A 71,470-nucleotide genomic window follows, 5' to 3' on the forward strand; every position below is an offset into this window, starting at 1 on the left:
ATAAGTTTATCACAACAATTAGGCTTATTAGGCTCAAACGCGAATGGCAATTTCGCTCTGGTTTTTCCTCAGCGTCGTTCCCGCAATTCTAACTTAAGTTTCGTGTTCTTCTTTAGTTCATTTTTTCAGTTGTTGCGTGAATCTTGAGCATAATAGCCTCAATTCGAAATTTTGAAAATTTACTTTTGTCCCCAAAATCATGGTTAAACTTCTAAATCAAGGCCAAACTTCCAAATATGTCCGACTGGATTACTACTTACATTCTGTTCTTTGTTAAATAATGTCATGTTTTTTTGTTACAATTTATGACGTTACAGGTGCGTTTCTATCGTCTTAGTGAAGCTATCCAGATGTATTGTTTCGCAATTTTTTTTTTGATGAACTTAAGCTAAAAGCGTAAAGGTTAGCTTAAAAGGACAAAAGGGGAAGAATGCGAAGCTTGTTTGAATTGGTACCACTTAGGGTGTGGTATGGTAACATATTGGAATCCGAATCCGCAGACATTGCTGAAACAGTATGGTATTGCATGAATTGCAATAAAAAACAACAGGAAGCAGATCGGACTGTGAGTGGTGTTAAAAATTTTCTAAGATATATGGACGACATAGTTAGAACGGTAAATGGCGATCTTGGGTTAGTTATCGAGGCTGCCAATAACTTGCATCCGAACTTGCAGTTCACCATAGAAGAACTCGATAGTAACGGCAATTTGGCCTTTTTGGACTTAAATGTCAATGTGGATTCACATGTGGTTGGTACCCAAAACCCACTGATACCGGCACCGTTCTAAAACCATTCTTTTTTGACGAGGCATTGGAAAAAAATTGGAAGCAATGAATTGAAAATCAATATCCAAAATTTTGGTCTGACAGGGTAGTGTTTGAAACTCTTAAGAAGATCATTGAGGGAAAGAAAAATTTAGAGGTGATGGCATCAGAACCAAGAAATGATAAATGGTTGAAAGACTCAACAACCTTTCTTACAATGCAATATCGAGGCAATCCATCTCAACTGTTAGCTGCAAAGTTTTGGCTAATATCCGGGGCACAAATAACTTTTGCAACAAGAAAATTGAAAACATGCTTGCCATCCCTCAAAACTTCCTTTGCTCGTGAACTGAGATCGAAAGTGTTGTACAAGCTTACATATAGTGGATGTAACTCCACCTATGTCGGCCAGACAGTCCGACATTTAGCCACGAGGGTTGATGAACACCGCAAAAGGGAATCCCCAGTAGGACAACACTTGTTAGAATTTAATAAGGAGGTAGGTGGTACTGCTGCGCAGAAGTCAGAGATTATAGACCAAACAGCCAACACTCATAAGCTACTGACACTAGAGGCTTTGCATATTTGGAGGGAGAGGCCGAAGATCAACACACGCGATGAATTCAGGAGCCGGGAATTAACACTAAAATTTAAGTCTAAGTATAACATGGCTAAAAGTTAAAAAACTGACATGCCAGAATCAAAAATATTCCCAAATCGAAATATTATAACCATGAAAGAACAAAAAGCTAAAAAATCTCAGAAATTTACTGGAAAATGTTATTCATGATAAAGGAATTAAATTATGTTATTACAGTTATTCAAATTTGATTGGTTAGAAAATTTTAGAGCCTTTTTAGACATGCTTCTCATTTTTCAGATCTTTGATCGTTTTGTAAATATTGTTAAAAATTTTAATTCTGATGATGCACAAAATGTGAGAAAACGTTTGAATTAACATTTTAAATTTCATATGAAAGCGTAAAGACGATAAAGCTTACCGGCTTATTAGTCGTTGTTTTTAAGTGTAAATGAACGATGGGGCTTTTCTATAATATGTTAGTTTGATTATATATTTTTTACTTTCAGAATATATATTTTATAAAATATAAGAAATTTAAAATGTTAATTCAAATGGTTTCGCAAATTCTGTGCATCATCAGGATTAAAATTTTTTTACAATATTTACAAAACGATCAATCATCTGAAAAATGAGAAACGTGTCTAAAAAGGCTCTAAAACGTTTTAACCACTTTTCTAAAACTTGTAAACTTTTTTAATTAAAATCTCATATTTCTGTTTGAGTTTTCGTGGCTTAAGTTTGACATGTTTAATGTTCAGTTCACCTTCATTTGCTAAAAGAGTGCAAATTTCGCTTTTTAGTTTTGCTTCGTTCTGATTGATAGCTTGCAATATTTTTATTTTTTATTTGTGGTTGATGTTTTGTTATTTCGTATTAGATTCGGCTAGTCTTTCTCTAGATTCTGATATTTTGCTGCATCCTTCGGCTGAAGCCACAGATTTACAGCGGAAATTAGGGAATGTTTTATGGGACAGTCGAAAAGGTGGCAAAAAGTTTGGAGTGCTATTGAGCAGGTTGGACAAACGGGAATAGCATGTTGGTAGTTTCTTTGTGTAAAATCACAAGTAGTGAGATTCCACCTCTCTCCTGTAGAATACGGCCCGTACTAATTAAGCTCGATTGTCAAAAGAAGTTTTTTTTTCGGTTTTCGAAAAATGGTTTTTTGGTTTTTTCATCCTGACGAATTTCTTTCTCTAACACAGTTGTTTTTATCCAAGTTTGAGTGCAATCTGGAAAATGTTCATGCAAGCTCAAGATACATTCGCCCGGAAGATACATATCGACGGATAACAAAACTAAGTCTTAAGACGACTGGCTAGCGTCTAAACAGAGCTTTGCATGTTTTTCACCGTCTCTACCAAGCCAGTACTTTTCGGTGGTCTTTCTTACATCGGGTCGACAAAAACGTTACTGCTCTCCAGCTTCGACCAGAACGCTCAAATTAACTGAATTACATGCAAAAATAGTGAGCTCATGGCTGGGTCTCAGTATCCCCAGACCACGAGGTCACTCCTAAAAACAGGGCTACTACTTATTATATTACTATTGTTTTTGTTCAGTAGATAAAAATCATCATCTCCATCGAAGATGGATCAACCCTTTCCCCCAACTCCTAGCACCTCATCCTTGTCAAAACTAATCAAAATATCAGTTAAATTCAAGTCAGGACATGACCGGATGCTAAAAGTTTATATGAGTTAATAAAAGTTTCCGTCCCGAGACCCTTCCGGATTCTTGAATCCGCTGAATCAAGCTCCTTACTCTTGATTTCTCGCTAATCCGGAAGGCTGGTTCTCACCCTTCACCGTTGTTGGCAACGGCCTTGCAACTATTGTAGCAGCACAATAGTTGCAACTCGGAACGTTCTCTGCTATTCTGTAGTTTGTTGTCGTTCTCCAATCTCGATTTTCGTACTGTTCGCAATCGCAGATAAAAGTTGTTCTGTTTTTTACTCGCTTTTTTGTTAAAATGGCCGTTTCAGCATTTCTCAGAAATGTGACGTCATCATTCGAATTTTTGAAAATTTAAAATACTAGAATATTCTAGCCCTCACCGTTTGGCGAAACGTTCCAATAACGTCGCTAATCCTTCGAAATCATCAACTCGGAAGGCTTCCTGCTCAAAATTCGAATCCTGCATAAATTGCATTTTGGCCATTCTGGTCGAATGTTACATACTCCCCGGACAGTCCGGTCAATGTCCTCATTGAATCGCGCAATGTTCTAAATGGTTACAGTGTCATCGAACAGAATTTACAAAATGCACGAAATTACTTTTATCTACGTCACATCGACTCACCGCAGAATATAAATGGCATCATACTACATCACTATAGCCTTCAAATTCTTTCATTAATCTGCACATTGAGGATATGACTTAAGATAAAACATATTTTCTGACTTCCAGTGTCAATGTCCCGATTGAAACTTTTTCTCCTAGATTTAAAAGGTGTTGGCTTGCAGGACAGTCCTGCCAACCAACAAGCTAAAATTATCCTACTATGCTCCTTCCCTTCGGAAATCTTGCTTGTCTATTGTCCTGAGTATTAAAACTAAGAAACTTTGTGGTTAGAAAGAACAATGCAACAACCTCCCTCCTCAAGAAGTTACTCAAGTTTTTCATGTCACCACAAAGTTATCAGTCTTCCTAAGTGATTAAAAACAATCATGCAGGCTGGAATATTTAAATATACTCTTCCCTCAAGCCTTTCTAAATAAATAATAAGTGAGTGTCTCTAAAGCCACTTCAACTAAAACCAAAATGCAAATTTATAAATGCAACAATTTCAAAACTCAACTAAATGTTTCAGTTTTCAATTACAACTTGGTTGCTTGGTTTCTCACTTGAGTTTTTCACACACATAAAACAATTCTGAGTTTTAACTTTTCCTCATCATCCCTTTGTTCTCTTCTTTTTTCGTCGTTTAGAAGTTCTAAAACTTCTAAATTCTTCTAATTTTCTTTCTTGCTGCCTCTTGTTTTCTCGACCATTCGTCAATGCTCCATTTCCTCCTCCTGTGACACTGACTCCGCACTCTCGGTTTCCGTGTCTTGTAGCACGTCATTGACTATCCTGACGCTGTTGGAAGCCGTCCTCCAACACTTCTGCTCTTCCACCCTCTGTTTACAGCAAGGTAGGGGATCCACGTTTGATTCTCTGTTTCTACAGAAGCTGTTGTGGAGACACAACGTCACGTTTCTCTCCAAATCTTCTTTCAGCATCTCTGCCTTCTCATTTCTACTACGCTCGCTCGTCCTGGAAATTCTTTTCACAGCGGTGGTCACTGCATTCCGATGGGTCACGAAAGCTCGCTTGAAAGCTCCTGCCCCAATGTCCAGCTGATATTCACTGTACACTCTGCCATGTTTCGACATATGCTTTTTCGCATACTCGTACAACCATGCAGTCATGTTAGCTCTGAACCATGGCATCAATCGTTTTCTTGCCCATATCTTCTTCACTTCCATCGGAATGTTTAGAACTTTGCACATTGTCTCAAAAAGATCTAAATCTTTTAGACAATCTAATTTCCGCAATTGTTCTCTCGTTGGTGCCTCCTTCCTGATGCTGTCAGGCTTCTTGCGTTCATTGGCACCGTGCAAACGGTCAGTACCGCGCAACTGAACTTCTGCCAGAGAGTAGTGAACAAACACACCATCATTGATTCCCACAGTGCTTCCTGCTCATCTGATCCTCTGGAGGTGTCATTCGTCCCAACTAAGATCATCACATTGGGTATCTTCCCTGGATTCATCAGCTCCACCATGCGATATAATTGGGCAATCGTCGCGCCTCCAAAGGCCATCACCGTGGTGACCCATGAGGTCCTCAAATTCGACAGCACTCTGACTAAGCTGTCTCCCAATATCAGGTGAGATGTCCCGAGTGGTGGTTGCTGCAGGTTCACAGCCGGGCTCCAGGTAGCTCGATTGAAGCAGGCTCTCGGATCTGTCTCCGGAACTCCCGTGAAATTATACTTCAATTGATTATTCTTCTGCACGTCTATTACACGAGACACTTTCTTCGCTGGCATCTTCCTTACTTTCCTCTCTGGGATTCTCGAGTTCCCCATGAGTGGTGTCACGTTACTCATCCCTTGTCTGATTACTGTCTGGGAGAGTTGTACTCTGCCCGTATCGTCAATCGTTCCATAGGGTGCAGTCACCCCGGAACCTGGTGCATTCTTGTTAGCGACCAATCGTCCAGCTGTCTCTATCAGTTTTCTCACTGTCTGTTCTACGACGGGATCACCCAAGGTGTCACTAGGATCCGGGATTGTTACTCGGTTCGTCTCTGCTGGAAGCCGTGTCTCCGTTGTTTGACTCATTTCTCGAGGTGTCAAGAGCTCCATCGGGGACTGCCCACGAGCAATATCCCTTGCAGGTATCACTTTCTCAATGGACGTCGTCAACGCCACCTGCTCCGATCGCTCTTTGTATTCCTGCCTTAAGCGTTCGATCTCTTGACCCTGCTTTTTGTTGCAGTCTTCAAACAACTTTCTCCACATGTCCCGGTCTTCCTCCACCGCCAGCATGGTCTTCGTCATATCGTCTAACTCCTTCTTCGTACTTCTCAACTGATCGTTCACCTCGTCCAGATCTTGTATGGTTTGGTTCGTCTGAACCTTCTGTGTTACTTTCGCCCCTTTTGGTGGCACAGCTGCTCTCAGTGGTGAACCAGACGAGGTCGCCTCGCTGTTCATCTCCCGATGCATTCTCGTCAGCCCAGGTTTGGGCTTGGAGGGCATTGGCATCTCACCTGGTTGGTATGTCCTAGAACTTCCCAATCCAGGCTCATTCGCCAAGTCACTCCCTGAGAGAGCCCCGTTTCTCCACCTCATCATTCTCATGTTCGGGCGGTCTAGTACTCCTCTTTCTCCATATGCTGCCATCAACAGGACTTCCGTGGGGCGGTCCCCACGGTTGTCGTGCCCCAAGATGTTAATCAGGGCGGTCAGCAACATGACCACCTCTGGGTCCTCCAGAGCGAAGTCTCGTTCGATCAGCCGACGATAGATCGCATCTACCATCGGTCCTACATATGCCTCTGCCAGGTCCATCAATTCATCCAGGTTGAAATTGTCCATACTGTTCTTTCCAAGTTTGATTTGATTTCGATTTCAAGTTTTGACTCAAGTGAGCAATTAAATGATCAATCAGGATCTAGAAAAGAAATCACGAATGTCACACTTGTCAATTTCACCTTAACATACATCGTTAAAATTTGCTTAAAGACAGTTCAGATAAAAAGATATTTATCCTAAAATTTATTAAAATCAATTTGTTTCTAAAATTTTGGAATTCGACCTAAGATTGGACAGTCCAAACTTTGGATCTATTCCCAAGATCGTCTTTTAGTTGTTCATGGTCACTAACCCCTACTTACCCATGATCTTAATAACCTAACACATAACATAACATAACGTAACATAACACACATATCACACATTACATGCAGCTTGGTCTTTGGCCTAACACCCTCTCGCTCATCACTCAGCCTATACTTAAGTAATATTTCTTATGTAGATACACTTGTATGTTCGTATCAGAGAATATCACGTGTACAAGCGCGTACAATTCCCGAGGATGCAGTCTTCCTCTATTTGGATCGTACACTGGAAGCGAAAGCTCCTTCACGTCCATTTCCACAAGGAAGTCCCTCAGCCTCGTCAAAGACAAGACTAGATTTTCTGGGTCCACGTGTTGCTTCTCTGTCGCCCTCGTTACCAGGAAGCATAAGTACTTTCCCGGTATTTGCGACACCGCCGGGGGTAAGGCTGCTACGCCCCCTATCCCTGGTCTTTGCTTCCAAAGGAATTCAACGTTTTTATATTCCCTCTTAAAATCTGCCGCTAGCGACGTCCTAAAACTCATGTCTGCGGTGATTGCTATCGCACATGTTCTGTTTGTGAGTATGAAATCACTATCTGTTAGTACTATGTTACTTGAATATTCATTTGGTAAGTTAAAATATGACTCAACTACCCTGCCTATGTCAGGTTTCTTAGGTTCTTCGCCTGTTTCTGCTTCTAAGTTTCCTGTTTCTCTTGCTATTCTCAATTTTTTTATTATCAAGTTTTCAGTGTGGGTAAGTCCTACCCCCACTCCCCGGACAAAAATATCCATCGGCGTCCCCGTCGATCGCATACCGGGTATTAAGTCAAGATTAGAAGCTGGAATGAGAAGTTGTCCTTCCTGGGCAGCCCAGGAAGGATCATCTCGTTCGGTCTTAATGTATTTCGCGCTTTCGCGATCTACGTCTTGAATCGTAACGCTGGTCTTTTCAGGGTCTGATGTCATTTCGTTCAGCCACTCTAAGACACGCAGGTTCGTCAGGTCTTGTTCATTTGACTGCTGTTGCTCATCGTCGAACTCCACCTCGGGTTTCGACCAGTCGTCAACCCACTCATCGTTGTGATCATCCACTATGTCAATGTCCTGTGACACGGTTATTTCCTCTAAACCCACTACTTCCTCCACTATTTTCTTTAGATCTATCCTATCCACTACAAAGTCGTCACCGTAAGGATTGTATTTCTTTCTTAGTCTCGTCCCGTCTTTCTGACGAGTCTGCATCGTGAACGGAAGATCTGGTTCCATGTTCTTGGGAATCTCTGTCTGTTCGGAATCCTGCCAATCTTCCTCTGCGTATGGCAAGGTTTCATCGTCTGCTTCGATCTGTTCGTTGGGATCCAGGTCCAATGGTGTATCCGTACCTTCCTCTACGACTTCGTTTCCATCGTTCTTCTCCCTGGTGCCTTTTTCATTGACCTCACAAGCAGGATCCATCATTAGATAATCCCCTTCTTCCATGTCTGCAGGTATACACCAGTCTTCTGTCGATGGATTGTGTGGCTTGATGTTCTCGTAGTGGGCGGCTCGGCCTGTACTCAGTCTGTAAAAGCGTCCCTCCTGGTGCACCTCTGTAATCATGAAGGGTCCCCTCCATTTCTTTAGGAGCTTCTTCGTCCCTTTCGTTGGTATAACGTTTTGAAATACCCATACGTAGTCTCCCACCGAATAAGCTTTTGCACCTGCTGCTTTCTTATCGAATCTTTTCCTTTGCCTTGCCTGTGCTTGCTGAGTATTTCGTCTACACAAATCGTTCAACTCCTGTTGACGTCTGATCACATCCCTTACGTAAACCTGCGGAGACGTTTTCTTTCCCTCATACTCTGGGTAGAAGAATGTCAAGGGTAAAGACTTCTCGTGTCCCGTCAGCATCATTTGTGGACTGACTCCAGTGGTGGAGTGTTGCGTGCTATTATAAGCTCCCATCACCTGTGGAAGGTATCTGTCCCAATCGGTCATGTACCTGGAACAATATACCCTCAGCATCGACACTAACGTCCTATTCTGTCTTTCCACTAAGCCATTCTCTGAGGGTGGTATGTCGTGGAGTGAGCCTGAGCGACCTGTGACCGTCTCATAAGCTCTTTCGTAAGCTCGCCTACGAAAGCTGTTCCGTTGTCCGATTGAAACGTCATTGGACAGCCATGTCTTGCTATCCACGTATTGATCAGGTGGTCGCATGTCTCTTCCGCCGAGGCAGTTATGCAGGGCACGGCCTCTGCATACTTCGTGAAGTGATCAATCAAGACCAAGACTTGGTTATAACCGCTGTCTGTCATGCATATCTTCTGGTGATCTATCTGCACCACCTCGTTGAATTCAGACGACTCAATCGATTGTAAAGGAAATCGCAATTTCCTTGGATCCTTGACCTGTTGGCATGACAGGCACGCTGTTACCCATTTCTCACATGCCTTTTTCATTCCAGGCCACTCAAAGCGCTGCAGGATCCTCTGAAACACTTTGTCGATCCCTTGATGGCCCATCTGATCATGCGACCTGAATAATAGTTCTGTCTGATAGAGTTACGGCAACACTATCGCGTTATACTTGTATAAGACCTTGTCTTCTTCTCTTCTCTTGCAAGCCACGATCCCGTCCTTGTTCAGATATAATCTCCCCTCCTTCTGCATGAAGTATTGTCTCAGGATCCTATAACTATCTTCTTCTAGGTCACCTTTGTCTGGTGCACCATTTTCCATCCACCTTTTTAGGTTACTTGTCATGCGATCATTTCTTTGCGCCCTTAGAAGGTCCGAGAGTCTGTATCTCGCCTTCAAGTACGTCTTCATGACTCTCATCTGACTGTTCAGCTCGTTGGGCTGATGTGTGTCTTCTTCCATCTTAACGCACCAAATCTTCGCCAACGGTTGTGTTTCTTGTTGAAACGGCTGAAGATCAGTCCTGACTACCTCTTTCTGCGGCAACAGGCTTATCGAACGTTTCGATACCGCTATCGTTTCTAAGTCATCCGCTGCGTTGTCAAAGACTCTTTCGCTTGGTATTAGGTAGCGATCACTGTCAGGATCCTGGTACACCTCTCTGTCCAGGTTTCTCGCCCGAGTTTCCACTAGTAGCGTGTGTATCGCCAGTTCTGACAGTTCTGATCCCGAGGTCGAATCCCTGTCTGAATAGGTGTTCATTCTTGAGCTTTCTGAATTATCATCCGACGAAGGTGTTGTGCTGGAGACTGCACGCTCCTCCAGGTCATGTCTGTACTTTCTTCGCATCCATCTGAACTCCCCGGACAAAACCTTGTTCTCTAGGTCCTGTTTCTCATCAGGAATTTTCTCGTCTATATCGGACTCCCCGGACAAATTTCCTTGTCCCGGGTGTTGATCTTGTGATCGCTGGTTTTTCTCCTCATCCTTCTCCCCGGACAAATAGTCTTGCAGCTGAATGTGTTCTACCTCTTCACCCTCTTTTTCCCGGTCTACAAAGGTGACGGTTTTCTTTCGCTTGCTGCTCCCCTGTTCTTTCCGTCCGTAAGAAGTACTGGTTAAAATCTCTTGGGGTATTGAGGATACTAGTTGCTGAACTATTGTCCTACAATCCCTCTTGTTCTCTTCGTGCTGTCGTCTGGACGGCATGATCTTCACCTTCTCACTGACTGTTAGCGATGCCACTGCTGCTGTCCACTCGGGGTCATCTCTGGTCACTTCTCTTTCTAACAATCCACCCAGTATCCGCATCACTTGTGGTGTGACTTGCACCGTTTTATCCAATAATGAGAGGCTGTTTATATTCATGCGAGAGAGTTCTTGCTGGACCAGGTTCGAGCGCAGCAACAAATCCAAGGGGACCGGGTCCTCCCTTGACAGGATCTTTATCTCGGCTGCTTTCTCTACAGGTAACTCAGGATGCCCCGGAATTGGATGTCCAGACTTATCCAACCATCTCGTTAAGGGAAGCGCTTCATAAGTTTCTTTGTCCAGAAACGAGAATCCCTCCTTTACTTCCGCCTGATTGGCCTGCTTCTGCTCCAATCTTTCATAGAACTCAGTTTTCTTGCTGAGACTGTCAGCATTCTGATGTTTATCACGCATCCTGTGTTCGATTATCATATGGTAGCCATCCAGTCTTACTATCCATCTACCAATATAACTCTGATCCATCGAGTAGGTCTTCAACCAGGATAACGCTCTGTTGTCCACGCGTAACTTGAAGGGAGCGCTCCCCAAGTATGCACGGTACTTCTCCACGAAGGTAACTACTGCAAACATTTCTGCTTTTGGTGCGCCATATTTCATCTCTGTGTCACTCAAGACTTTGCTGCCGTATGCAATGGGACGGAGGACTGTTCTTCCGTTCCATTCTTGCTCTTGATGCAATATTCCTGAGATGGCCACCACCGATGCGTCTGTGTCAAGAACATACATGCCCTTTTCTGTAGGCATGCCCAGCACTGGCGCTTCGCACAGTTCCCGCTTTATGTTCTCGAAAGCAACTTGTGCCTCATCGTTCCATTCGAACTTTTTCCCTTTGTTGCGCATCAGCTTCTGCATCGGGTACACCTTGTCCGCGTATCCTTTTATGAATTCTCGGTAGTAATTGGCAAACCCTAGGAAGCTCATGAGCTGTGTGTCCGTTCTAGGAGCTTTCCATGTCAGCACAGCCTCTACTGCTTCTGGATCTGGCCTCAAACCATGCCTGTCCACCATTCTTCTCAGGTACTTGACCGAATCCCTAAGGATTTCACATTTCGATGGTTTGCATTTCAAGCCTGCTCTTTTCATACATCCGAAGACCTCATCGAGTCGATCAATGTGATCCTCCAGGGTCGGTGTCGCTATGACTACGTCATCCACGTAGCACATCAAGAGATTCCCGTACTTTTTGGTCACTCCTGTCAAAGCCTGAGCCATCAGCCTTTGAAAAGTTGCTGTTGCATTGCACAAGCCGAAGGGCATCCTCTTCCACTGGTACAACCCCAATTCGCACGCGAATCCGGTTTTCTCCCTGTCCTTCTTTCGCAGAGGAACCTGCCAGAAGGCAGAACCCAAGTCCAATGTGGTGAAGAACTTTGCATCACCAAGTTTGGATAGGCTCTCGTCTATTCGCGGTATCGGGTACGCATCTTTAATCGTTACCGCGTTCAAGTAACGAAAGTCGCAACAAAATCTAAGCTGCCCCCCTTTCTTTTTCGCCATTACTACTCCGCAAGCCCATGGTGATTTCGAGGGTTCTATCATGTCGTATTCAAGCAACATTTCTATTTCCGCTCGGCACGCTTCCGATTTATGTGGCGTCATTCGCCTTGCGCCTTCCCTATGGGGAACGGCGCCCTCTTCTAGTTCGATTTCGTGTTCGACGAAATTACAGCAACCGATGTCCGCCTTATGTTTTGAAAATACTTCGGCGTTCCGATCTAGGAGGTCCCGCAATTTTTCAAAATCTCCCTCACCTATTTTTCCTTTTAAATGCTCTATTTCTGGCAAAACCGGTTTGTCAGAATCTAGTTCATATGACGAGGGGCGTTCCGGAAAATTCGAGCAGCTTGATAAGCCGTCGTCCGTTTCGGATTTCATTGAAAACAATTTACGAATAGATTTTAATTCATCAATCCTCTTTAAAATTTTATCTTTATTCGCATGATAAGGACAGTCTTTCACCCTATATTTCTTCAAGTTTTGTGTCTCTTCATAGTCGGTCCTCATCGGCAATGCGTAACCAAGCTTCTTTCCACGCTGGATTGAAACCGTGGTGTCCAGTGTGTTCAACAACACACTGACACACAGTCCGTTTCGCGTTACCGAGAAGCTCCGGCCTAAAATCACCGAACTCTGACTATTTGGATTCGGTACTAAGCAAACCTGTTTGCTATCACTTAACGAATTTAAATTTCTCATTCTAAAAATTGCTACTACAGCTTGTCCTGGTTGTAACTTTACTTTTCTATCCAAAAAAACTGGTACCTTATTTTCATCTGTTATTATCCTATTAATTGGTCTCTTAACATACTTTCGGTCCGGGTTTCTAATCCGTATTAGACCGTTGTTCAAGTCAATCATCACATCAAAATTCCTGACAAAATCTCTGCCCAAGATGAATTGGTCGGCGTCGTCCAGATTCTCTACCACCAGGAAGCTCATCCAAAGGTTCCGTCCTCCCATGTGAAGGACCGTCACCGGTGTTCTTCCGGCTACGTAGATAGCTCCTCGATTTGCAGCGGCTAGTCGGAGATTCGTAGGAATCAGATCTTCCCGCGTGAAGCCCATTCTCTCCCAGGTTTTTATCGGCATCACACTCACCACCGCGCCTGTGTCCAGAAGCCCTGTGACTCCGATTTTTGTTCCGTTGGTGTCAAGCAGGTGTGCTGTCACATCTGCTTCATATCCAATATGTACCGCGTCTTGTTCCATCATGGCGTCATGGCCTATCCTGCGGACTTTGAGTTCCTCTTCACCCAAATAGATCTGCCCCATTTGGTCATCATCTGTTGTTATGTAAGTCCTGGTGTAGATGCTGATTCCATCCACGTTCAGCATTATTTGATACGGCCCATAGACCTCCAAGTAGCGTCCATGAAGTTTCTTCATGCGAGGGCCACCCGTCGTTAGTAGTGCTCGCACAGCTCTCGACTCAGTGCGTGGCTCCACCTGCCTCAGATAATCTGCATATGTGTCCAAATGCATTAAAGTGAACTCTGATGGTTCACTCAAATTTCTTATTACCTGGTGTCCAGCCACTGAGATTATCGACTGTATCTTCTTTCCCTGCGGCGCCATGCCGAACCTCTTACCGGAGATCACTTTAAGTTTCATATCTAAACTGCTTGGTGTTTTCGTCTCTTCGAACTCCGTTGCCTCGAAGGTATTCAGTTGCTCCTGAAGCTTTTCATTTTCCAGTTCAAGTTTCACTTTTTGTTCGATCTCTTTCGTCACCAATTCCTGCTGTACTCTATTTAAAGCATCCTTTGCGGCTGCCTTATAATCGATCTTGAAGTCATCGGCCGCAGTTGCTGGTTCCGGTTCACGTGCCTTTTCTGTTACTGTTTGCATTTTCCTTGCCGCCAGCTCGTGAGGTTTTTCCTTCCTGCGTGCCTCTGCTTCGCTCAAAAGTCGAGCCTTGCTTGCTTTCACTCCTGACAAAGCTTCTTCATGCCTTGGATGCTTGATGTCTGCCACTGCATCCCAGAATTGCGGACAATCTGATTTAAAATGACCTTCCAAGTTACAAAAGAAACACCTCGGGCCAAATTTTGCAATTACCCCTCTCATGAAATCCTCATGATCCAACTCTGACGCATCTTCGTCCTCGAGGCTAAAGCCTATTGCTTTCATGCCTTGTTTGTAAGCTGGGCATGCTGACACATGATGGACTGTTGAACTGCAATTAGCACAAGAACGTCTCTTGTCCATATCATCCCTCGGTTTGTACCAATTGTTCCCTTGGTTTGCTGGTCCGTTGTTAAAATTGCCATAATTGTCCTTGTAATATCCAGATCTCGAAGGAGGTTTCAACAAAAGATACTCTTTTGATTTGAGCCTCAACTCCTCCGGTGTTGGCGCATTAGTTGATAGTGGTGTGTAATGCGTTGCTAGCATCGTACGAAGTTCATCATTTTTCACACCATCGATGAATTTTGAGGCTACGGCCAGGTTCATCCTTCGGTTTGACTCATCCGGTTGGCTGCGTCTTCTCAGCATTTCCAAATCATCGAGAAACTTGTCTATTGTTTCATCTTCTCGTTGCCTCCGTTTCTCGAAGCGCATCATCGTCTGGTGCCCCTGCACCCCTGATCCGAAACGGTTTAACAAGATTTCGAAGATTTTCTCAGCAGTGTCACGTTGATACTGTTTCTTAGCCATGACACAGTTCAGGGCTGTCCCTTCTAAGTTGCTGGTGAGCGCGCTGCATTCCTGTCTCTCCGACAAGTCCTCTTCCTCGAAATGCAGCTTCATTACCTCTATCCAGGTATCAATACAGCCATCAGATTCGTCCTTGTAGCATCTTGGCTTCTTAAAGACTCTTCTGGACTTTTCACTGCGTTCATTGGTTCTAGATAACCGCGTCAGGAATGTCTCCAAAGACCTGTTCAGGGGTTCAAATGCTGTGGCCATTGCCGTAGCATCCCTTGAGTGTCCCGCCTGAGTGTCCTCACACCTTGTCGAAGGCTCTGTGTGCGGTGCATCCCTGCAATCCGAATCACCATGAGCGTTTCCCGCTTGGCCCATGTGACTCCTCCTCGGGCTTGTATGCCCCATGTTGCCAGAATCGCTTCTCCCGGTCGCATGTGTGCTTTGCGTTGGTCGTTCGTTCGAGGTTTGTCTGTTCCCCGTTGAACTTGCTCTACTGTTCGGGCCCCATGCTGTATTACCCCTTGTGGCATAGCCTGATGAACTGCCCCTGCCTCTAGTGGATCCATTTGTCTTCCTCCTTTGATGTTCATTGAAGTTCACCCTCGGTTCCCTGCTGGGACCTCCCGAGTTCGGCTCTCCTTCTTTTGGTCCACTCTTGCTGCCTAGTAGCCCGTCCAACCTATCCATGATAGCCTGCGTTCGCCTCTCCATCATCGCGTCTATCTTTGTGTCAAGAGACCCAAGAGACTGCTCTTGCTGAATTCTTAACTTCTCCATGTCGGCTCTTAAGCGTAACTCCCTCTGTTCCGCCTCTCTTGTCATTCGCGACAAGTTCCTCGTCATATTTTCGTCCGTTCTTTCTTTCAAGCGTTTTTCGCTTCTGCCAACTTCTTGTCTGTTGCGGTTTATTTCTTCCCGCAGACTTTCTCTTTCAATGTGAACTGCTCTTTCCAGTTCACTCATCCTTATCGACATCTGTTCATTTTGTTCTCCTAAACTGCCCACTATGTTGTTTAAGGCTTCCTCTAGTGCTGCCCCGTTATCCATGAGTGGCGTCACTAGTGGTGGTATAACTCTGTCGGTCCCAGGTAGCTTCGTGCTGGTAGAGATCCGGGCCTTGACTCTCTGTCTTGACGTTTTATCATTATCTATTTCAGGATCCGCTAACGCGTTGCCAAGCCCTCTGGTTCTAATCTCTTCAGGTTATGGCTCCGAACTTGTCCTAATCGCGAAGTCCTTGGACTGGCCCGGTGTGTTTGCCTCTTTGCTTATCGTTGTCACTACACCAAATTTGTCCATGGTTCCAGTCTCTCTTCCGACGTGTGCCTCACTCTCCTGGATCGAACTATTGAGACTGACTTGAGATCCAAAGTCCCCTTGCTCCTCTTCATCCTCTTCCTCCTGGGACTCCCCATCGTTTCCTGCTCCTCCTCCCATGCTGAATGGAAAGATGTTTCCGAAGGTGTTCTTCATTCTTTCTGAGAACGATGATGAGGTTGTTTGTTTTCCAGTTCCGCTTGCCATCATAGTGTTGTCTGTCGGAGATCTTCTAGTTGCCGTTACTTCAGTTGAGATGTCGGACAGTTCCGACATCTCCTCTCGATCCAACGTCCCGGTGGAAGTGGCAAAATCATGGCCTTGTTCTACCGGAGTAGATTCACTCGCCAGCCTTCTGCCTCTCCCTTCCAGTCCATTTACTCCCTGGTTGTCGTTCATGGTATGGTCCGTATTGACCTCCACTTCTAACAGTTCTCTTCGCTCTTCTGAGGTCTTTTGACTTCTCGTTTCAACCATTCTGCCTGAAACCGTCCCCTCTTTATCGGACCGGGTTCGCTTGATCCAATCCACAAAAGGATCGGTCATCGTTTTTCTTTGCTTTTCAGGTATGAATTTCCTAGAGCTATTACCTCGTTTTGGTATCCTTGACTTGTCTAAACTCATTCTTTATTTGTCACTTTCCTATGCCTACTCTTGACTCAATTGCTAGAGACCTTATAGTTTTATTAACAATAATAATGACACAACACAATAAATTTCACCAGATTCTACTAAATAGTGACCACGAATCCCTGTATGTTGTCAGAGTACAGTTTGTATAAAATTTATTCACACTGGCCGATTATCGGTCCAAAGATCTGGAAACTAGCACAATATGATGTTATCAGTCAATTTAAAAGATAGTGTAGTCACTACCCAATCAAGCACAGTTTAGGTTGATTTAAAATCAAAAACAAAAAATATATATTGACACAATATGAATGTATATATAAAAAAACGTATGTGTCTTGTACTCTTAGTCGGTCGCAGTACAATAGTCGAACCTGTCTTTTTAAAGAAAAAGCTTTCCCTGCTTGGTGCTGCACCAAACAGACAAAACTTTGAAGGCAGTAATTTTCTCAAGTGGGCGTCTATTGCACCCACCGAGTACTGTGTTACCTATCTGCCTTCGGACTGCCCGAGCTAGACCTACTAAAATCCTCAGGGCAGTCACTTTTCCCAAAAACGTATTATGTTTCAATCCACACCAATGAGTCACGCTCTTTTTAATTTAGACTTAGTGTCGCGAATATCCGAGTTCGGACCTGTTTTGTATTAGTCTGGTTCCTTTTGAGAGGCAAGTTACCAGTGCAGTCACTGATACCTAGCCTGTGTATTAATAACCTAATACCTCTCGCTTTTTAGTCTTTCTTTCGTTTACCTAAGTCCTTAATAAAATAATACCCCTCCGGATTGGCACAAATAGGACCCTTCCGGACTGTCAGAATATGGACCCTTCCGGGTTTGGACCCCTCCAAGTTGGTTAATAGTAGACCCCTCCGGATTTGGACCCCTCCGAGTTAGTTAATAGTAGACCCCTCCGGATTTGGACCCCTCCGGTTTTGTGGAAAGTAGACCCCTCCGGATTCGGAGCCCTTAGCTCTGTCAAAGTAGCTTTTTGTAGTTTTCTTAATTTCAGCTTATACCCCTCCGGATACGTTCTGCGTTGCTTTTATGCTGTTTGAATTAACTGGGAAGGGTATAGGGTCCTTTCCTAGACCCCTCCGGATTGAAGTTAAGGCACTTATTTGACAATTCACACTAACGGTGAAGGGTCTTATCACTTGCCTAACTTCGACTCTATTATGGTTGTCTTGTGCCTTCAGCCTTCCCTTTTTGTCTAGAACTGTCCTAAGTTACTTAGTTCAATCGCTATCAACTTTTGGTAGGGGTATAAGGGTTTTTCAGAAAAATTTATAAAACGTGAAGGGTGTACCCCTCCGGATTTGTGTAATTTGCTAAAAACAATCTCAAAAAATTTTCTCGCTCGCTTTTCCGAAAAATTGTAAGCTCAGCTAATTTCTGATCTATTGGTACCAAGATCAACTCGATATGATCAGTAGTTCCAAAGTTATTAACCAAAACGTCTTTTTTCCGAACTCAAAAAATTTTCTCTCTTATAGGTTCCGCCTAACTTTTTCCGCAAATCTGGTCCTTTCGACCTAAAAATTATTGATCCGAGCTCAGAAGGCCTATACTCTTCTAGTTCAATGCAAAAGACCCGATCTAAAACGCTTTTGTAGAAAAAATTTGCGAAAAACTATGCTACCTGGGCCCCTCCGGATTGATGAATCCACCAAATCAAACACGTTAGGTTCGATTTCTCTGCAACCCGGAAGGCTTTCGGGTAGCGGGTTTTAAAACTCGTAGATTCACTAGTCGACGTTGTCCGAACAACTATTTTTACTGTCCTAACTCAAAGATTTCAAAAAATTTTCTGATTTTATAGTGTTTCTTACTATCAAAAAATGGGAAAATTTGGTTTTTTGTACCAAACTAGTTCCAACCACTTCCGAACTAAAGTTAACCGGTTCTACTTATTACAGTAGTGCAGTTACGATGTAACACACTAACTTAGCGCTTTTTTCCGTTTCAAAAAATATCGATATCTCAAAAATCGCGACTTGTGGGGGGATCAAAATATCGCTATTTTGACCCTAAAAACCGGTCTGTTTTCGTTGTTTTTCACTGAAAAACGATATATGACTATTAATATAGGCTATATGAATAATAATCTTAGCAATACTGTACCCCTCCGGGTTTGTTTATTATCCGAATTAAGGTGCTTAACTCGGATATTCGCAGTTCGGTGAAGGGTCACTACAGTGCAGCACTGTCGAGCCCCCCACAGATTACTATCTTACTTTTTGTACCAAAAGGGATACAAAACTTGTTAACGATACCCAACAGTCGATTGTTGTTGTCGTTGAGCCCCTTCTTGTTGCTCCTTGAACTGCTTGCCGGATCGGTCTTCACCCAAGACCCTTCCGAATTGAGCGCAAATCAGCTGACCCTTCCGGATTGAGCGCAATTTATCATTAACGTGCTTAAATGCTCAAATAACCCTACAGTACAAGCCTCACAAACGGGCCTCAAAATTGATCGTAACGATCCTGACTGATATAAATGCCTGTAACAACAATATATCTATCAACAACAAACGGGGGGGTTGAATCACATCTTGTCTGGGGGGATGATTTCTACTGATTTTCTACTTTTTTACTGTTTTTGGTTTTTTCGGTAATTTTTTATGTTTTTTGTTTTTCTTGGGTACTATACTACTTTTTGTTTGGTTTTACATATATCTTTAAATGTTTTTGGTCACAAACCACTCAGGGGACGAGGGGTTCGCGATTCCCCCCACCCTTCCTGGTTCATGAATTTTCGGTCTTAACTAGGTTAAAAAACTATTCACGGCAATCCGGAAGGCTTCCGCGTTCCGAACTACCCTTCCGCCCCGGCAGTTTAGGCCTATTAAGGGCGTTAATGTGAGCATCCGCTCGGCGCGGAGTGCTCGTTAACGGTTCCGCCGGTCATGATGTTACGAAAGAATAACACCCAGGAGCGCCATAAAAACATACATGTAACATTCACCCGGAAGATACATATCGACGGATAACAAAACTAAGTCTTAAGACGACTGGCTAGCGTCTAAACAGAGCTTTGCATGTTTTTCACCGTCTCTACCAAGCCAGTACTTTTCGGTGGTCTTTCTTACATCGGGTCGACAAAAACGTTACTGCTCTCCAGCTTCGACCAGAACGCTCAAATTAACTGAATTACATGCAAAAATAGTGAGCTCATGGCTGGGTCTCAGTATCCCCACACCACGAGGTCACTCCTAAAAACAGGGCTACTACTTATTATATTACTATTGTTTTTGTTCAGTAGATAAAAATCATCATCTCCATCGAAGATGGATCAACCCTTTCCCCCAACTCCTAGCACCTCATCCTTGTCAAAACTAATCAAAATATCAGTTAAATTCAAGTCAGGACATGACCGGATGCTAAAAATTTATATGAGTTAATAAAAGTTTCCGTCCCGAGACCCTTCCGGATTCTTGAATCCGCTGAATCAAGCTCCTTACTCTTGATTTCTCGCTAATCCGGAAGGCTGGTTCTCACCCTTCACCGTTGTTGGCAACGGCCTTGCAACTATTGTAGCAGCACAATAGTTGCAACTCGGAACGTTCTCTGCTATTCTGTAGTTTGTTGTCGTTCTCCAATCTCGATTTTCGTACTGTTCGCAATCGCAGATAAAAGTTGTTCTGTTTTTTACTCGCTTTTTTGTTAAAATGGCCGTTTCAGCATTTCTCAGAAATGTGACGTCATCATTCGAATTTTTGAAAATTTAAAATACTAGAATATTCTAGCCCTCACCGTTTGGCTAAACGTTCCAATAACGTCGCTAATCCTTCGAAATCATCAACTCGGAAGGCTTCCTGCTCAAAATTCGAATCCTGCATAAATTGCATTTTGGCCATTCTGGTCGAATGGCCAAAATTGTACGCGCTTGCCCACCCAGGAGCGCCATAAAAACATACATGTAACATTCGCCCGGAAGATACATATCGACGGATAACAAAACTAAGTCTTAAGACGACTGGCTAGCGTCTAAACAGAGCTTTGCATGTTTTTCACCGTCTCTACCAATCCAGTACTTTTCGGTGGTCTTTCTTACATCGGGTCGACAAAAACGTTACTGCTCTCCAGCTTCGACCAGAACGCTCAAATTAACTGAATTACATGCAAAAATAGTGAGCTCATGGCTGGGTCTCAGTATCCCCAGACCACGAGGTCACTCCTAAAAACAGGGCTACTACTTATTATATTACTATTGTTTTTGTTCAGTAGATAAAAATCATCATCTCCATCGAAGATGGATCAACCCTTTCCCCCAACTCCTAGCACCTCATCCTTGTCAAAACTAATCAAAATATCAGTTAAATTCAAGTCAGGACATGACCGGATGCTAAAAATTTATATGAGTTAATAAAAGTTTCCGTCCCGAGACCCTTCCGGATTCTTGAATCCGCTGAATCAAGCTCCTTACTCTTGATTTCTCGCTAATCCGGAAGGCTGGTTCTCACCCTTCACCGTTGTTGGCAACGGCCTTGCAACTATTGTAGCAGCACAATAGTTGCAACTCGGAACGTTCTCTGCTATTCTGTAGTTTGTTGTCGTTCTCCAATCTCGATTTTCGTACTGTTCGCAATCGCAGATAAAAGTTGTTCTGTTTTTTACTCGCTTTTTTGTTAAAATGGCCGTTTCAGCATTTCTCAGAAATGTGACGTCATCATTCGAATTTTTGAAAATTTAAAATACTAGAATATTCTAGCCCTCACCGTTTGGCTAAACGTTCCAATAACGTCGCTAATCCTTCGAAATCATCAACTCGGAAGGCTTCCTGCTCAAAATTCGAATCCTGCATAAATTGCATTTTGGCCATTCTGGTCGAATGGCCAAAATTGTACGCGCTTGCCCACCCCGGAGCGCCATAAAAACATACATGTAACATTCGCCCGGAAGATACATATCGACGGATAACAAAACTAAGTCTTAAGACGACTGGCTAGCGTCTAAACAGAGCTTTGCATGTTTTTCACCGTCTCTACCAAGCCAGTACTTTTCGGTGGTCTTTCTTACATCGGGTCGACAAAAACGTTACTGCTCTCCAGCTTCGACCAGAACGCTCAAATTAACTGAATTACATGCAAAAATAGTGAGCTCATGGCTGGGTCTCAGTATCCCCAGACCACGAGGTCACTCCTAAAAACAGGGCTACTACTTATTATATTACTATTGTTTTTGTTCAGTAGATAAAAATCATCATCTCCATCGAAGATGGATCAACCCTTTCCCTCAACTCCTAGCACCTCATCCTTGTCAAATCTAATCAAAATATCAGTTAAATTCAAGTCAGGACATGACCGGATGCTAAAAGTTTATATGAGTTAATAAAAGTTTCCGTCCCGAGACCCTTCCGGATTCTTGAATCCGCTGAATCAAGCTCCTTACTCTTGATTTCTCGCTAATCCGGAAGGCTGGTTCTCACCCTTCACCGTTGTTGGCAACGGCCTTGCAACTATTGTAGCAGCACAATAGTTGCAACTCGGAACGTTCTCTGCTATTCTGTAGTTTGTTGTCGTTCTCCAATCTCGATTTTCGTACTGTTCGCAATCGCAGATAAAAGTTGTTCTGTTTTTTACTCGCTTTTTTGTTAAAATGGCCGCTTCAGCATTTCTCAGAAATGTGACGTCATCATTCGAATTTTTGAAAATTTAAAATACTAGAATATTCTAGCCCTCACCGTTTGGCTAAACGTTCCAATAACGTCGCTAATCCTTCGAAATCATCAACTCGGAAGGCTTCCTGCTCAAAATTCGAATCCTGCATAAATTGCATTTTGGCCATTCTGGTCGAATGTCACATGAGTGCAATCTGGAAAATATTCATGCAAGCTCAAAATCAAAAATATCTATCCTCTGCGTATGCTTGTCGTGAAATTATGAGGGTTTAAACTTTGGATAACAAACGAGCGATGCATATCGTTGCATCTTCTCGTAAGCGGCGAACTTATCTGGTTCTCAATCATTACAAATTTAATTGAAAGTATTCTAAATCGAAAACTAATTCGGCTTAATTTAATTTCAAATCGAAAAGATTTTAAAACGCAGTTTCTTGCTCAGAAGAAATTCTTACCTTTCAACTGGCAATTTTGTGACCGAGTTTTTTATGCGTTTAGAAAGATTATAATAGGACCTTTTACAAAAAGTAATGTGAGTTTGACGATTGCCAATTTTGGGCTGTATATTTTGAGCGAAATTTCGAATTTTTATGAACGCGTAGCATAGCTAGAGAAATATTCCAGCTCGGAAATCATTCCAAATTGAATTGGGCTCTTTTCCACTCCCGCACCCCACTTTTCGAAATATCGTTTTTCGTAGTTGTTTTGTCTGTTGTTATGTGATGCGTGATGTTGCGAGGTAAATTATGAAGAATAAGTCTGTTGACAATTTTTAGTCTGTTCACCATTCCAAGTTTCATTGCATTATGACAACGTGAAATAGTCCGTTTCAAAAAAATAATCGGCTTATTTTTAGTCTGCTTATGGTTTTTCGGCTTAGTTGTCATATCTTTGAATTTTTTTGCTGTATGCAGTTTTCATTGCAGTAAAATATCAAAGCCACATTTCATTACGCAGTAAAATATCAAAGACACTAGCCAAAATTGCACAGAACATATCGACAGAAATACTAAGTCATGAGCTTATTGAACCATATAATGCCTGTCGACTTATTTCACTTGATGAAAACCCAGGAGTTTGGCCAATTCGCATAGGCGAAGTCATCCGCAGAATAATAGGTAGAGCGATCACAAAGTGCATAAAAAGCGAACTTATGCCAGTCGGATCGAATTACCAATTATGCCTTGGCCAAAAATGTGGCAACGAATATGCAATTCATACGCTTAGGAAGCAATACGAGAAAACAGATTCCGATGGAGTTTGACTGATAGACGCGGAAAATGTATTTAACTCCCTAAACCGAAACTTGGCTTTGAAAAACATTGCAAATATATGCCCTTCTATTTTACCCGCTATACAGAATTTATCTCAGATATGGATGGGAACCAACCAACATTCCACTCACATGTGCATGTGGTCAATCTTTCGACCTTACCCACACCCTTCCTTGTGCAAAAGGTTGATACACCCACATATCAACCTATCAGAGGCATAACGAAATCATAGATACCTTTGCAAACCTCATGAGCGAGGTTTGCTTTGATGTTGAAAACGAGCCGAAACTTCAGGGCCAGAGCTTTGCCAACAATTCACCCACAACTGATGAAGACGCTCGAATAAATGTACAAGCAAACGGATTATGGGGCTCAAGGTTTGGCCGAAGCTTTTTCGATGTCAAAGTCCTCACCCGCACGAAAAAACTTCATGAAGACTACTGAAAGACGCCTACAAGTACCACGAATCACTAAAAAACTCAAAATACCAACAGAGAGTTCTTCAAGATGAACAGAGCAGCTTCTGCCCGCTCGTTTTCAGCTGCACTGATGGCGCCGCACCAGCAGCTACTCGGACAATGCAGCGCATAGCTGAAAAACTAGTGTGAAAAAGGCATGAAAGCTACTCAGAAACAATAAACTACATAAGAACTAAGATAAGTTTCGCGCTGCTCAGGAGCGCTATCCTTTGTATACGGGGGTTCAGATCATTGTGTAAGACGCAATTCATAGACAATTCAATTAGTGTAGAGGAGGGACAATTGTAGAGGAGGGACGGTTGCTTATTGCAGGAATTAAGTCAATGCATTAAATGCTGACTTGACTTAATTTCTGCAATATTGTTTATTGATGTATTTATACAATGCTGGTATGGGCACTATCCAGCTTGTGCACAACCGTACCTAAACGAAAGGTCCCCCTTCATAATTTGCTTTTTTGATTGCAGTTGCTTTTCATAATTTCATTACTCATGCCATTTTTATTTCTACTAACCTTGACTTCGTATATTTTCCGTTTTTTTTTGTTTTGAAATTTTTTCGGCCTAAATGGCTTTGGATTATATTTTATCGGTTTGCTAACCTAGTTTTGGGTCGAGGGAACCATAACTTTTATACTTTCCTCCGTATTGTACCAAGCGTTAAAAATCTCAGAATACAATTTATAGTTCAAAGTTTTTCATGACAACATTTTAATTTTTGTTCATAAATTGTTTTTTAATTTTCATTTAATGCCGTCGAATGTGATTCTTAACATGTTTTTACGCAAATTGAACATCATCTCAGATCACGTTTTGAAGTTTTTTTTACTTTTGATTTTCTTCGGTTTTTTTGTTTTCTTGGGCTCTCCTTTCCGTTTCTGTCTGCTAGATTGCACTGCTTTTTTTGTATGGCATTGTTTGGAGGGTGGAAATGATTTTTTTTGCTTGTATGTTCTTCTACCAAAATTCTTTTGAACTCGATTTTTCTGATACCTTAGGACTTTTTTGTCCTAATGGGCTCGATCCCAAATTACCCATTTAGTTCGACTATGTAAATAAATTTTCCTCTAAATGAAAATAGAATTGTCGCTGAGTAGACAAATATTGCGCGCTTGAAGTCAAACAGATTTAGCATGTGATCAAAGAGTCTTAAAGTTTGCATAGCTTCACGTTTTTTTTTCGGAAAAAAAACGTTAAATTTAAGGAAATTTACATTATCTTGTGTTTGCACTAGTTTCAAATCTTCTGCATATTGACCATTAGTTTATTTTCTCATTTTTCCTGAGGGTTTTTTTGTTCTACGACCCGAGAATTTGCTGCGCATAAAATTTGTAGTTTTGAACGTTCAGTTGATTTTAGTAAATCATGAACCAACCGTAATTTACATCGTTTCCGTTTGCAACATTGTTGCATAAACAGTCTATTTTTAAATTCTTAATTCTTTTCAATCCGTTTTTTAAAAACATAGCACATCTTTCAAGTGTTTCTTACCTAATGTACAGCAGCTTTTCAATCAAAATACATTTCAATAGAGCTTCAGAGTAATTTTGCCGTTTTTGAAAGCTTTCGATAAATTGCTGACTGAATTTTTCGTACTTGTTTTCTTTTGAAGTAATAAAAGCTATTGAAATTGGTAAAAAGTTGATTGTTTATTTTTTACAGTGTTGTTTGTGCTCTGTGTTCAAAATTAAGCAAAAAATTTGGAAGCTACTTTTGTTGATTACGTTTTATTTTCCTATTCAATATCATATCTGAGAGCGTGAACTATTGTCTGCTTGACATTGGGTAGCTGGAATTGTGTTCATGCTTCCTTCCGATTTTTATCACAACGTTTCATCCGATGGTTGAACTGACGACCTGAATTGCACAATCTTTCTCCGCCATCAGACGCATTAGCTCACGTTCGACTAAAACGGTTTGTTTGTTACATAATTGGTTACATAAAACGGTTTGTTTGTCTCTAAACATGATGTTTTGGTACAAGCGTGACACATGGGTTACAAGAAACTAACCCATCGAACTTTTGATTGTTTGAAAGAAGCCAAAATGACCCATTTTTGGGGTAAATTTTTGGCCCCGAATTTCGCAAAACGAATTGCATTATTATAAATTCAGTGAAATTCTAAGCAACTTAAGTCTTATTTTTGTCTAATATTCACCCAATTTAAGAAAAACGCGTTTAAAGGTTCAAATTTTAGTCATTTTTTTCGGATATTTTAAATCGGCATGGTAGTTTTGGCACAAACCTTAAAGCTGCTTTCTGCCATTTTCATAAGGAAGAATTTAAAAAACGTTTGTCGGCTGTTTTTTTTTCTTATCTGATTCCATTCCTATTTCGTAAACGAAGTCGTGATTCTCACGCGGTCAAATGATATATAATGCACAGAGGAAGTTGAACTTCAAAAACACAAGCTAAAAACGGAAAAGCTCCTAGTTGGTCTGGTCTGGAATTATGCGTTCGTATGCGATTAAGGGGAGAAGGTCGAAGAAATGAATAGCTGTTAAACTATTTTCAAATACCCTGTTAATAAACTAGGATTTTTTGAGCACTGTTATTCAGCGAAAATGAATTGACTAATTTTAGCTTTCATTTAATGCTAGTTTGACTTGTTTTGCTAAAATTTGTAGAATTGAACGAATAATTCGAATATCTGAAGGAATATTTCGATCAAAACGAAAGAAGAGTATCTGATCAAAAAATTCTTTTTTTTAGATGCATGTTACTAAACTCCACGGGCGAATCAAATGTTGTTTGATTTTTGTGCGGTGAACCCACATTGAATGCAGGGTAGATGCAGTGAATTGAGAGGTGTGTTTTTCTATTTTCATCCTCGATATTGGAGATTGAGTGGCAGCCAAAAATGAGAAGAGTGGTTAACTGTGTGAGAGCGAGCTGTCTCTTCGGCTCCAGTGGAGTCGGTGAACTGATGTTTATTCACATTCTGCAAATCCTGTCCGCTCTCCTCTTTTCAGTCGGTTTTTTCCTCACAAGACCTGAATTGAACAATCTTTCTCCGCCATCAGACGCATTAGCTCACGTTGGACTTAAACGGTTTGTTTGTTAATAATTGGTTACATAAAACGGTTTGTTTGTCTCTTAACATGATGTTTCGGTACAAGCGTGACACACGGGTTACAAGAAACTAACCGGGCCCCTAATGTAATCAATATGCTTCAAAATTGTTCAATTTATTGCTTCGTTGCTGCTTAGTTACGTTCGAGAAAAAAGTTTGAAAGGACTGCCCGGCGTGGTGCTAGGGATTTTAGCAGACCGGTTTTTTAGCAGACTCAGAACAATTATAAACTGTGATAGCTAACTTCAAACGCGGCATTGGCGATTAACGACCGCTTGCTCCGCTGCGCTTCAATCAACACGAGTGTTTTTGCGCGCGTAACTCTTTGTTTTGACGCTAATTTTTTGTTTTTTGAAGTTGATAGTTTTGTTGACAAATGGTGAGATAATTGACTTAATTGGGGAAGCGTGGCCCCAGACTGAGCGTCTCTTTGAGTCTGTCAATCAATCATGCATCACTTTATTACGTTGGTCTGCTAAAAGACTCATTATTCAATTTTTATGCTAAAGATTGGTCTGCTGAACGATCGGTCCCCGGCCGCCATATTCCGTCCGGCTCATTGCTGTATTTTGTTATAATTGGTGTTATTTGGGGGCCCTTCTCTCACACTAGCACCGATATTTTTAAATAAATTGGTCGCTTCTAAAAAAGGAAAGACGGTGAGGTGGCTGAGTCAGACTAAACTTTCAACTGTTTAGACAGGCTATAGAAGCCTTGGTGCCAGTATATTGTTGGAAAAAAGGAGGACGTGCAAAACAAAGCGTCTCGTCTGAATGTAGCCTGACAACGTTTTAACCATAATTTTTTTATAATTACAACTGCGAGCATTATCGAGGGTAGTGTAGTAAATAGTACGACTTTTCTTTTTCCAACCTAAGTCGCAGATATTAGTGCCCACTTTCGCGGCTTTTTGATAGAATGTGCCTTGACATTCGCTTGGTAATAAGCCTACAGAGTTGATGAATTTGTAATTATCGAATGAACAAAAAAAATCTGTGTCAAACAACAGTACACTAATTACCCTTGCTATAAGCAAGAGTATTGAATGAGTATCAATGAAAAAAGCGCCCAAATTGAATAATGATTTTCATAAATAGCTGCAAAATGAGATAAACAAAGACTATTGGTTAGCATAAATAGACTATTTTCTCTAATTGGTTAGCATAAATACCCTTGCGATAAGCAAGGGTATTGCAATCGTGTACTACACTTTTTTTCCGTAAACAACTTTTTCACAGGACTCTTTTCATTGAAGGACTCATGGCTTTTTTTGATCTGAATTCATTTCCTGCAGCCTCGCAGCAACCAATTTAAGGCTACTGATTTTTTTGTGCTTGTTAAGATTTTCAATATCTGTCTTGTTCGAATTGTTTTTGCCGTTTGTGATTTTGTTAAAATTTAACGTTTTTTTTCTTGTCATTTTTTTGGGGCTTGATAGGTTTCGGCCTAATTTATATCGGCTTCGTGGCCGCATATTGCGTTGTTAGACGAGCGAATTTTTTTGTGCTTGTGTTTTGAGGTCGGAGGGAAAACTTAATAAACTTTATAAGCCTCGTTGAATTTTTTCAGCTTAATTGGTTCCCTCTAAGGTTCTTTCGGCTTTGTTATCGCTCGGTAAATTTTGTTTCGGTAAATTTTATTTCGATGCAAGTTTTGTATTCTATTGTCTTGGCTAGTTTTTTATTTCAAAACTAGCCGTACTCATTTTGATAGATTTTTTGACATTTTCAATTTTTATCGACTTAGCGGCTTTCTTGTTTGTATCGCAAGTAGTACGAAGCTCAGCTTCGCCTCTGTGTCACAAAATTCAGAAACTTAGAGGTTTTTAAAATAAATATCGATGATTTCTTTAGTTAGGCCGTGATGATTTTTTCGCTATCGACTTTTTGACTCCAGATTTTTTAAAGTTCAATTCAACTTATTGGCTTCGAGAAAGGCTACTTATGCTTTCCGATATCAAAATCGTGAAGAACTTGGATTTTATTGGTTTTATGAAATTTGTGTTAGTTTTATGAAAAAAGTTCTTATCATTGAAGATTCTTGATATTCAAAGAGCCTTACCGTGATATTTTTTTGGGTTCTTTCAGGTCATTGACACTTTTCCGACTGACTGTTGGCTAAGTTTTTTAAAATTTAAAAATTTCGAAATGATTTTTTTTGGGTCTAATAGGCAAATTACACTCTATAATTACAAAAATTAAATAGCGCAAAACAACGTAATCAACTTTTGGTGCTAAAAATGGAAGTTTTTTGAAGTATCCAAGTAGATTGTATAAATGTTGCAGTGATCCAGATTTCTCGAACTGGTTATTTTTATCAAAAAATATCAATCGTGAAAGATTCATTACCCTTGTGAAAGCAAGGTAATTGCAATCGGGTACTAGTTTTTTTCGCCTAAAAAATTTTGTTCACAGGACTTGTATCTACCTTGTTTCATAATCTATTCAAATTTCTGAGCGTTCCCAGACTACTTAGCCTGGAGGAAACGAATATGCCGGGACCTTTTTTTTCAGACCGGAAATTATTTGTCTGCGTATATGTTGTCGGCTTAGTTGTCACATCTTGGAATCTTTTTTCGCTATGTGCGGTTTTCTTCAATGTTGCTTTAAGTGTTTGATTTACTCATACAGTTTTGTAAAATTTAATTCATCTTGACTTTGTATTTCCTTTGTTTTTTTTTTGTATCCTTAAAATAAATCCCTCGGCCAATTTTTTCGGCCACTTTTATAAGACTTTTTGACCTTAATTCGGATCGTTTCAAGATAAACACAAATATAGAATTCCCAATAGCAATTTTCAATTGGTTGTATCTTTGCCAATTGGGTTGTTGAAATGTCTTTTTTTTGTTTTGGGATTTTTTTTTTACTTTTTGCATAATTGTTGGTTTTTTTGTCACTTCTCGTTTTCAAAGCAATGGGAACCAATTGAAAGACTTTTTTCCCTGTGGGCATGCAGAACCTCCTTGCCTCTCTGTGTTTTACCTTACTGCCCACAGCCTTCGAAAAAGTCAGTGGGGGGAATGTTTGACCCATGTTTTTGGATTATTTTGTCGTTTTCTCAAAATCTACCACCCTAAATCTGAAATTTTGGTTTCAATGGATGGAACGTGTTATGGGTAGCTCAACTGCATAGTGGCTACGCCCATTTTTTTTCTTAGATTTTTTGCGGTCAATCGAACCTACAGATTGTATGAATCGCTTCTGCTCAAGCGGCTACGCCTAAATAAGGTATGATTTGCGGAACAGTTAAATTTTTGTCTTTTTTAATTTTGTTGGAAACTTTCCTCGACAACTACCCCTCCAATTCTTTGATTGTTTCGAGGGTCAATCGAGAAATCTGGTTCTGATAATATTTTGTTTTTAAGCGGCCACGACCTGCTCATTGCAGAAAAATGTGATAGATTTCGGAAAGTCAAATTTAAACTTTTGACCGTTTTTTCGGATTTTTTTGTTTTTCATTGAAACTATCCTATCAAATTTGAGATGAAGAGTTCAATCGAAAGAACCGGTTGTGAAAAATTTTCCTACAGAAGCCGCGAATCCTTTTTTTGAGGGAAACCTTTGAAATTTCTGATTTCATCCAGCATAAGTACATCAAATTCCAAAAATATCAAACAGCTACATCCAAGTTTTACTGGGCCTCTAGAATTATTTTTTGAGTATACCGACGTTTTGGTTTCTTTAGTTTTTTTCAGCATATTTTTTTCGACCTATTGTTTTTTTTTAATATTTGTTTTATATCGCAAGTGGTACGAAGCTCAGATTCGCTTCTATGTGAAAACTTGATTTGAGAAACTTTCCGACTCAATATATCTAGCAACTTTTTTGAAATTCAAAATTTTTTAATAATTTGGTTTTTAGTTTTCCGATTTGATAACATGCAAAGTTTATACTACAATCAATGTTAGGATGGCTTCAGTTTGTTATATTCCAAATTATTACATGAAAAGGGTGGAATCCCTCATGCGCGAAGGTCCGAATGCGCGATTCTATAAATCAGCCAATCAGTAAGCCAAAAAGAAAGTAAACATTTCCAGGGACTGGGGTATTGAGATTGTTCGAATATAAAAACGGCAGAAATATGAAAAATTTTAATATTGCCATTGACCGCCGCAAAATTGGGACAAATTTTACATTTCAAGGGTTTCGTAATGAAAGAAGCAAAATGATTCTTTATTTACTTCTTTTTAATTGAATGGCAACTGCTTCTTTTTGAAAATTGACTTTCGGCTAATTTTGTTTTCGATTTTTCGCACACAATTTTTTACGCGCATTCGGTCCTTCGCACATGAGAATAGCCCCCATGAAAAGTTGTATTTGTATTTAATGCCACTTTTGCTGCATTCCATTGGCATTTTATTAGCATATATAGCTGCTGTTTTCAAGCGTCCGTGGCCGAGAGGGCAGGGCGTCTGGCATCCAATCTCGAGGGCGCAGGTGTGAATACGAGAGATAGCAAAGTTTTACTAATTCGAGGCTTATCTTTACCTTTTTGTTAATTTTTATAAAGCTGCTTTTTTCGCCACGTTCTTGCGAGTATTTTGCGAAGCGCAGCTTTGCCTCTTAATTTTTGAAAGAAAAATTTAATTCAGTACTCTAACATTTTCAGTATAATTATGCGCGAATGAATTTGCTTATTTGTTCCCAGGTTCAACAAGACAATCATACTGGTGGTGGATGCCCTCAGATACGACTTCCTCTGCCCTACCCCCTCGATGTTCTGTCGTTCCCCCTCCCCCTCTCTACACTCGAATATGCACCTCGGAGATGAATTCCAGCGAGCTCCTGACGTGCCCCTTGTGCTGCAGCCTTATCATAATAATGTACCCTTCGTAGCTGAGGCACTTCGGGACTTCCCTGAGAACAATCTGCTACTCAAATTCATCGCAGATCCACCCACCACCACCATGCAAAGAATAAAAGTACTCACCATTTTAAGCTCAAAAGCCAAAGTAGCACAGTCGGTTATGCTCATAATTTTGCGGCATATCAAGTCTCCATATTGACTAGTTTGTTTATGTTTTGATTCGAAGTGGTGAAGTTCGTATAAAGAGCAGAGACCATTTTCAAGTTAACAAGAAGCAGGTTCATGTGCAAGCTCTCTTGTAGTATCCAGGGATTTGAACATATAAAAGTTCTCAGGTCTGGCGTTTGATTCCCACAGTGGAGGAGGTTAGGTTTTAAGGTCAAGTTTTCCATGTCTCTCATTGGCAGGAGGGTTTTTTTTAAAGAAGCCTTCAATCTTAGATCTGAGTTTTACTCATTATTTTAAAACCGCCTTAATCTATATCGATGATTTATTTCGTGTTTTTTTTGGAAATAGTGACTCCAAAAGTCAAGTTTTTGTTTGGGTGCTTTTACGACGTATTGTCAAGGATTCTTGTAATCCTCGACTTTATAGTTTTTGGTGTTTGCAGGGCATAGTGACGGGATCCCTGCCGACTTTCATAGATATGAGCAGGAACTTCGGGTCCGACAGAGTAGAGGAGGACAACCTGGTCAGTCAGCTAAACAGTCAGAGGAGTGACTGCTGTGTGTTCATGGGAGACGACACCTGGATGGGTCTCCTCGGAGACCACTTCCACGTCAAATATCCATACCCCTCATTCAATGTAAGTTAACTTAAGGTTAGTTTTTAAGGCAAAGTGTTTATAAGTTGTGAGGAACGGTGAAAGATAAGAAGTTAATTTTCAAATTTAGAGCCTGGTGATTTATTCCTCTTCAACTTTTGCTAGCATGATTATTGGCCTGGACGGAAGGTTTTATCAATCAAAATCTCAGTTCCGTACAAAGTTTCGAAATCAATTCAGCTTGCTAGTTGAATCTTGGGTTTTAATTATGATGGGAAGCGCATATCTTGGTTCATATCTTTGTTACACTAGCCAGCAGCGTAGTGTTTTAGTATGAACCTTCCATTTTTCTAACCCAACACGCAAATAAAAGTGTTCACTTATTAGGTGGCACTTTTGCTATAATCACGATCTGTAGCATTGGAAATTTCATAACATCTGTTCTCTGCTTTATTTGTGGCTAGTATCTGTAATTTATTGACCGGCCGTGGCTGTGGTTAGTGCGTGAGACTCATAATCTAAATTTTCATATAGAGATCGAATCCGAGACGTAGCTAAATTTTTACTTATTCGAGTCTTATTTCTACTGTCTGATTGCCTTTTATAGAGCTGCTTTTTGTCGTTTTCTCGCTAGTGTTTGCGAGTCTTTGTGTAGATAACGGTCTCTAAAACTGTGTTGCGAACTAGGTGATGGACTTGGACACAGTTGACAAAGGAGTCGTCAGTCACTTGATTCCAGAGATCCAAAACAGAAGTAGCAGTAAGGGGTGGAGTTTGATTGTGGCCCATTTGCTGGGTCTGGACCACGCTGGCCATAGATACAACCTGAACAACACTGCTATCGTCAACAAGCTCACAGAGTATAACCAGATCATCAAGTAAGATTGAAGTCTTGTAATTGTTCAGATTTGCAGATTCATTCGCTTAGCGTATTAGTACGAACGTTCTTTTTTTCCAACCTGAGTCGCAAATATTGGTACCACTTTTGGGGTATTTTTACAGCTTTTTGATAGCATGGGCTTTGACATCCGAAAACTAATAAGTTAACACAGTTGATCCATTTTTAATACATCAAATGAACCGAAAGAAGTGATTTGTTTCAAACAACATAACAATAATAAAAACTCGATTTCAGAAATTTTCTATCTCAATATATCTCGCAATTTTTTGAAAAGCATATTTTGACTTTATGCCTTGCGATTTGTTATATGCAAAGTTAGTGTGGATGCCTTCAGTTTGGTATAATCCAAATAATTACTTGCAAAATAGCATTGGCAATTATTAGCATATGTAGCTGCTTTATTTATGACTTGTTTTTTGTCGTTTGTTGAGCTTGCGTGGCTGAGTGGATAGTGTGTGAGACTCAAAGTCTCTTTAATGAAGTAGGTCCTAGCAGATCAAATCCTAGACCTAGCTTCGCGTGTGATGATTAAGCATTTAACCCTTCTCTATAGTGCGCACTCAGCCGCATTTATGAATAGAGAGTAGAGATTCAACTGTAGGTTTGCATTATCAACTCTTTCAGAAATAGGGACCCCATCAGAAGGGATTCGGCGAACCCTTTTTTTGTTAATACAGTGTTTCGATTTTCAGCACAGCTCTGAACGTCAAAAATTTGAAGGAAAATTTCAAGTTATTTGAACATTTTTTCCAGAAGAGATCATCTGAGATCTACTCTAGTTTGAGCTTCATTACCCTTGTGATAAGCAAGGGTTCTGCATTCGGATATTAAATGTTTTTTTTTCCAGTAAATAACTATTTTTACAGAATAGTCAGTTGCATCTTCATTAGCTGACATGCTCAATTTCTTGAAAGTTTAAATAAAACTGTTTTCATTTAGGCTGTTTTTAGGTGGAGTCCGTTTCAGGCAATAATCATGTTTTCGAAAAATTATGATTTCTTTTCGGGTTCGTGATTTTCGTCTCTGTTTTCTTCGGTACATCTGCTATATTTGTGGCTAGTGTTAGTGATTTATTAAGCGTCCGTTGCTGAGTGTTTAGTGCGTGATAGTCATATTCTCTAGGTCGCAGGATGAAGCCGAATTTTTAGTAAAACGAGGCTTATTTATACTTTTTTATTGCACTTCATAGAGCTGCTTTTTGTCGTGTTCTCGCTAGTGTTTGCGAAGCTTCGCTTCTGTGTAAATGTCATTTTCTTGTCAGGTAGGGTTTTGTTTCGACTGATTTTCTTGAATCTGGGTTTTGGTTTGATTAAAACAGTTTTACTATAACTGAAATTTTTGTAATTTTTAATTTTACCAAGTCGGATTTTGAAGTTTTATTTCGTTTTTTTTTCGGTTAAACAATTTTGAATTAGGATATCGGTTTTGACAACTTATATTGCGTAGTTTCGAGAGGGAAATATATTTAAAGCTGTTCTGTTTCGGTCAAATTTGAATATTATAGCTCAGTCAAGCAGTTATTTATTTATTTTTTTTTCGTTTTTCCTTTCTCCGTTTTGATGCTTGTTTGACTTTCAATTGTCTTACTTCTTGGCATTTTTGGTTAGATTTCTGGTCGGTTAGTATTTCATGCTATGTTTGTATTTTATTGCATGTATTGCGAAGCTTTTGTAGGTAAGTTTTCTAAAGGTGCAGTTAGTTCGGTTCTAATGGTTCGGTTATTTTTTTGCTACTTAATATTTTTGTTTTTCGTTTTTTGTTTTTCCATTGTCGGATCGTCTGCAAGTAGTGGTATTCATGCATTTCCCATCTCCAGTGGTGCGAAGGTCTGCTTCGCCTCTGTGTGAGATGAGACAATTGATCCGAAAGTGAAAGTACCAACATACGTGCTGTTCAGCTCGTCACGGAAAACCGCTGTTGCTCCTCTACCTAAGACTTAAACGCGTTTTTTTCTGGATAGATTGGGATTAAATGTGCATTGATTGGTTGTGATGCTAGATCTGTGAGTGAGGTAATGGATTCTGACACTCTGCTGGTGGTGATGGGAGACCACGGGATGACGTCATCGGGCGATCATGGGGGAGACACGCAAGCAGAGACTGAGGCTGCACTCTTCATGCACTCCAAGCCAACGTCAGTCTCCTGAAATATATTTGGACCGGTTTATCAAATTTCCAGAACTTTCAAATCGAAAAAATTCAAAGTCATGCTAAATCAGTTTTTGAGGTTTGGATTTTTGCCAATTGTATTCATCATAAATGTTTTTTACTGTGTCGCGATTGTGTTGGAGGAACTGACTTTTTGTTTGCGTTTTCTGATGTGTTGAGCGAAAAGAGTTGTAATCTATTGAAAAAATTCAAAAAAAAACATTTGGTAGTAGAAAAATTTTATCAAAGTGACAAAGCCTTAATTTAAAAAATATTTACAATTAATTTAGCTCTGGATTGGGTAGTGGACATAGGAGAGGCAATGTTAGAAGTGGAGGAAGAGGTGAGAAAGCAAAGAGCAGCACACAACGGGATCACATCCTCATCAATTGGGAGCTAGTACAGACCAAGTTGCTTGGGGCCAATGGAGAAGCATCGCCTGTGAGTTTTGTTAAAATAACTTGCAGGGGCTATTTTGATAAAGTTGAAATTCATTTTAATTCAGGTTCAAGTATTGTTTTTTACTTGAACTGACTACTTGTATTTAAGTTCTGAATACGCTTGTAGAGTAGATGGAACTATGGCGTGGCTGGGTTTTTTTTGAGGTCAATAACGACTACCTCAAAGATAATTAGCAGGGTACGTATCGTAGTGTAAGTGTGGTATCATTTTAAAAATCTTTCACCTGTGATCCTCTTATGAAAAAAAATTTAAAAAATTACACGGTCGAAAAAAAACAGATCTGCATGTTTGTTTTTGCTTTCAGATAAAATTTCAGCTGATTTTCAGACTGATTTTACTTTTTCATTACCAACCTGATTTTGGAGCAGTGTTTCAAAAGTTCAAATTTTTTAAATAAGAGTCAATGAACGCAATGAAGGCTCTTATATGGTCGCGATGATTTTTGCTTGTTATCTTACAATTTGTTCACGCTCAAATTTGATTTTTCGCAGGTTGACTTTTCATTGTTCCGATCATTTGAAAAACGTGGGGGAACTTAGGGTTCGAGTGTGTTTTAATGTTTTTCCATGCAAAATCAGGTACCACAAAAAAGCATCGGAATGGGTCGAGTAATACCAAATTGAAGTCCTCTCAGTCAATATTCGAACGACATTAAAAATTCAAGAAAAACTGGTTTAAATTTTTTATTTGGATTTGAAATTTTTTATTTGGATAAAAAAAAAGTCAGTGTTTTTTTTTCTTTTTACTTGCGTGCATTGATTCTTTTCCATCTTTCTTTCTTTTACTAAGTTTTGCTCAGAGGTTAACTTCGATCCACCACGGCTGCACACGAAAGTAGCAGACAAATTGAAAAAGCAAAATACCAAATGTATTTTTACTAGACTTCATAATTTTTTTCATACTATTACCACCTGCGGTTTCAGGGGGGAGGGGTTGCGGACACCCCTCCCCCCCGCTTCAGGGATTCCACCCGTTGCCGACGCAAAGGGTCCCCCTTGTAGTATTTGAGAAATCCAGTTTTGGCTGACTGACCCTAAAATTTTTCTAGAGAAGCCTTCGTTGCCATAATATACTAATTTCGAGGGAGAGCGCCCACCGAAAAAGCGCGATTTTTCGGTCAAAATTTCCAGAAAGTGCCTAAAAACGCCTTTTTGGCCTGTTTTTTTTTCCTAAAATTTGGTCAAAATGGGGTCCTGTTAGTGATTTGGGAGAGCTCAGAACATAATTTTGTTCGACCTATAAAAATAAATTCCGCTTCCCCTCGAGAAAATTGTAGATCCTTCTTCTGCGAATCACCGTAGAACTTTTTTTTCAATGGTTTCTATTTAGACATGCTCAAGACACGCTTTTCTAGCGATGATATTTATGATAAGCATGTGGCTTTTGAATTGCCAAGGGACACTTGGTTTCCGAGCAATCTCTAAATTAAATCATCAATGAGAAGTGTGTTTTTATGTTTCAGCTGTCGGTGTCTCAGATAGATCTGGTGTCTACTCTGTCAGTTCTGATGGGAGTTCCGATTCCATTCTCGAACCTGGGATCCGTAATACCCTACTTGTTTCTTGATAATGCTACCCTACAGCAGGCACTGGATGCCAACATAGCGCAGATTACTAGATTCATGGAGTCAGAAGGATCACAGTTCTCAAGTAAAAAGAATTGTTTATCAATCAAACTGATTGAAAGTATGAACCTTAATGATCGGTTGATGTGCAAATATAACCACAGTTTCCGACTTCTGTTATTTTTAAAAAGAACTTAAAAAGAAACAATTTTCTATTTTTTTCCAATTATTTTTCTTTCATGCATGATTTGAGATTGTATCTTAAAGTGAGCTTACAGCATATGTAATCACTTTCATTAATTACAGTTATCATTGCAAATGAAATAAAAAGAAAACGTATTTCATTTTGTATCTTTCAGTACGATTGAAATTGAGTTTGTTTTTCCGGTAACAAATGAATTGCCGAACTTTTTTCTTACAAAATCAGTTTTTTTGTCTGCTCAAGTGGTGTCTGCTGAAAGATAGTCGGCTTTGTATCCGCTTAAGTTGTGTTCAGTTGCCAATTTAATTTTCAAATGTATTGCTTGGTAAGTTTGCCTAGTTTGAACTTTAATCGAGACATGCGAAGTTTTTGGTGGACCTAGTTTCATTTTTTGAACTTCATGCGTTTTTTACGCTTGCCATTAGCAAGCGATAGTCAAATCGGAATATCGACTGTTTTCGGGTTAACAACTTATTTAACAGAATCATTTGAATCAATTGGTATCTTGGTTCATAATGAATTCAAGTTTCTAAGAGTCTCCGGTGCGCTTAGCCTGGAGGTTAAGAATAGGACCGGAACGCCAAAGGTACTGGGTTCGAATCCACCAGGACCTTTTTTTCAAACAGTAAAGTCCGTTTCAAAAAAAAAACGGTCGGCTTCATATTGTCCGCTTATGTTTTGTCGGCTTAGTTGCCATATTGTAGAAATATTTTTCAAAGTTTTTGGACTTCATAGTTGCTTTTAGTGTTGTGATTTACCTCTGTTGTTTGTAATTTAACTAAACTTGACTTCGTATGTTTTCTTTTTTTGTTTTTTTTTATTGTTTAAAAACTTTATTCTGCCCAAATGAGTTCGGCCTATTTTTATCGGCTTAGTTACTCAATTTTGATTCTTTGCAATGGAAACTTATTTTTTATGCTGGATCGCACAAGATGTAAAAATCTATTTATATTTATAGTTCAAATCTTTTAAGATAACATTTTTTTCCGGCTTTTTTGTTTTTCCTTCTTTCGCCTTCATAGGTTTCGGCCTAAATTATATAGGTTTATTGGCCTCATTTTGTGTCTTTCGACGAGCTGAAAAGTTTTGTGTGTGCGTGTCTGTATTTTGAGGTTGAGGAGGACCTAATAACTTTGTAATAGTCTTAGATTTTTTTGGCTTTTTTTGTTTTCCTTTTTTGTGCTGAATAGGTTTCGGCCTATGTTATATCGGTTTAGTGGCCTCATATTGTTTCATTTGACGAACAAATAAAGGTTTTTATATGATGTGGACTAATTAACTTTTCAGAAGTCTGAAGTATTGTTGATTTTTTTTTCGGCTAAAGGGTTTCTGACAAGGTATTTTGGGCTTTGTTACCGCTGGGTACCTTATCTTCCGATGCTTATTTCACATTCTATTGTATTGGCATGTTTTTGTTTCAAACTATCCTTATTCATTTTGATAATCTAGTTTTTTTTTTATTTCAGTTTTGTTTCTTGTTTTGTATCGCACGTTGTGCGAAGCTCAGCTTCGCCTCTGTGTTTTTAGTTGTGTTTTATGGCAAGTGATGCGAATCTCCGTTTCACCACTGTGTGGAAGTTGGAATCTTTCTGTGAAAACCATTATGACCACCATTTGTCTGCTTATTTTACTCGTTTTCTTTCATGGCATTGACTTTTCTTGCGATTTTTCATCAGTTTTAACAAAATTGAATGTATGTATTTTTGGTAGGCGCTTCTTTTCCAGTTCTTTTTGGATCTACCAAAATTGAGGTTTGCCTCTGTGTTCATTTTTGGTGCAGGAGAAATTGAGAATAAAGCTTCAAAATTACGATTTGCCAAATTTAAGATTTTGTCAAAATTACGATCTACAAAAATTAATATTTGCCTATTGTATGCATTTTTGTGCAGAAGTGGAGAGGAGAAATTCTTCAAAAATTAGTTTTTTTTCTGCATAAATGTGTTCATTCAGCTGATTAAACAGCTTTTATCTTTACATGCTCAAAATTGATCTCGAAATCCGTTTTTCAAACGATGATTTTTGACTTAAATTTAAGGGCTTGATTTGTATATATCACTCGGATCTACCTGATATTTAGCGTGAAACATTTTTTAAGCGAAAGTACTTCCAGTTTATAAGTCCTTCTCACTTCGTCTTTGGAACAAGGTGAGCTAGTTGGTTTGTATTTTAGTAGAGCGAAATGTTTCGTTCGCTATAGTTACTTTGTTTAGTTTTTTGCTGTCATATTTGTTCCGACCATTGAAAATTGTGAGGACTTTGTATTCGGGTGTGTTTGTTTCTTTTTCTTCGCAAAATGAGGTACCATAAATAATCTGGGACTGGATGTAGTGATATATCATATTGAAGCCCTCTTAGTGGTGATTGGAACTACATTAAAAATTTCTTAAAAATTTTTCTTGTCGAGAAAAACTGGTTTGAAATTTTCAATTTTTGGTCGATTTCAAACGACGAAAGGCAGCGATCAGGCTTTTTATGCCTAATTTAGGCAGTTTAAAATAGCTCAATTATGCGTAACTTTCTGCAAAAAAAATTTTTAAAAAGATTTTTTTTTGTTAATTTATTTTACTTCAAAAATTGTTGTCCGGTTTGCCTATATTACTATGACTGTCCAAGATGCCGAAAATATAGTTGTTCGTCAGATCCTTGTATCACACCCTGCAGAAAGACTATGGTCGGAACATTCTGTGCTATTTGCACAGTTACCGGCTATCCTTGTTTTCATTTATCCTTATCTACGAAGTGATTTAAGGACGAGTTTTGTGTTAGTTTTGGCAAAATTGTAAGCTTTATTCACCGTTATAAAAATGTAAAAGAAGAGTTGAATTATAAGTTTTTTAGCTTAATTAATTGTGATAATTTTTGTTCCTTTTTTTCCAGGATGAGGACCTAATGTTCGTTCATGCTCAAATTTTGGTTTTTGGCGTGTTCATTTTGGTTAATTTTAGAATTTCAGTTCATTTTCTTTGTTAAAATGAAGGCAAACTGAAGTATTGAACAAGAAAATAGCAAAGGTCTTGAAAAACGTGAATGAATTCTTGTTTCAGAACTGGAGTTTAATTTTCTGAATTCATAGCGAAATAAACAAATACCTACTAGTTCAGTTTTTTTCTAAGTCAGATAACGTAAAGAAACAGGTTCCAATCATAAACGGATTTTCAAAATCAGAAAGATTCTAGATTTATTTTTTCTTTGAAAATTGAAAAAATTTGCGAAAATTTGCAATCAAATTTTTTCAATGGTTCAATGAATCCTATTCTTATGCAATCGTTTTTTTTGCTTATTTTAGCTATTTTTACTGATTTGGGTAGCTTAGTCTCAACCCCCGTTAGTTACAAGAGAGCGGCAAATAAAGCGGCGGAAAATAGAAGAAATGGTTTTCGTATCCTAAAATTTTTTTCAACAAATGCCTGTTGATGAAATTCTGAACAAAGTAGACTTCTGCTAGTTGATAATAGATGAAATGTTTCAGGTTTTTCAGCGGACCCTAGCGCCCTCTCGACAATAGAGGAAAAACTGCTCTTTCTAAAGGAAGTATCGGCATCGTATCGCAAATTATGGGCTACATTCGACATGCCACTTATCATCCTAGGCATAGCAGCGATGACAAATGCATGTTTACTTCACGTATGTTTCATACACTATCGAATGAAAACTAAAACGACTATAGCAACAAAATCAGAGCACAATCTAAACGGAGTTTGCAGTCACGATTACCAAATTCGATCTGCAGACTCAGAAAAAACTGAAATTTTTTCGGCAGGGAAAGAAAATTTTACTCGCCAAATGTCCTTTTTCAGCCTTACAAGTTGCACAATAACTCTGCTTGCTTCAATCTTGACAGCGTTTCATTACCCTCCGTATGTGATAGCTCTAGTGTCGCCTTTAGTTTTCTCTCTGCTAAGTCTCACAAAGCCGAACCTTTTCTACATATTTCACAACTCTGCCGAAATGTTTTATATTTTGCTGCCAACCTTGCTGTACGGCCTCATTTCAGGGTCGAACAGTTTCATTTTGAACGAAACACAATGTTTGCTTTTTCTTTCGAACGCTCTCGTTATTTTCTTGGTTGTGTACGGGGGAAGATCGACAACATTTAAGCTATCCACGTCTCTTTACTCTGTAGCCTTGATAGCGGGATGCAACTTTATTAGTCGAAGTTTCATACAGCATCCGGAAAGCGAGGAACTGAACCCTATCTTGGAACCCCTGTCAAGTTTAACGCAAGATGTAGCTCATCAGAGGTTGTTGCTGACTGCAATATGTCTTGTAGCTTTTGTATTGCTGACATTGAAAAATCTGTTTCGAACGGAGAATTTGAACTCGCAGTATTTTAACCTGGTGTCTACATGGTTTACAGCGGCGCTCCCAGTTTGCGCTCTGTGTATCATTTTGTTCTGGCTTCAGTCGTTGCAGTCACACAGCGTGTACGAAGCTCAAAGTGATAGGATCAAAGTTCTCTTCCCCAGAACAGTGTACCTCATAGTCGTATTAGGATTCGCCCTGTTTCTATGTGAGCCTATTTTGGTTCATGTGCAACGCATCAGGTGTAGCAAGGTACCCCAAATATCTCTGGAACAATTCGACCCGGAAACAGATCCAGCTAAGCTGATACCCCAAATTGCCAAAACTCTTTTCCCTAGCTCGCCGTCTGCTTCGAAAAATGGGTCTGCAAAGCACAACTGGAAGTTCAAAAAGGGAAATGCGAGACAGCACAATGGAGTTGTACAGCAAAATGGGTCTCTCAAAACCGCCCATGTTGAGAACTCGGAAGAATCGAGTCGCAGCTCATCGGGTGATTAGATGCAATAAGTGACATTTTCTGTATTCGTTCAGAAACGACAACCAATAACTGATATATTCTCTAAAATAAATGCGAAAGCAATCACTTTAAGTTAGTTTTTTCATAATAGTAGCCCCAAGAATGTTGCCTTAGTTTCCTTTACTTAATCTATCATTACAAATGAATAGACAATACTTTTTTGCAGTCGGAAATAGTAATGTAATTAGCATAGTTGTCACAATGGCGCTTATTGCAACATATCACCGTTAATTAGTGTCCAACTTGAGCAAGAGATCTCGCAATAGTACGCTCACTCAATCTAGTGCCGTGGCTAATAACGCGCATCAGCATTCTCTGCCAAAACAGCCAGTGATGGGAGCCAGGAAGTTCTTCCACGTGGTCGGTTTGAGCTCCACAGCTTTGGCCTCCTGGCATCTGGTCTCAAGTAAGATCCAAGTTTGAATACCAGCAACTCAATAGCTGTTCTCCATAAAGAGCTGAAGAACAGCTAGTGCCTCTTTTCCACTTTCCCACCCCCTTTATTAAGTTACAAAATAAACATGTTCAAAAACTGCTCACGCGGCGTTTTTTATGTAAAAATTTGTTCACCTGTTCACGCCGACACGCTTTGATGCAGTTATTGCATAAAAAGTCATTTTAAATAGATTTTCAAAAATATAATTTCAGAAAAGTTCAAAGGGGGAACTGGAAAAGAGGCCAGCTAGTATGTTGGTCCTTTCATAGTGGTAAATTGTCTTAACTGTATGTTTCATCTTATGGGTCCCCTCGACATATCCCCCCTCCGTCTCATTGGAACCTAGTTTTAAGTAAAATGAGTATGATTTGCATATCATTTGCACCTTTAAAGTTTAATTGGATTGACAAATATGTTTTAACTCGAAGCTTAGGTCTAAATTTCAGGTTTAACTTTTGAAATTGCTGCTAAAATGCTGCTTTTTCTTCAAAAGTTTTGAACATTTTCCTGACCTTTTTGGTCGAACAAATTGTTTTCCCGAGCTCTCTTAAAACACAGTTAAGACCCAATTTTTACAAAAAGTTCTGCGCTACAGGTACCTCGGAAATCTCAAGGAACCTCGTGCAAACATTTCAGTCGTGATTCGGATTCCAATTTCGTTTTCATACAAGCGAACGTTTGTGATATACTGTGAAATCAATTTTTCCAACCTAAGTCGAAAAAATGTGCGCTGAATTTTTGTATATGATTACTTCCTCCTTCGGGAGTCGTCGATTCGAAACAAGTCGTCAGTTGTTTTCGACGCTTTTTAATTATTTTTTTTGTTTTTAATTCCGAATTGAATTTTGCTTCTGGGTAGAAGATTTTTTACGTATCGAGAAAAGGTTATCTGAGTTTTTAGGGTCAATGAAATTAGTTAAGACACGTATATAAATTGTGATTTTTTTAAAAAAAATTTTTCGGAAAAGTTTGCCGCTTAGTTGTTTTTCGCATTTTGAATTTGTTTGTTTGAATGGAAGGCAAACTCCACTATCGAAGGGCAAAAGTGTTACGGCCACAAAAACCGTGATTGACATCTAGTTTCAAAGTTGGATTTTGTTTTTTTCTGAATTTCCAGCGGAATGAAAAACTGTCTATTTATCCACTTTTCTGTAAATGGGATAATATAATATCAAGGAAAAAGGTCAATAAAAATTTGAATTGCCGAACTTTTTTCTTACAAAATCAGTTTTTTTTGTCTGCTCAAGTGGTGTCTGCTGAAAGATAGTCGGCTTTGTATCCGCTTAAGTTGTGTTCAGTTGCCAATTTAATTTTCAATTGTATTGCTTGGTAAGTTTGCCTAGTTTGAACTTTAATCGAGACATGCGAAGTTTTTGGTGGACCTAGTTTCATTTTTTGAACTTCATGCGTTTTTTACGCTTGCCATTAGCAAGCGATAGTCAAATCGGAATATCGACTGTTTTCGGGTTAACAACTTATTTAACAGAATCATTTGAATCAATTGGTATCTTGGTTCATAATGAATTCAAGTTTCTAAGAGTCTCCGGTGCGCTTAGCCTGGAGGTTAAGAATAGGACCGGAACGCCAAAGGTACTGGGTTCGAATCCACCAGGACCTTTTTTTCAAACAGTAAAGTCCGTTTCAAAAAAAACGGTCGGCTTCATATTGTCCGCTTATGTTTTGTCGGCTTAGTTGCCATATTGTAGAAATATTTTTCAAAGTTTTTGGACTTCATAGTTGCTTTTAGTGTTGTGATTTACCTCTGTTGTTTGTAATTTAACTAAACTTGACTTCGTCTGTTTTCTTTTTTGTTTTTTTTTATTGTTTAAAAACTTTATTCTGCCCAAATGAGTTCGGCCTATTTTTATCGGCTTAGTTACTCAATTTTGATTCTTTGCAATGGAAACTTATTTTTTATGCTGGATCGCACAAGATGTAAAAATCTATTTATATTTATAGTTCAAATCTTTTAAGATAACATTTTTTTCCGGCTTTTTTGTTTTTCCTTCTTTCGCCTTCATAGGTTTCGGCCTAAATTATATAGGTTTATTGGCCTCATTTTGTGTCTTTCGACGAGCTGAAAAGTTTTGTGTGTGCGTGTCTGTATTTTGAGGTTGAGGAGGACCTAATAACTTTGTAATAGTCTTAGATTTTTTTGGCTTTTTTTGTTTTCCTTTTTTGTGCTGAATAGGTTTCGGCCTATGTTATATCGGTTTAGTGGCCTCATATTGTTTCATTTGACGAACAAATAAAGGTTTTTATATGATGTGGACTAATTAACTTTTCAGAAGTCTGAAGTATTGTTGATTTTTTTTTCGGCTAAAGGGTTTCTGACAAGGTATTTTGGGCTTTGTTACCGCTGGGTACCTTATCTTCCGATGCTTATTTCACATTCTATTGTATTGGCATGTTTTTGTTTCAAACTATCCTTATTCATTTTGATAATCTAGTTTTTTTTTTATTTCAGTTTTGTTTCTTGTTTTGTATCGCACGTTGTGCGAAGCTCAGCTTCGCCTCTGTGTTTTTAGTTGTGTTTTATGGCAAGTGATGCGAATCTCCGTTTCACCACTGTGTGGAAGTTGGAATCTTTCTGTGAAAACCATTATGACCACCATTTGTCTGCTTATTTTACTCGTTTTCTTTCATGGCATTGACTTTTCTTGCGATTTTTCATCAGTTTTAACAAAATTGAATGTATGTATTTTTGGTAGGCGCTTCTTTTCCAGTTCTTTTTGGATCTACCAAAATTGAGGTTTGCCTCTGTGTTCATTTTTGGTGCAGGAGAAATTGAGAATAAAGCTTCAAAATTTCGATTTGCCAAATTTAAGATTTTGTCAAAATTACGATCTACAAAAATTAATATTTGCCTATTGTATGCATTTTTGTGCAGAAGTGGAGAGGAGAAATTCTTCAAAAATTAGTTTTTTTTCTGCATAACTGTGTTCATTCAGCTGATTAAACAGCTTTTATCTTTACATGCTCAAAATTGATCTCGAAATCCGTTTTTCAAACGATGATTTTTGACTTAAATTTAAGGGCTTGATTTGTATATATCACTCGGATCTACCTGATATTTAGCGTGAAACATTTTTTAAGCGAAAGTACTTCCAGTTTATAAGTCCTTCTCACTTCGTCTTTGGAACAAGGTGAGCTAGTTGGTTTGTATTTTAGTAGAGCGAAATGTTTCGTTCGCTATAGTTACTTTGTTTAGTTTTTTGCTGTCATATTTGTTCCGACCATTGAAAATTGTGAGTACTTTGTATTCGGGTGTGTTTGTTTCTTTTTCTTCGCAAAATGAGGTACCATAAATAATCTGGGACTGGATGTAGTGATATATCATATTGAAGCCCTCTTAGTGGTGATTGGAACTACATTAAAAATTTCTTAAAAATTTTTCTTGTCGAGAAAAACTGGTTTGAAATTTTCAATTTTTGGTCGATTTCAAACGACGAAAGGCAGCGATCAGGCTTTTTATGCCTAATTTAGGCAGTTTAAAATAGCTCAATTATGCGTAACTTTCTGCAAAAAAAAATTTTAAAAAGATTTTTTTTTGTTAATTTATTTTACTTCAAAAATTGTTGTCCGGTTTGCCTATATTACTATGACTGTCCAAGATGCCGAAAATATAGTTGTTCGTCAGATCCTTGTATCACACCCTGCAGAAAGACTATGGTCGGAACATTCTGTGCTATTTGCACAGTTACCGGCTATCCTTGTTTTCATTTATCCTTATCTACGAAGTGATTTAAGGACGAGTTTTGTGTTAGTTTTGGCAAAATTGTAAGCTTTATTCACCGTTATAAAAATGTAAAAGAAGAGTTGAATTATAAGTTTTTTAGCTTAATTAATTGTGATAATTTTTGTTCCTTTTTTTCCAGGATGAGGACCTAATGTTCGTTCATGCTCAAATTTTGGTTTTTGGCGTGTTCATTTTGGTTAATTTTAGAATTTCAGTTCATTTTCTTTGTTAAAATGAAGGCAAACTGAAGTATTGAACAAGAAAATAGCAAAGGTCTTGAAAAACGTGAATGAATTCTTGTTTCAGAACTGGAGTTTAATTTTCTGAATTCATAGCGAAATAAACAAATACCTACTAGTTCAGTTTTTTTCTAAGTCAGATAACGTAAAGAAACAGGTTCCAATCATAAACGGATTTTCAAAATCAGAAAGATTCTAGATTTATTTTTTCTTTGAAAATTGAAAAAATTTGCGAAAATTTGCAATCAAATTTTTTCAATGGTTCAATGAATCCTATTCTTATGCAATCGTTTTTTTTGCTTATTTTAGCTATTTTTACTGATTTGGGTAGCTTAGTCTCAACCCCCGTTAGTTACAAGAGAGCGGCAAATAAAGCGGCGGAAAATAGAAGAAATGGTTTTCGTATCCTAAAATTTTTTTCAACAAATGCCTGTTGATGAAATTCTGAACAAAGTAGACTTCTGCTAGTTGATAATAGATGAAATGTTTCAGGTTTTTCAGCGGACCCTAGCGCCCTCTCGACAATAGAGGAAAAACTGCTCTTTCTAAAGGAAGTATCGGCATCGTATCGCAAATTATGGGCTACATTCGACATGCCACTTATCATCCTAGGCATAGCAGCGATGACAAATGCATGTTTACTTCACGTATGTTTCATACACTATCGAATGAAAACTAAAACGACTATAGCAACAAAATCAGAGCACAATCTAAACGGAGTTTGCAGTCACGATTACCAAATTCGATCTGCAGACTCAGAAAAAACTGAAATTTTTTCGGCAGGGAAAGAAAATTTTACTCGCCAAATGTCCTTTTTCAGCCTTACAAGTTGCACAATAACTCTGCTTGCTTCAATCTTGACAGCGTTTCATTACCCTCCGTATGTGATAGCTCTAGTGTCGCCTTTAGTTTTCTCTCTGCTAAGTCTCACAAAGCCGAACCTTTTCTACATATTTCACAACTCTGCCGAAATGTTTTATATTTTGCTGCCAACCTTGCTGTACGGCCTCATTTCAGGGTCGAACAGTTTCATTTTGAACGAAACACAATGTTTGCTTTTTCTTTCGAACGCTCTCGTTATTTTCTTGGTTGTGTACGGGGGAAGATCGACAACATTTAAGCTATCCACGTCTCTTTACTCTGTAGCCTTGATAGCGGGATGCAACTTTATTAGTCGAAGTTTCATACAGCATCCGGAAAGCGAGGAACTGAACCCTATCTTGGAACCCCTGTCAAGTTTAACGCAAGATGTAGCTCATCAGAGGTTGTTGCTGACTGCAATATGTCTTGTAGCTTTTGTATTGCTGACATTGAAAAATCTGTTTCGAACGGAGAATTTGAACTCGCAGTATTTTAACCTGGTGTCTACATGGTTTACAGCGGCGCTCCCAGTTTGCGCTCTGTGTATCATTTTGTTCTGGCTTCAGTCGTTGCAGTCACACAGCGTGTACGAAGCTCAAAGTGATAGGATCAAAGTTCTCTTCCCCAGAACAGTGTACCTCATAGTCGTATTAGGATTCGCCCTGTTTCTATGTGAGCCTATTTTGGTTCATGTGCAACGCATCAGGTGTAGCAAGGTACCCCAAATATCTCTGGAACAATTCGACCCGGAAACAGATCCAGCTAAGCTGATACCCCAAATTGCCAAAACTCTTTTCCCTAGCTCGCCGTCTGCTTCGAAAAATGGGTCTGCAAAGCACAACTGGAAGTTCAAAAAGGGAAATGCGAGACAGCACAATGGAGTTGTACAGCAAAATGGGTCTCTCAAAACCGCCCATGTTGAGAACTCGGAAGAATCGAGTCGCAGCTCATCGGGTGATTAGATGCAATAAGTGACATTTTCTGTATTCGTTCAGAAACGACAACCAATAACTGATATATTCTCTAAAATAAATGCGAAAGCAATCACTTTAAGTTAGTTTTTTCATAATAGTAGCCCCAAGAATGTTGCCTTAGTTTCCTTTACTTAATCTATCATTACAAATGAATAGACAATACTTTTTTGCAGTCGGAAATAGTAATGTAATTAGCATAGTTGTCACAATGGCGCTTATTGCAACATATCACCGTTAATTAGTGTCCAACTTGAGCAAGAGATCTCGCAATAGTACGCTCACTCAATCTAGTGCCGTGGCTAATAACGCGCATCAGCATTCTCTGCCAAAACAGCCAGTGATGGGAGCCAGGAAGTTCTTCCACGTGGTCGGTTTGAGCTCCACAGCTTTGGCCTCCTGGCATCTGGTCTCAAGTAAGATCCAAGTTTGAATACCAGCAACTCAATAGCTGTTCTCCATAAAGAGCTGAAGAACAGCTAGTGCCTCTTTTCCACTTTCCCACCCCCTTTATTAAGTTACAAAATAAACATGTTCAAAAACTGCTCACGCGGCGTTTTTTATGTAAAAATTTGTTCACCTGTTCACGCCGACACGCTTTGATGCAGTTATTGCATAAAAAGTCATTTTAAATAGATTTTCAAAAATATAATTTCAGAAAAGTTCAAAGGGGGAACTGGAAAAGAGGCCAGCTAGTATGTTGGTCCTTTCATAGTGGTAAATTGTCTTAACTGTATGTTTCATCTTATGGGTCCCCTCGACATATCCCCCCTCCGTCTCATTGGAACCTAGTTTTAAGTAAAATGAGTATGATTTGCATATCATTTGCACCTTTAAAGTTTAATTGGATTGACAAATATGTTTTAACTCGAAGCTTAGGTCTAAATTTCAGGTTTAACTTTTGAAATTGCTGCTAAAATGCTGCTTTTTCTTCAAAAGTTTTGAACATTTTCCTGACCTTTTTGGTCGAACAAATTGTTTTCCCGAGCTCTCTTAAAACACAGTTAAGACCCAATTTTTACAAAAAGTTCTGCGCTACAGGTACCTCGGAAATCTCAAGGAACCTCGTGCAAACATTTCAGTCGTGATTCGGATTCCAATTTCGTTTTCATACAAGCGAACGTTTGTGATATACTGTGAAATCAATTTTTCCAACCTAAGTCGAAAAAATGTGCGCTGAATTTTTGTATATGATTACTTCCTCCTTCGGGAGTCGTCGATTCGAAACAAGTCGTCAGTTGTTTTCGACGCTTTTTAATTATTTTTTTTGTTTTTAATTCCGAATTGAATTTTGCTTCTGGGTAGAAGATTTTTTACGTATCGAGAAAAGGTTATCTGAGTTTTTAGGGTCAATGAAATTAGTTAAGACACGTATATAAATTGTGATTTTTTTAAAAAAAATTTTTCGGAAAAGTTTGCCGCTTAGTTGTTTTTTTCGCATTTTGACTTTGTTTGTTTGAATGGAAGGCAAACTCCACTATCGAAGGGCAAAAGTGTTACGGCCACAAAAACCGTGATTGACATCTAGTTTCAAAGTTGGATTTTGTTTTTTTCTGAATTTCCAGCGGAATGAAAAACTGTCTATTTATCCACTTTTCTGTAAATGGGATAATATAATATCAAGAAAAAAGGTCAATAAAAATTTTAAAGAGCTTAAACGTGGTATGTTTCCTTCAAAATCTGAAAGTTATAAAAATCAATCATTTTTTCGGTTCTGCATTGACACTTTTCCAACTGTTCCTTGACTATGTTTTGAAATTCAGACAAAAATGTAACAAAGAGCAGATTTTTGAGTGACCAGCTTCTCTTTATTAATTTTTTTTTCTACTTTTTTACTTATGTATGGGAAGTACAGCTTCGCTTCTGTGTTCAATAGTTTTTGGTGTTAAAGTACGCAGAACTTAAAATTTACATATTTTTTTCTTTTTCAGCGCCAGCAATCATTCTGCTGTATCTACTAGTTGGCAACGGTTCCTCTCTCGCTTTCTCAATAATGATTCTACATGCTCAAGCCTTATGTCAAATCGCAACAACTGCAATGCACCAGAAAGAGGAAGAAACTCAATCATCCAATACTGTTTCTAGTCAAGTAGAGAATAATGGAAGAAGCTCGCAACTGTCGTCCAATCATCAGTCAGAACCGAGAGTAACCACCAAGTTGAAAGTCGAAACAGAAGAGAGATTGAATGTCGATGGGGGAAGAGGTTATTTTGTAGTTAATGCCAGAATATAGGGAAGTTGAAGGTTCTTTTCACTAAATAGATCGTCAAGATTTGGTAGGGTCAAGGTAATTTTCTATGCATGCATTCAGTTCGTATTTTTTTGCTTCCTGTTTTTTCATTAGTGTTTGTTTTTACAGTTATCGATTTATAAATATTTTACTCCATATTTCGTGTAGTTTTTAAAAACGGTTAATAAGAGGAATTTTTAAGGATTTTAATTACGCACTAAAGGGTTCGCCTGGACGATTGCGGTCTAAGTCACCGATGTTTTGTCCGACATTAATTTGGCATTAACTCTGAAATAATACAAGAAGCATTTGACCCGTGTGCTGTGGTGTCTTTTGTGGGTGGCGTGGCGATTTCTTTGCTGGGCAGTTACTACTTTTACGTCACAGGGCATCAACTCTCAATCGCATCAATTCGGTTCGAAACTGGATACATCGGTTAGTTTATAATTTTGACCAATTTTTGCATGCATATTTGAGTTTTAGGTGACATTGAGACACATTCTGTCAAAAAAATTTAGTGTTTTTTTCTTTTTATTTGAGTTCATTGACTCTTTTCCAACTGTCTATTAGCTGTTTTATTAACAACTTAGAGGTTGAAATATATCCATCATTTTTTTTGTACCTAGACATGAGTTTGTTGAGATTTAAGCACTTGCGAAAACCATGTTTTTTTAAGGGGAGATATATTTTTTTGCCTTAAAAAACAGTTCATACACTTTGTAAGAATTTAAGCTTGCTCTTTTATGATACCTTAATTATTCCAGCAACCTCTTACTTTCTCTTCAATTAATAATTTTGACTTTCTTTACGACTAGGTTAACAAGGGTATTATTACCTTGGTGTAAAAGACATTTTTAGGTGGACAATTTCTACTAGGAGTAATTTTTTCGGTCATCCAGCTGAACAGATCGATCTAAAACTACAGGCATATTATGAGAATGATTGCTTTATAAAACTCCGTTCTATTCGAATTTATTTTCTATTGTGTCTAGATTTAGGAACTCTGATGCATTTTGCACTTGAAATTTTTGGTTCGACTAAAAAGAAAAATTCGTATAGTATATCATCTTCTTATTCGACTCATATTGCCTCGTTTGAAGCGCCAAAGTATATCTTGTTATAGAAATTTTTTCAAGTTTTTGTAATTTTATTTGTGTAGCTGAACGCATCGTGATTTTTATTGCAATGCTTATGCAACGCTATCAGTTTTGAAATGCTTTCTTCAAAATTCATTTTTGAAAGCATCATTTTATAGATCTAGCTTTTTTCACATTCTTAAGACGTACTTTTTGTCTCATTTTTTCGACTGGCTAGCCATGCTATGTTTTCGATGTCTCGCACCTGGTGCAAAACTCTGCTTTACTTAGTGACCAACTGTCTTTCGGATTAATTTTCATTCTTCTAAATAATTATGGGCCAAGTTTTTATCAGCTTGCTTGCCTTTTGTTGCTTAATAGTGTCAAGTCAAAGTGGTTTTGCTATGATAGTTTCAATTGCAAGAGCAAGTGGCTAGACATTGGAAATTGGACTTTTTTCCCGTGCACAAGTTTTCTTACAAATCTGTAAAAAAAATGATTTTGCTCAAGTATTGATCCCGAACAATGTCCATGATCATGTTTTTTTCAGTATGTTGGGAATTGAATTTTCTTTCTAGGAAAATTAATACATCAGTATTTCGTAAGTTTGCTAATTTTTTGTCGGCTCTAATGTCAAAGCATAATTTTTCAATGTTACAAACATTTTTTTTTACTATGTTTGATGGTCGTTCTGTGATTTGTAAAAGGACACCTCAGGTTATGATTTCTGTTTGTTTTTGATTTTTTTTTTGCAATCAACTTGTTTTGAGTTTGTCATGTTTTCTTAGTCGTCTATTTTTGCATAGTTTTAACAGCAGTAATTTGTCGAATCACTTTGAGTGTTTGAAGGGATGGGGTGTAAAAGCTTCACGTTTGAAAGTTTAATCGCTTAAAAAATTCATCACAACAATTTCGTTTTCGGCTCTTCAGGTGTCAATCATGTATGTTCGGCTTAGGAGCCCCTTGGTAGTTGAAAGCCTATTTAATGCTGGTGTTTGTTCTTGTCGGCTATTATGAGGAAATAGATTTTTTAAAGAAAATTGAAGGAAAATTTAATCACTTTTTTTTTTCGTAGTTCTTTCCGTGTAATTTTTTGATTCGCTAGCTTGTAATCCTATGGTTGCTCGGGTGTCCCACTCTTTAACCCCACAATATTTAAACTCCTATGCTTACACCCTTGTATTATAACCCCGTAACAAGATAACCCCACAACAATTAAACCCCCTTTCAATGACGATAATTTGTTTCCATTTAACTCCTTTTTTCAAGTCCTTTTACACTCATAGTAGTTTTCCCATTAGGTGTACTAATTGAGGCCAGAGAAGCCATTATTAATTCTCTTCGTGCATTTGTCGCTCAAAAATAATTGCATTTCGGTTAGCTTAAGAAATAATCCCTTATTCACGCGTTTAAAACAGATAACCTACATGGTGCTAATTAAAGGCAACAAAAGACCTTTGTGAGTTTTATATAAAATCATACTGCCTATTTCTTTAACCATTGTATACCACTCTATCAGATCAGATATAATGTTTGAAGCGTCTTTGCATTTTACTTTATCTTCGAAAGACAAACAAATGCTAGTGGTATCAGGCCACGAGTATTACCTTAAACGCAAAAACAAGACAACTACAAATTGGAACTGCTCGAAGTACCAAACTCATAAATGCCGCGCAACAGCAATTACGGATGGATAAAGTTTTATTGAAACAAGGGGTGAACATAGTCACAATATTTCCACGGGAAAACCTGATGCTCGATTTGTTTTGAAAAACATCAAGGATCTGAGCGATAGTAATACCGCGATAGTACTTGTCGGCCATTATGAGCCCCCAACCGTCGTAATCGCAACCGTCATTCAGCCCATAACAGACGTCATTTCCACTCATTTAGCCCTACAAACCAAAGAAAATTTAGCTCGCACCGCACAACGAGCGCGCAAGCAACGAGAAGTCTCCCCAGCAACCAGAAGTTTCGAAATACCCGAACTTTTCAAAAATTTATAAAATTTGACAGTGGACAAAATGATCACGAGAGGATCATTTTATTCGGCGACCCTGAAATGCCACGTGTACTTGAAAAATCCAACTTTTGGTTGGCTGATGGAACTTTCAAAGTCAACCCGAAAATGTTTTATCAACTTTACTCTAAACACGTTAGTCTTTCAGGAATAGCCCTCGCTTGCATATGTGCGTTCCTGTCAAATAAAACAGAAAAATTCTACCACCGTTTCTCGGAAGCCCTAAAAATACTAGCCCCTGATTTTAGACCTGAAAAAATTTTGCTAGATTTTGAGCAGGCCGCTATTCAAGCTGTGGGGATGTTTATTTCATCTTTCACAAAGTTTTATGAGAAAAATCGCGGAGCTCGGATTGAAAAAGGATTACGAAACAAACCACGAGTTCGCTTTAGCACTCAAAATTTTACCCGCACTGGCTTTTGAAAAAGAAGAAGAAAAAGGGAATTATATCGGAAAGTACACTATTTATTTGAAGTACACTATATATCGGGTAATCCTCAATTCGCAACAGGGCATGCAAAATTATATTTTAAAAAGTTAATCTAGGCTTGTAAATGGAATGCAGTCCCTCGTTGTATTCCTAATTTTTTGTTTCAGGTTTTCTGAAGGATTTCCAGTCGTTCATTGTGCCTGGATTTCTGGTGGTGTGCAACACATTCTGTGCCCAAATAGCCGCCCTTTTCTTCATCCCAATGATAATTTACTCTCGCTTCAGTGGCAGTAACTGTCATCCCAATACACCCGCCACCGCTGCCGCTTCTGTTGCCGGAGGAGCAGCAGCAGGTACAACTCACTTTTACATGAACAAGCACTGTTATTTGACAAAGTGACTTTTTCCAATCTAACTTTCATAAATTAGTAATCAAGAAATGAGTACTCACGTTTTAAAGAAATTCAGCATTGGCAATTTATTAGCGATCTTTGATGATGGTAGCAAGAGGCTTCGAATCTCGTATTGGGCTTTTTTTTCAAAGATTATGTTAGGAGTCGATGAAGGTACTTTTAATTGGGTCATTTTGTTTTTTTGTTTGTTTTTTGAAGGAAAATTAATAAAATTTGCTCAAAAATTTACTTTATCGCGGTTTGACTTCAAATTTTTAAGGAAAGGAAATTTCATATCACTTTTTTTTAAAGGAAGGCAAAATCCACTATCGGACAGCGAAAGTGTAAAAGCCACGAAAAACGTGATGGACTTCTAATTTCTAAAATGGAATTTAATTATCAGATTTCCCAGCGAAATACAATTTTTACCTATTGATCCAGTTTTCTCAAATTGGGTTAAATTAAAATTGGTCTAGAAACTCGTAGAGCTCTAATGGCATCTATTTTTTTCTATGAAATTCGAAAATTGGGTTTTTTTCAAAAAAAAAAACAATTTGTGTTTTTTATGCTTACTTGCGTACAATGACTCGAACTGACTTTGTTATTTTTATGCAAGAATTCATTCTCTGTTGTCTGTAAATACTTATTAAGCGCTGACTAACAGCCATAAATTGTGCGAATGAAATGGATAAAAGCTAGAGGGAACGATGGAATCAAGTTCCTAAAGACGCCTGATGTCTGAATCTTCTTTTTTAGAAAAACAAATTCAGCTGATATAGTGAGATATTGAAAATTGGACTAACTGTAGTTACGAGTATTATGTCGTAGGTGCCTTTAGTCCAGTGGGTAGTTCCGTGCGGTCTAAACTGGACTTGGACTCCTCGGATGGCGACTTCTGGACAGTGTTGCTGCATAATGGAGACAGAGTAAACCGGCTGCTTCTAGTCATGTTCGCCGCCTTCTCACTAACACACGCAATCAAGGTACAAGTCTAATTTTTTTGCGTGTAATTATTGTTACTGTTCGCAATAGGCTATTGCAACCCCGGGTACTAGATTTTTTTGTAAACTGAATTCGAAAAAACCTCTGAAAATTGTAATAGTCGATGAACATAACATAGTGAAGACTCGTATATAGGTCGTGGTTTATTTGATTTTTCGCGGCTTGATGTTGATTTTTTTTTTCATTGTTAAAAGGAAGGTAATCTAAACTATGGCACCGCAAAAGTGTGAAGGTCACGAAAAACGTGACTGTCTTCTAGTTTCGAAAAACTGAACTTTTTTCACTCAATAGAAGACATTTCTTGAATCTATTGTATCAGTTATTGTTTTTTTTGTCGACTTCGAAAGTTTCGTTCGCGAAAAATTTTTTTTTTGGCAATTTAAGATCAGCTGATGTTTTTCTTGAATCAATTAACGTGTGCGATCCGAAACAATTTTGAAAACATTCACAGGGGGAATTGAAAACAGCTGCCGTTTCCTTATTTGAATCAATAATGTGGTATGGGCAGAGGTAGTAAAGTGGTTAATTATTCGCCTCTTAATCGAAAGATACGTGAATCGAGACCCAGCATTATTCGTGTTGGTTGCTTGAGGACGAGGCAACATTTATCTAACTCAGAAAATAGCTTAAAATGCATGTACCTCTGAAGCAGGGGCACAACAGCGCTTTTTTGCTATAAGCTGAACAGCTCGTAGTTTGGTATTTTCCCTTGAAGTAATTATTCTGAATTAAGTGGCGGATATACTAAATTTATTTCAATGAGGCAGTTCAACAGTGTCGAAAAAATTTACAACAATGCCGAAAATCATTAGTTGTTGAACTACATTGAAAAAGAAAATTTGACAAAGAAAATTTGGTTAATCCTTGAAACTCAAGAACTTATTGGCTTACATCTTTTCAAAGTTCTTCAATTCTGATTGTCTGGCTTAACGTTTTGGCATGGTACATATTCTCATCATATGTTATATCTTCTTTTCAGCTGTATAAGCTGGACGGTATGGTTCTGCCCATTGAAAAGGAGCGGGAACTTTGTATTCGGGTGTTTTATTTTTTTTGTTTTCCACGCAAAACCAGGTAACATAATTAATCATCAATGTTGGTTCAAGTGATATATCAGATTGAAGCCGTTTCAGCCGTTATTCAAATGATATTAAAAAGTTTTCAACATTGTCCCAGTATCGAAAAAGACAGTATCGAAAAGTATCTAAATTCGAGCGAGGAGCAAGAAAACGAGCCAGCAGGCTTGCAATAGCTTATTTATGCTTAATTTAAGCCGTGAAAGTGTTGTAGCTTTAAGCGAATATATTAGTTTTCAGCACTATTTGGGAATCAAAAAATTCGAAAATTGTTAGTTAAAATGATTTTTTTCTTGTTTTTCGAATGTGCTTAAGTTCCAGACCACAAAGGTTTCTGCTGCTGTATATAGCAAGTTCTGCTGCTTTATAGAAAAAATTCTGCTTTTTTGCTCAATGAAAGTTACCATTAATCATGCGTTTATTACAAAATAATTACTCTTTTTTATCGCTTTTCGGAATAAAAAAAATCAATTTGAAAACGAGCTAACACTTTCAGGAAGCAAAATAGTAGAATACTAGAGTCATTGATAGTCATTTTGTTTTTCTGATAAATAGAGCAGTTTCTTGTAGAATTTTGTCGGGTTGTGTGTGAATGCGTCTTTGGTATTTACGAGAAGTAGAAATGCAGCTTTTATTTTATTGTTTACACTTGTGAAGCAATGTGTTGTAGTACGAATTTTTTTCCAACCGAAGTCGCAAATATTGTAGCGAATTTTGCTGTGACTAAGTCTCAATTATTGTAGCGACTTAAAGCAACAATTTTTGCTGCGTGAAATTTGCTGCATCGAATTGGCAATAAGATTTTTTGATATTTTTTCGCACCTTTGATATTTACTTGCAAATTTACAGCTTATTGATAACATGTACTTTGACATTTGAATAGTAATAAGTTTACACAGTTATTACATTTTTAATTCAGTAAGTGAACCGAAGAAAGCTATTTGTTTCAAACAACAAAACAATATTAAAATCTCGATTTCAGAAATGTTCTAACCCAATGTATCTCGCAATTTTTTGAAATGCATAATTTATACATAATGTGGCTTCATGATTTGCAATTTATTACATGCAAAGTTGTATCTTTTTGTATTTGGTGCTACTTTTGCGGCATCGAATTGGCATTTTTTTAAGCATATGTAGCTGCGTTATTGGTGGCTAGTTTTTGGGTATTTTAAGCATCCGTGACTGAATGTTTAGTGTGTGAGGCTAAAAATTGCTAGGTCGCAGATTTTTGCAAATTCGAGTCTTTAGCTTCCAGTTATTCGAGTCTTATTTTATTTTTTCCTATGTCACTTGATAGAGGTGCGTTTTGGCCGTATTCTCGCAAGTATTTGCGAAGCGCAGCTTCGCCTCTGTGTTTAAAATATTTAGGAAAAAAATCCGACAAATTAAACTGTATGATTGAAATTCTACTATCTGCTGCTCTATTAGGCGAATTCTGCTAATTCTGCTGCTAGCAGAATCTTTTGGGGCCTGCCTAGGCTTTAGGTTTTTGTTCAGATACTTAGTCACGCCTTACAGAAAAACGACGCTTGTGTGAAGATAGAAAAAAAAAGTTTTTGTTTTGTATTTTTTCTAATTCTATGGTCGGAATACTCAGTGCTTCTTGCACAGTAACCTGATATCCTTGTTAATACTGAATTTTTATTAGTATCCTTTCTTTTTAGCTGTGTGTGACGATGGCTTGCACTAGTGTATTGAGACTGCACCTGATGGCCTACCGAGTATTCGTGCCTAACCTCTTGTTCCAGGCAGTCGCATTCCTAGTGGTGTTGATTGTGCAACTCCTACTCGCTCTAGCCCACAAGTGGATCATGTTCAGAACGAACACATTCCTCACTCAGCTCAACAGTCGCAGATAGAGAGCAAAAGCAGCAGAAAGAAAATAAAGACAAAGTGTCATGGAAGACAAAGACGAAAAGGAAGAAGAAGTCACTTCAAGAGATTTGAATCTTTAAGCATAGAATGGAGATTTCTTTTTTACCCACTTAGACCTACCTGCAATTCTGTGCGTTTCACCCCATATTATTTAACTCGTCTTTTTATCCCTCTTTTGAAATTAATTGTACTCTTTTTACAAGATGGTTTTTTTTATGAATTCAGTATCAAGTCTCACCGCTTCGCCGCTTAACGTTACCAAGAACAAAAAAAGTGACATTAGAGGATCATAAATGGTTTTCAAAAAAGTTTGGGGGAAAATTGCGTGAAGAAAATCTAGAGTGAAACGAAACGGGGTGAAAAGCGCTATGAAATGAGCAATCTACAGCAAACCTTGAATTAAATTGATGTCAGCCTTTATTATTTATATCCTTGTGAGTTGTGATTCATTTAACCAGTTTAGCCAAAATCCATGTTATAGCAAAATTAAGTAATCGGAAAATGCCACAAACAGTTACGTTGAAATATCTGAAATGTGACCGTAATGGGCCCCCTAAGTGACGTACCGTAGAGTGCCCTCACCAAACACGTATCAAATCTTAAAAATACTTATGTATAAATCATGCATTTCATACAAACGCGCATGTAAAATTGGTTTTTTACGTTTTTATGCAGGATTGCCTTTGTATGCTGTTAATTACACAAATTAATGTTTTAATTCGATTTTCTTTAGTAATGCGCTATATACTCAAAGTTAGCTTATGAAAAATCCATGATTTTCTCCCCCCTCCCTAAATCGATTGGGGGGGGGGGGGGATTGTATGGTTGATCCAAAACTATTTTGGTTTTGGCGATTTTAAAGCGGTGAGAATCCAACATGTCAGTTTTTTGAAATGGGATCAAGAGAAATTTAATGCGAAATTAACTAATTGAAACATTATTTCTGTTCCTTGGGCCTCCCCAATTAATATTGCCTTGTTTTTTTTGCACCTACGACGCAAATTTTTTTAACCGGTGTTGAAACATGATAAAGTTATCAACAAAAATACAAACTTTATCGAGTTCAATTTTAACTGTAACGGTTTTCCAATTTAATTATTTTTCTTAACATAAATATGTGCTCCTTAATATTTCTTATCAGAGGCTAGAACGACTTTGTTAATTATGGAGTATAATCTAAAGCTACACGAAAACTTTTTTGAAAAGCCTTAGAATCTAATTCGAGAAACTCAGCCTTTTCTATCAGTTTCAAGTATCCTCAGCCTCTCGTAATTGTGCTAATTTTCATCTAATGTGAAGTTAAATATTTCTGTTTAAGTATAATGTACACTGATTTAATCTGACAAAAGATGACTGGAAATAAAAATGTGAGGATAGGACTCTGCAGTCGAGAAAATGAGTAATTAATAGTTGTATCAGTTTCATCTGTTTCCAAGTTGTTTACATGCTATTGTTCCCATTGGTTATACTTTCTACTCCTGTTATAATGATGATGAAATGCTCATTTTCCGCGAGACCCTGATCAAGATAGCAACCCTCAAAGGTCTGTTATTTTGACAAGTTAGTTGGCTTTCAGTGCTGTGTGAAATATTAGTGCAAGAGCTGCAAAACAAGCTGTAAACCTAGTTAGCATTATGCATCTTTCATTTAAACTAGGATATAATTGTTATCTTGATCCCCTACCTTCTTAACAGATCTGATCCTTTGTAAAGCTAAAGCCAATCAATATACTTGTATTTCGTATTCATTTAAATCCGGAATCATTTACAATTCACTTGCTTCATTTATATTTTTGTCTAACGGGTGACAGTCACCAACAGGGCACTAAAAATCTTGCTGTGTTGAAGTTTCAACGAGCGAGGTGAATTTTCAAATACTGATGCTGTGCTCATTTGCTAAATGAAAGGCAAATAACCAAAGTGAATGGCACCAACGAACAGGCAATCCAAAATGATTAATAATTTTCAGAATTCCCAGCGAAATAAAAAAAAACGCCGTATGATACAATTTGTCAAATTCGTGAGCTTTATCACAAATTTCAGAAACTAAGAGGAGATAAAGATATTGATTTTTTTCGCGATCGACTTTTATTCATATTTTTGAAGTTCAATTCAATTTATTGGATACGTAGGATATAGGAAGGCTAATTATGCTTTCCGATACCAAAAACGTGAATCACTTGAAGTTTTAAAATGTATTTCAATTTGCAGAATTCACAGCGGAATAAACGATTCTTTATTGGCCTAAATTTTTCTAATTGGGTTAGTGTTATGAAAAAAGTTCCGATCATGGAAGATTCTTGATAGTCAAGGAGCTTTACCATTATATTTTTTTACGTTCTTTGAGTTCATTGACACTTTTCCAACTGACTGGGCTATGCTTTTTAAATTTTAAAAAGTGAAATTTCCCCAATGATCATTTTCTGGGTCTAACTGGCTGTAAAACTTGTATAACAAAAGTGCATATGGAGCAAAAAAACGTGATTGATTTCTCGTATCAAAGTTGAATGTTTTTAAGGTATCCAAGCATATAGAAAAAAATCTTCTAGAGATCCATTTTTCTCGTATTTTTTAATCAAATTTGTCAATCATGAATTTAGCCAAATGGAACCATCCCTGAGTGCGAAAAAAGGTTGATAAATCAAAACACTGATGATGATGATGATGATGATGATGATGATGATATGTCATGTTTTTGAGCGTATATTTTATGTTACGTTGTTGTTGGAGCCTCGTTGACTCTTGAAGACACTGTACTGTGTTCGTTTATTCTGCTTTATAGTGGCTTCGTCTCTTTCCTAGTCCGGTGTTTTTGGCCCTCGACAGGATAGATAAGGCATGCCACTAGCATGGTGTAATTGAATGACGTTTTAAAACTAGACGCGTCTGAATTGATCTCGCGTGTTGTTGTTGTTGTTGTTGTTGTGTGTTATGAGGTCAGCATCTTCAGTGAGGTCAGCATCTTCCGTGATGTCAGCATCTTCCTCTTTCTGGTTTTTTATTCTACAATTATTCCAAACTTTTTTTTCATTTCACTGGTATAAAAAAGCGATAATCGGATATTAGGTATAAAATAACGAAGTGTTTTGTCACTTACTTAGGTCGTGATGTTTTTTTGCCTTTGTATCCGGAAAATCTTTTAATTTGCACGTGCTCTTAATTTTCTAACTTGAAATCGTTTTTTAGAAGACGGCTTTCTATCCAGTTTTTGAATCATTTTCATCTATAAATTGAAAAGTGTTTGTTTTTGCATCGCAAGTGGTGCGAAGCTCAGCTTCGTCTAAGTGCTGAAGTTGTTTTCTATTGCTGAAGTTGTTTTCTATTATTATATTATACTTTTTATATAGGTCGTCTTTCTGTTTTTAAGGTTTTTCCGTTTTTTGCATGCATATACGACGTTCAGCGTCGCATAAGCGTCAACTTTTTTTGTTTTGAATTATAGCTTACCTGGCTTGTAGAATATTTACCTTAGCGAGCTAGTACGCGTAGTGTCTTAGTTTGACTCTACTTTTTTCCATCCTAACTCTCCAAAAACTATTTGTACAAAAATTATCTTTAGAAATATTTTCCCTTGTATTGCAAATTTCATAGCATCTGTTCTCTGCGTCTGAATGTGGGATGTTGCGATGTAATGTATGAAAAAGAAATGTGTTCACAATAGCCAGTTTAATCATAATAGAAAATTTCAATGCATTTTCAGAACGTTGAAATGGTTTTTCGAAATTGATTTTCACATATGTGTATGTGGGGAGGGGGGTGCTCAAGAGCCTGTCCGTGGAAGAGATTGCAGTACATCAGACTCTTAAGCTACTTGTCGCAGGTTAAACACCGACATTAGCACTAATTTTATGAAAAGTATTGAACGTAGTGAAGAACTCTTGTATAGGTCGTGGTTTTTTTGTTTTTAAGGAAAAATTTTAATATTCGTACATATTATTGCATTTATGAATGCGCTGATGTATCTATGCAATTTTTGAGTTCAGTTGAAATTCATCTACTGAAGTTTACCTAAGCAGCATTCTCCAAATATGAACGTTGAAATGGCGCAAAATGGTGATTGACTTCTAGTTTCAAAAGTGGATTCAACTATTGATCCACTTTTCTCAAATTGAGCTAGTTTTTAGCGAAAAAGCACCAATCATAATTTGTTTTTGAAATTGAAAGAGCTCTAAGGAAATGCTTGAAATAACGAAGTGTTTTGTCACTTACTTAGACCGTGATGATTTTTTTGCCTTTGTATCCGGAAAATCTTTTATTTGCTCGTGTTCTTAATTTTCTAACTTGAAATCGTTTTTTAGAAGACGGCTTTCTATCCGGTTTTTGAATCATTTTCATCTAAAAATTGAAAAGTGTTTGTTTTTGCATCGCAAGTGGTGCGACGCTCAGCTTCGTCTAAGTGCTGAAGTTGTTTTCTATTGCATCCTTTTTATAATAATATTATACTTTTTTAAAGGTCGTCTTTCTGTTTTTAAAGTTTTTCCGTGTGTTGCATGCATATACGACGTTCAGCGTCGCATAAGCGTCAACTTTTTTTGTTTTGAATTATAACTTACCTTGCTTGTAGAATATTCACCCTAGCGAGCTAGTACGCGTAGTGTTTTAGTTTGACTCTACTTTTTTCCAACCTAACTCTCCAAAAACTATTTGTACAAACATTATCTTTAGAAATACTCTCCCTTGTATTGCAAATTTCATAGCATCAGTTCTCTGCGTGTGAATGTGAGATGTTGCGATGTAAAGTATGAAAAAGAAATGTGTTCACAATAGTCAGTTTAATCATAATAGAAAGTTTCACTGCATTTTCAGAACGTTGAAATTGTTTTTCGAAATTGATTTTCACATGTGTGTATGTGGGGAGGGGGTGCTCAAGAGCCCGTCCCTGGAGGAGATTGAAGTACATAAGACTCTTAAGCTACTTGTTGCAGGTTAAACACCGACATTAGCAGTAGTTTTATTAAGAGTATTGAACGTAGTGAAGAACTCTATAGGTATTGGTTGTTTTTTTTGTTTGTTTTTCAGGAAAAAGTTTTAATATTCGTACATATTAATGCATTTATGAATGCGCTGATGTATCTATGCAATTTTTGAGTTCAGTTGAAATTCCTCTGCTGAAGTTTACCCAAGCAGCATTCTCCAAATATGAACGTTGAAATGGCGCAAAAATGGTGATTGACTTCTAGTTTCAAAAGTGGATTCAACTATTGATCCACTTTTCTCAACTTGAGCTAGTTTTTATCGAAAAAGTAACAATCATAAATTGTTTTTGAAATTGAAAGAGCTTTAAGGAAATGCTTGAAATAACGAAGTGTTTGTCTTTTATATAGGTTGTGATGTCTTTTTCGTTTTTTTTTTCAGGAAAATCTTTTAAAATTTGATCAAGCTGTTGATCGCCTTGCACGAAAAGATTTTTTAGAAGATGGCTTTGTATCCGGTTTTTAATTTTTTTTATCTATGAACTTTGGCAATTGTTTTTGGATCACAAGTTCAGCGAAGCTCAGCTTCGCTTAAGTACTGAAATTGTTTTCTTTCATTGCGTCTGAAGTTGTTTTCTTTCATTGTGTCTTTCTTTATTGCTTTTTGTACTTTTTAAGGTTCTTTCTTCATTTTTTTGCATTCATTTGCGACGTTCAGCGTTGCCTAAGCGTGAAGTTTTTGATTTTCAGTTTCAACTCGACTTGTGTGTAGAATGTTAACACAAGCTAACTAGTTTGTCGTTTTCTCGCTTGTGTTTGCGAAGCGCAAGTTCGCCTCGGTGCTGATGAGAATACAGTTATTGTTCTTTGACTATTCAGTTTGTTTTCTGAAATCAACGCTTTGTCATTTGACGAGCCCATTTTTTTGGTTCTGTAATGTGGTTAATTTGGACCAATTGGGCATTATTTTTCTCATTGAAAATACAGTAACGGTATTGCTCTCAAGTGATTTCCATATAGACGACATAGTAAGGATGTCAATTCCTGAGTCCCACACGCCCATGCCTCACCTAAATCAGCCAGTGCTATTGAATCTAGGTATTGCTGAAATAACGTAGTCCAAGGGTTTTTTGCGAATATGAATCGATTAAAAACTTTGCCTGAGCGGTTCCTTTGCAATCTTTTCGCAATTTCTATTAATCATCATAAATCATGGGTGCCCTTAAAATAATTTCCTTTCAAGAGCCAAACACCAAAACCATCAGTTTTAACAGTGATCATTCCACCGATATAATTGGTTGATTCTTAATCAATTTTGTTGATAATAAAAAGCATCCAAAATTGCTTCGCTCAACTAGAGCCCCGCTTGGCTTTAGATGCCAGAAGCAAATGCCTAAACTCTCAGCCCAAAATCATATTTGGTTTTACCCAAGAACGAATAGCATTTTTTGTTTTCTTGTTTAGCGATATAAAATTGCTATTGTAACATTTTCGTATATGAAGAATACTTGGATTTCTGACAGCGATCCATTTTGAAGCAATTTGTTAAAAAGCTTCCTTCTGTTGTAGGAGAATATCACCTGCAAAATTGCTTTCGGTCATGCTTGAGATTCTATTTTGTTCATTTGCGTAAACAAATTAGTAAACAGTGGGAAGAAAGGCAATATATTTTTTGTCCCTTACTCCGGTGAATTATCTTTGGAATTTTAGCCGCAGAAGACAAAACGGTAAAAAAAAAGTTTCTCGCTTCATCGATTTTAACTTTATTGTTAAAATTGCTAGTTCAACTTCTGGGCTGAAAGGAATAAAATCACCCCTGTAATTTCTTGAAATAAACTGGAAGGCTTCTTTGGTGTATGTTATGGCTCCTGGTCGGTTGAATCCCCCTTCCAATCACCTGATGATCCTAATACATGGACCAGAAGAAAGAGTGGAAGTTTACTTCAATCACCACCAAGCCCAGGTAGCCCTTCGTCTCTGTGACCTTTTTACCATTATCGCCCAGACCCCATCAACACTAGTAACAAACAATTGTATATTTATAGACCCACCTCATTGAGTTTTCTTTCTTTTAAAAGAACAGAGAGTTCATAGCTCACAAGGTTAGCATTTTCAAATTAGGGGCAGAATAATCTGTCAAGGGGGTGGGGCGATTATAGGAAAGAGTCTTTTAACACTGTGAGTTAAGTTTTCTTTTTGCTGGCATAAAATTAACTGAGAAAGGAAGAGAATCCGATTCGTTTTTTGGTCCACTTTTTATGAGTTAAAGCGGCAGAATTCAATCCTGCTTTCAGTTGAACTTTTGGGCTCATTTAAAGAGAACAAAACTTGCACGTTTTTCAAAAAAAAATCTCATGCTTCTCTACTTGAAAAGATTCGCTATCAATTGACATCTGTTTTTAGCCTGATAACAGAAGCTGTAGTAGTTAAGATGGGGGAATCCCTTATGCCGGTAGAGCCAATAATTCTGTAAGCCAGCCAAATAGTGTTCGAAAATTCGAAAAAAAATATCAAGACGAAAATCAGACTGTTTAGTGCAATCTGAATAACGTCGATTGGTTGATAATGTTGTGTCAGGTTATTGGTTCATAAGAATAGCTTTCTTTGATGTATACTGGGCTTTTTTGGTCGCATCCTAGTTCGCCACAACATGTTTTAATGTGCGTATGCTTTATGTTGGTCTTGCAGGATACGTTGGTGAGTGTTACCAGTGCCTTCATGAAGTACTTCCCCCTCTGGAAGGCCAAACAGGGACCAGGAGTGATGAGGTTCAAGGCACCCAACATCGGACTGGACGATGAGGTCAGTTGCAGTTTTAACTTTAAAATGAAATTTAAAAAATGGAAAGTTTTCATTGCAGTTCAAATCGCGACTGAAGGGTCTCAAACAGGAGATATGATTCGTTGTCATCCGAACTTGTCTATGGTACAAGAAAAAAAACATCTGGAAACGAAGTTCGTTTTCACCATTAAAAGTCTCTATCATTATGTACTACAGCGTTATCATATTGGCATAATTTAGGCTCAGGTTCAATCATTTTATGACAGTCTTTGGAAATGGCACCACTACTACACTCCCCTTTTGGAGCGCAGAAAACATGCTGAACAATGACTGTGAATTTTTGATGCACTTGGCTAACGATAAAGCCGTAGAGCCGTAATGATGAAGTCATCGCGCAATTTTGTCATGAATCTATACTATTTAAACGCGTGTGACACGTTTCTTGCCATATTTATAATTTGCTTGAAAAAATGTTGATATTTTTTGGATTCCTGGTTTTCAAGTTAGCTTTTTTTTCGACTCATGTTCCGTTTTTTAAATTGGATTTTTTTTATCTTGTACTGTTTCTTTTGGCTTTCTTTGTAAAGCATGCATCTTATTTTGATATAAAATTATTCACAATAATTGAAAGTTCTGTAATTTGACTTTTTACTAAGTCTGCTTTTTTCGGTTCAACGGTTTCCGCCAATGCTTTGTCGGCTTAGCCCACTTATATTACGTAGTTTCGAGGTCAAAATCCTTCTATTCGATTAAGCAGATATTCTGAAAATGTATGGGAGTTCAAGTTTTTCTTTCTTCTAGGCGGTTTGGATTTTTTTCGCTATAATTCTTTTTCTTCTCGCCAAGTACTTCACCGATTTTCAATAAACCTGTATCAACGAAAAGACCGGCTAATAAATTGCATGTTTCTCTAGTCTCTTTAATCTAACTCCATTTTCAACAGAAGAAAATTTATCATTTTCTTGGGTTTTTTCTTCAGAAACTACCACGGCATATCTGAGATTGAGGTTTCAATGGAAAGAATGTGTAACATGGATCTCTTTTGTATAAGCGGCATCGCCCTAATTTAAATAGAAAACATTGTGGCCTCAAAAAAGCCATGGTTCACAGTTTGGTCATTTTTTGAAAATATCCTCCCGAATCTGGGTTTAAAGAATCAATTGAGGAAACATCTTGTGATAATCTTCCCTTGTGTTATTCATATTGCTTTAAGGAAAAGTAAAAATTTGAACTTTCGACAGTTTTTTTGAAAGCTTGATTGTTTTCAAAAACTACACTGACAATTTCGAAATGAATGATTCATTTGAAATGACAGGTTTTGGACTTCATCGCTACATAAGCTGGTACGCCCTTATTTATGTAGAAAAAGCTACAGCCCTCGAAAAAGCCATTTTTATACTTCTAGGTTCAGTCGAAGAATCAATTTTCGTGCAGAAGCTGAGACTCCTTAACTTTTGTGCGAAAGTTGTTGTGTCCTAAGAAATAGTCAGTTTTTGGAAATTTACTCCGTTCTCGCATTTTTCCAATTTCACTTTTCTCGAAAGCTACCCTGCCAAATCTCAGATTTGCAGTTCAATCGAAGAAACTGGTTATGGAAATGTTTTCTGTATAAATGGCTCCGCGATTATATTTTCAATTGAAGTAACTGCTTGTGTGAAACTTACCTGTAGAAGCAGCGATGTCATTTTTTTTGTAGAAAAGTTTTATTGACTAAGGAAAAATTAAGCTTTTGAGATATCGATAGTTTTTTGGAAACTTATTTTTTTTCTGTAAATCTGCCCCTAATATTCTGCGGTTAATGATTTAATTGATATAAAGATCTTACCTGCATAAAGGGTTACTCTCTATTTTTTTGTAGAAAAGTAGGCATGGTTTTGGAAAAGTACCCTGACAAATTTTACATGGAGTTCAATTAAAAGAACGGAAATTGGGCTCTCCTTTATTAAACTACTAATACCTTATTTTAGTAGAAACCACTAAAGGTATGGGTTGAGACCAATTTTCGAAATTTTCTGCTCAAAATTTATTATGACAGCAGTTTATGTTCCGCTTAACAGGTTACCCAGAATTTTTATGCCTTAGTTGCCGCTCGTTAATCGAATTTGTTCAAGTTATTTTTTCCAGCTACTTTTAACTCAGTTTTTTAACTCCAGCTCCGCTTCGTTTCTGTGTAAAATTTGATCGCAGGTTCGTCTGCTGGACGTGTTTATGGAACTGGGGTTCGAACTGGCGACCAACTCTGTGAACAACCACCAGACCAAGCTGGTATTCCGCAGGTCATTCCAGCTGCACCAGGACCTTCCAGTGCTCTACAGTGCTATCACGGGCAAGGGAGATGCAGCTGTGGAACACTGAGGAATCAACGCACTTCCCCATTACCCATTGTAGCCTCCCAGTCAAATATAGCCTCATATTAGTAAAATCGCATATTTTTCGTTTGAAGAGGTGGCTAAAATAAAATATCAAAACGCAAAGCTGAAGTGCAATTATAATTTTTAGTTTTCACACGATAGACTGCCATTGAAAGGAAAAAGTAGTTTTGAAAGTTACTGATATTATTATAGTTATGTGCACAAAAACTGAGTTTGATAAAATTTTAGTAGATGAATAAATACAGTGCTGTTTCAATTTATCCGGGCATAACTAATAAAATATGAAAATCATACTTTTGAAATTGGGTTTGTTTTAGACAAAAAGGATGATACAATTATTCCTTAGAAGCAATTTATATTGCAGTATAAAGCAATTTATATTGCAAAATTCGGGCTGAAAATTTTACTTAAAAACAGATCTTCTAGAGATCCATTTTTCTCAAACAGGGTATTTTTTTATCAAATTTGTCAATCATGAATTTAGTCAAATGGACCCACCCCTGAGTGCGAAAAAAGGTTGATAAATCAAAACACTGATGATGATGATGATGATGAAAGATTCATGAAAATTACAGAGCTCGAAGCTTGATAGTTTTTTTTTCGTTGAGAATGGAGTTGGAAAATTAGCAAAAAAAATAATATTGTTTTTTTTCTCGATTTTCTTGAGTTGATTAATATTTTTTCACTGCCTGTTGACTTTGACTTTGTTATATCAAATTATTTTGCAAAATGAAGGTTACTTCTTTCAAAAAAATTAAATGAAAAATTAGACCTGGATTTTTTTAATTGTAAATAGATCAAAAATTAAGCCAAAATTAACGGTTTAGTTGCTTACAAAACTCCAGCTCTGAAACTTTCTGATCTAGCTCAACGAAGCTGAAGATGTTTTCTCCAAAAGTTGCTACGTTTCAAAATTGTTTTAAATTAACAAATTAGTACAGTTAATTAATATAAAATGATTTTTTTTTTATTATTAAACGAAATAGAATTATTTGTAGAATTTTCAGAAGAATATAAATTTCTGAAGCTTTGTTCTGATACATAAGAAGCTGACTTTGATGTTTTGATTGCAGACATTTGAACAGATAGTTTTGATTGACTAAAAAACCCAAAATTTATCCATTTTTGGGGTAATGATCCATTATTAGGTAAAGTTTTTGGCCGAATTTTGACGATTTAATTAAACCAAATTCTCTGCACATTTTGTTCTGTCTTTTTTATCAAAAGTGAATGAAAATTTGGCAAACGCGTGTTTTATATTCAAATATTATTCGTTTTGTGCGGATAACTTGAATCAGAACTTATCTTTTGTATTTCCTTAGTTTTTTAAATCGAATTTTGGCTCCTGTCCAGTTTCGTACCCCCTATTAAAAGCGCAGTCGTATAATGTTAACTAAAAATTGCTAATACGGTAATTGACAATGAAAAATCTTTGAAAACTCTGCTTAAGAGTAATTAACGTAGTGAGTACTTTTATATAGGTCTTAAATTTTCCTTAAATAGGAAAAAATCTTCAAGTTTGTTCACGCTCAATTTTGATTTTTCGCGGTTTGACTTGTGATTTTTTTTTAAGTTCATAGCATATCTATTGTTAAAAGGAAGGTAAACTCCACTATTGAACAGTTAAATTGTAAAGGTCACGAAAAACGTGATCGACTTCTAATTTCGAAAATGGAAATTAATTATAAAAGTGAAATAAAAGTTTTACCATTTTGATCCAGTTTCTCAAATTGGGTTAAATTCAACAAAAAAGTGTCCATCATCATTTGTTTTACAAATTCAAAGAGTTTTAAGGCCATCTATTTTTTTTCTGCGAAGTTCAAAAGTTGAAGATCAGTGAAAAAATAAATCGTTTTTTTTACGTTTACTTGCGTTCATTGCTCTTTTCCAATCTGAAAGGGAATTTGAAAAAGCCTGAGTTTTAGATGAGAAGACTGCCCGTGTTGTGAAACTTGAACATCCGGATTTTTTGGGGATTTTGGGTTGATTAATTTATACCAAATTACGATTACACTCAGAGAGCTGATGATAATGTAAAACCGAAATAGTAAGATTGTCATCAAATTAGCTTAAGTTTTTCAGGAAGAAGTATATATGCAATTGCAGGTGGTAGATAACAAAATGCAAGTCCCCAACAGAGCAACGAAGCTGCCGTCGTTTTCCACAAAGTACCCATGGACTTATTCCCTGTCTTCACTTTTACTAACAACTAGGCTCAAACTACTCAATAATTGTGCAATGGTGTGGGAAAAGCAAGGGAATTGCAACCCGATACAAGACTTTTTTCCCTTAAATAATTTTGTTCGCAGAATGGTGAATTGTTAAATTTTATAACGGCTGAATTAATAGCATGGTTTGAGTATTTTAACTGAATTTGTACTTTTCTATATCACTGAAAAACGTTGAGATTTGTAAACTTTTTTTATCCTTGGAAAGTTTTCGGTTGATTTTCGGCACCGAGTTCGATCGGCTTTGTTTCTGTTTGCTTTTTCCTAT

At 38.0% G+C, this 71,470-nt stretch overlaps 3 protein-coding genes across 4 annotated transcripts; all 3 read left to right on the top strand.

Moving 5' to 3' along the window:
• The first annotated feature begins 26,537 nt into the window (after nt 1-26,537).
• Nucleotides 26,538-43,245, top strand: LOC134848043 (uncharacterized). The gene is made up of 10 exons (XM_063865378.1): nt 26,538-26,873; nt 31,543-31,816; nt 32,312-32,506; nt 33,152-33,342; nt 35,364-35,498; nt 35,803-35,953; nt 37,437-37,623; nt 41,210-42,532; nt 42,795-42,965; nt 43,208-43,245. The coding sequence occupies exons 1-10, from the start codon at nt 26,683-26,685 to the stop codon at nt 43,243-43,245; spliced, it is 2,856 nt and encodes a 951-aa protein (XP_063721448.1). The 5' UTR covers nt 26,538-26,682.
• A 4,222-nt stretch (nt 43,246-47,467) lies between these two features.
• LOC134847610 (uncharacterized) lies at nt 47,468-59,064 on the top strand. 2 transcript variants are annotated; one of them, XM_063864733.1, is made up of 7 exons: nt 47,468-48,788; nt 49,051-49,221; nt 50,737-51,009; nt 51,339-51,470; nt 54,729-54,914; nt 55,782-55,936; nt 58,699-59,064. In XM_063864733.1, exons 1-7 carry the CDS (start codon nt 47,567-47,569, stop codon nt 58,891-58,893), a joined length of 2,334 nt encoding a protein of 777 aa, XP_063720803.1. In that variant the 5' UTR covers nt 47,468-47,566; the 3' UTR covers nt 58,894-59,064. The 2 variants fall into 2 exon arrangements, with proteins under 2 accessions (XP_063720803.1, XP_063720804.1); XM_063864734.1 differs by having other exon boundaries at nt 51,342-51,470.
• Nucleotides 59,065-65,091: 6,027 nt separating this feature from the next.
• On the top strand, nt 65,092-69,235 carry LOC134848249 (uncharacterized). Its single transcript, XM_063865633.1, has 3 exons — nt 65,092-65,784; nt 66,510-66,623; nt 68,790-69,235. The coding sequence occupies exons 1-3, from the start codon at nt 65,683-65,685 to the stop codon at nt 68,955-68,957; spliced, it is 384 nt and encodes a 127-aa protein (XP_063721703.1). The 5' UTR covers nt 65,092-65,682; the 3' UTR covers nt 68,958-69,235.
• Nucleotides 69,236-71,470: the final 2,235 nt, after the last annotated feature.

The sequence above is a fragment of the Symsagittifera roscoffensis genome, chromosome 6, assembly GCF_963678635.1.
Source record: "Symsagittifera roscoffensis chromosome 6, txSymRosc1.1, whole genome shotgun sequence".
Classification (NCBI taxonomy): Eukaryota; Metazoa; Xenacoelomorpha; order Acoela; family Convolutidae; genus Symsagittifera; species Symsagittifera roscoffensis.

Coding starts and splice junctions, on each gene's coding strand:
- LOC134848043 (XM_063865378.1), top strand. CDS start 26,683: ATGAGAAGAGTGGTTAACTGTGTGAGAGCGAGCTGTCTCTTCGGCTCC. Junction 31,817..32,311: donor CCACCATGCAAAGAATAAAA/GTACTCACCATT, acceptor TGGTGTTTGCAG/GGCATAGTGACGGGATCCCT. Junction 35,954..37,436: donor CCAATGGAGAAGCATCGCCT/GTGAGTTTTGTT, acceptor TTTATGTTTCAG/CTGTCGGTGTCTCAGATAGA.
- LOC134847610 (XM_063864733.1), top strand. CDS start 47,567: ATGCCACTTATCATCCTAGGCATAGCAGCGATGACAAATGCATGTTTA. Junction 48,789..49,050: donor ATCGAGTCGCAGCTCATCGG/GTGATTAGATGC, acceptor ACCGTTAATTAG/TGTCCAACTTGAGCAAGAGA. Junction 51,010..51,338: donor GAATGTCGATGGGGGAAGAG/GTTATTTTGTAG, acceptor AAATAATACAAG/AAGCATTTGACCCGTGTGCT.
- LOC134848249 (XM_063865633.1), top strand. CDS start 65,683: ATGGCTCCTGGTCGGTTGAATCCCCCTTCCAATCACCTGATGATCCTA. Junction 65,785..66,509: donor TCAATCACCACCAAGCCCAG/GTAGCCCTTCGT, acceptor TTGGTCTTGCAG/GATACGTTGGTGAGTGTTAC. Junction 66,624..68,789: donor ACATCGGACTGGACGATGAG/GTCAGTTGCAGT, acceptor ATTTGATCGCAG/GTTCGTCTGCTGGACGTGTT.